Source organism: Nicotiana tomentosiformis, chromosome 3 (assembly GCF_000390325.3).
Source record: "Nicotiana tomentosiformis chromosome 3, ASM39032v3, whole genome shotgun sequence".
Lineage (NCBI taxonomy): Eukaryota > Viridiplantae > Streptophyta > Magnoliopsida > Solanales > Solanaceae > Nicotiana > Nicotiana tomentosiformis.
The window spans coordinates 132,719,402-132,790,558 of NC_090814.1; the positions used below are offsets into that span (position 1 = coordinate 132,719,402).

Consider the following 71,157-nt stretch of genomic DNA (forward strand, 5'->3'; position numbering starts at 1 on the left):
CACGCATTTCAAGCCACCCTTATCTCACTGCATGCATTTCAACACCCTGGCCTTATATCACCGCATGCGTATCAATATCACAATATTTCACAAATCGCACCTCAAGTGCCCAAGTATCACAGCATAATACAACTTGCACCTCAAGTGCTCAAATATTACAACATATCACAAATTGCATATCAAGTGCTCAAATATTACAACATATCACAAATTGCACATCAAGTGCTCAAATATTACAACATATCACAAATTACACATAAGTGCTCAAATATTACAACTTTCCACAGAAATCAACAATACATTATTTTTCCACAATAAGGAGCCCACGGCTCTGCCATAATGCGGACCAAAATCCTAACAAATATCCGGGAGTGAAAAACTCAACAAAATAATATTTCACAATTTAACACTTCGCCTCAATATGATTCCTTTATAACTTAATATCAATTTCAACGACATAAACTGAAAAGTAATTCATCAAGGAACAACTCCTTCTTTAATCTAAATTTTTAGCAAATAGATTAATGCCTCCTTTTTAAAATTATTTAATAAATTATTTGCAGATGAAAAATTCGTAATGAAATAATTTTCATGAAGTGAAAACTCAATAAACACAGAATTCACCTAAAAGACAAGTGGCAATCACACCAAATTATCTTATAAAAATAACCCCAGCAAATAAGGAAAAGAGGCATGACAAATAAGGGATTTAATAAGTTCCAATAATTTTTCAATTTAATACCTAAGGGTATCTACGAATTTTAACCGATATAATTTGTACATATAAACCAAGTACGGACTGGTCACCTCGCGTACATGGTTTTCAATCACACAATTTTCATATAAGGCTCAATGCCTAGGGAAAAATTCCCTCACACAAGGTTAGGCAAGATACTTACCTTTTTGAAGTTAGGCTGATATTCCAAAATAGCCTTTTTGCTTGAATTGACCTCCGGATGGCCCAAATCTATCCAAATTTATTGTATAACTTCATTAAAATTTATCGAAAATAACTCTGGATAATAAAATATCAACTTAAAATTTTATTCTAAAAAGACAGTGCGGGGCCCGCCCGTCGGAACCCGACAAAATATTTACGAAATCCGAACACCCATTTCGATACGAGTTCAACCATACCAAAATTATCAAATTTCGATAACGGATCGCCCTTCAAATCTTAAATTAAAGTCTAGAGGATTTCTACCATTTTCAACCCAATTCACTAATTTAGTGATAAAAATAACAATAGACTCATGTAATTTAACCAAAATCAAGTTAGGAATTCTTACCTCAATATTTTCCTTGAAAAACTCTCGAAAAATCGCCTCACCCGAGCTTTCTTGGTCCAAAAATGGAAGAATGAGACGAATTTGGACTTTATTCTGCTGCCCAGGAGTTTGTTCTTCGCGTTCGCGACACTCCCCTCGCGTTCGCGATGAACAAATCCTTCAAAAGCCATTTTCAAATTATTCTCAGATAGCCTCTAGTATAATAGTCGTAACGTTTTGTACAAAACTCCAAATGATAATTGGTTTGACTTTCTGAAAACTAGACTCCAAGAGCTATAACTTTCATTTATTGCTCATCTCTCAATTCCTTATATATTGTGAGATATAAGCTTCCAAAGTCAGCCCTGTGCAACAGAGATTTCCAAATGCTTCTCGGACAACCTATAGTGTATCCACCATAACCTTTTGTACATAACTCCAAATAACAAATTGTTTACCTTTATGAAAACTAGATACAAAGAGCTACAACTTTTATTTTTGGATCATCTCCAAATTCCTAATAGATTGTGACATATAAGCCTCCAAAGTCAGATGACGAACAATAAAATTTTCTTCGTCGCGAACGCGAGAACCTCTTCGCGAACGCGAAAAACAAAGTCCCAACAGAAAAATCCTTCTTCGCGAACGCTAGAGGCTCCTTGCTAACGTGAAGAACAACACCATAACCAGCAACATCAAAACACCCAAACTTGGTCCGGAACCACCCCGAATCAAACTCGAGGCTCCCGGGACCCCGTCCGAACATACCAATAAGTCTCAAAAGATATTATGGACTTACTCGAGGCCTCAAATCACATGAAATAACATCAAAACGATGAATCGCACCTCAAATCAAAATCTATGAACTTTGAACTTTCAAATTCTATATCTTGTACCGAAACATATCAAATCAATTCGGAATGACTTTAAATTTTGCACACAAGTCATAAATGATATAACGAAGCTATTCAAATTTCCGGAATTGAAATCCTCGTTATCAAAAATTCAACCTTCGGTCGGACTTTCCAAAATCCTCTATTTTCCATTTGTTTTGCCAAAATGCGTCGAATTGTCCTACGGACTTCCAAATCCAAATATGAATATACGCCCAAGTCTGAAATCATCATACGAAGCTATTGCCATTATCAAAATTCCATTCCGGGGTCGTTTGCTCAAAAGTCAACTCTCCGATCAACTCTTTTTATTTAAGCGTCTAATAAGAATTATTCTTTTAATTAAATTCTGAATCTTTCGAAAATTAAACTCGACCACACCCGTGGGTCATAATATATATTGTGAAGATTTTTGAGACCTTAAGTCACTAAGCGGGGTATTAATTCATAAAACGACAAGTCGAGTCGTTACAATGGGAGCCCAAGAATCATGGTAAGCCCATTTTTTGTGTATTTGATGATTTGATTAAGATGCCCTTCTTCTACTTATTCAATTTTCTCGTGTACAAGCCTGGGCAAGGATGCAGTCATGAGGCCCCCGTATGGTGAGGAGGAGACTTCGACCCCGGTTCCGAAGCTGTCGAAGGATAAAAAGAGGAAAATGACCTCAACCTTCGAGGATCCAAAGCCTAAGAAGAATCTGGTCCGTAAGCTGAAGAAAGACATTGTTGCCCTGCTTGCGTATGTGATTCAACGGCTAAGGGATAGAGAAGAAGAAGATGAAGACGATGGCTCGGAACTGGTGGCCCGAGTGAAGATAACCATTGAGGCCCCAAAGGCCGCTGAGTCGATGGTGGTTGACGAGATTCCGCCGCGAGCCGAGGGGGTCTTCGAAAAGCACTCGGGCAAAGTCCCTGAGTCGTCGAAAATCGAAGATGCCTCTCGCCGAGATGAGCAAAAGGCAGGTATGTCTGAAGGGGCCGGCTCCGAGGCCCTTCGCAGCGAGGAGAACGACCCAAGTGGATCACTTGGGGCAATAGATATTGGAGACTCGCCAATTCTCCATGCGTTTTCCGAGGAGGCAATTCGGGAGGCCCAAGTTATGAGGACTCCCGAAATAGACGGGGCCCATGGAGAGGAGGACCCTTTTTGTGGTTACTTTATCGGGGTCGAGAATGCTACCGACCTGAATGAAGCATCGAGTCTCCTCGATGAGGCTCAACAGGCCTTGAATCGGGTGAGTCTCAACTCCCTTTGTCGATATCATACTTAGTTTATTTCTTCTTTCTAATTTCCTTTCTTTTTTCCGTATAGGCTTTGGCACTCCATCAGGAGGCGTTTTCAAATTTTCAATTTAGAGCTGAGCCGATGTGAGGCCGACCTCCGAGGGCTCACGGAGGAGAGAAATGCCCTTAAACTTCTCAATGGGCAAAATGAAGAGGAGATCAAGGACCTCCGAGCCGACTTGACCAAGGCTCCCCAAGATCAGACCGACCTGATCGAGCAGGTAATGAAAATCTTAAAAGCACATGGGCTCGATTCGGGAACGGTGGCTAACATTTCAATCTCACAGCTAGAGCAAAAGGTCAAGAGGATCGAGCAGTTCTGCGAGGAGGTCAACATGATAAAGGCGAAGACCTTGGGGTGGAAAGAAAGTAGAGACCGCTTTGATGCTGAAAAAGAGGCTGCTCGAGCCCAATTGTCACCGGTTGAAAGTCAGCTTCGAGGCATAAAAGAGAAGAGCTCAGCTCAAGCAAAGAAAATAGAGGAGCTCGAGGCTCAGTTGGCTTCCGAACTTGCAAAGGCCAAATCTGAAGCCGAAAAGGCAAAGGCTGAGGCAATGGCGATCGTGTCCGTATACCGGGCCGATGGTGAAGCCGTTCAAGTCCAAGCGATAGAGGCAGCCGAGACCACTCAAACTCGAGCACATTGGATTGCTGAACTCACCAAATGCCAATCTCGGAGAAAAACCCTCGAGGAGATCCATGCCCAAGGTTTCGATCTTACCAACGAGATAATAAAGGCTAAAGAGCATGAAGTTGATGCTAGAGCACTGTCCTCTTCCGATGATGATGATGATGATGGTAGAAAGAGCGGGTCCGAGAATGGGGAGGACCTCGATGGAGAAGAAGCTGCCCGTGAGAAAAATTAGGAATCTTAGGCTTTTTCTTTTTTGATTTTTTGTGCGGGACCCTGATCGATCCTTGTAAATATCTTTGTATATATAAAAGATCTTTTTTTCTCTTTGACTTGTCTTTATTCTATTTCCTGCCTCATGAAAATTCTATTTCATTCATGCCTTCATGTCTTATGGAGATTTTGCTCACAAGTTTGGGACTTTAGGCAACTAGACCGAAGTCGGACCAGTGTAGTCTTTAAAATCGAGTGAGTACCTGCTCGAACTCGAATTATAGTAACCCTTAGGTTTTAGTTGAGTAAGGACAATTTCTCGAATTCAAAAAATAAAATGGCCCTTAGGGTCTTGAATTAGGCCGATATGGACTCAAAAGAATGACTTTTTCCCTTTTTCGACTTGAAAAATTAATCATAAAAATTTATCATGCCTTAGCACGAGATTAATTTGTACCCATTAGGTTTTTCGAGGATTGGTGTTATCGAAATCCTTTTCTTTGTTATTCCTTAGCACAAAATTGTCTGGGAGTTCGAACAATTCGATACCCCTTAGGGTTTTTCGAGGGTCGATATTATCAAGACCCTTAGTAATTCAGGCAAGGGTTGCCTTTTTTAACCGGTTTATGAGAATATTTGAAGGCCTGTTTTATAACGGAATTCGGACGTCTCCGAACCGTGTTAATTTGTCCGTAGCCTTTAGTTTGGGATTTGCCCCTTAGGCTTGTTTCCGTGCTATACTTCGAACTCTTCGGAGTGTCAGTCCCCGAGTGGGGTGGCCGTGGCCTATAAAATTGAGGATTGCCTTTTTAAGGTCTTACGATTTCGAGGTTTAGTAATTCGATCATGTCGATGTTTTGGACGGTAGTCCCCAAATATAGGGTAAATTGTTTGATCTTCAGTTGTGATCGGCCCTTAAGCCAGTTTTCACAATAGATCATAAGTATGAAATTTTAAAGTATAAATTTCTCTAAGGCATAGAACATCTGGTAAAGAAAACATACTTCTTTCAATAGATTATACATGCATACATGTTTTGCCATTAGGGCTTGAGTAATCTACATGGACACGGTTTATTTGACTGTTTGGTCCTTTACCTATCGAGACCCTATCGACACGAAATATTTTCCTTGTAACTATTCGAGGGTAATGCCCCCAGTATTCGAGGTTGATTGTAAATGAGCCTCAGATACTGTTGAATTGCTCTAAGTTAGCACAAATAATGGTTGCCTCGTTAAAAACCTCGCCGGAAAAACCCATTTGGGACAAAAACCGGTCTAAGGAAAAAAGAGTGCAACGCGTGCTTTCAGACTAAGGACTTTGTGTTTGAAGAATCCTTTAGTGTCTTCGATTAAACACCTACAAATGGTTAGTATAAAATATAAATGAAAATGGAGAAGGTCGTACCTTAGCAGTAATATCGTTTGAGGAGTGATATGTTCCAATTATTTGGTAATTGTTCTCCGTTCATTGTGCCAAGTTTATAGGATCCCTTTCCGATGATATCGAGGACCTGATACGGTCCCTCCCAGTTTGGGCCAAGTTTTCCTTCGTTTGGATCTCGAGTATTGAGGGTGACCTTTCTCATAATCAAGTCCCCGATTTTAAAGTGTCGAAGATTGGCTCTTTGATTGTAGTAACTTTCGATCTGATATTTTTGTGCGGCCATTCGAACGAGGGCGGCTTCCTGTTTTTCATCTAGCAATTTGAGGATTGCATTCATAGCCTCGTGATTTGACTGTTCCGTTGCATATCGATACCTCACGCTAGGTTCCCTAAATTCAACCGGGATCAGAGCTTCGACGCCATATACTAAAGAGAACGGTGTTGCCCCCGTACTGGATTTTGACGTTGTTCAATACGCCCAAATGACTTCGGGCAATATTTCTCTCCATTTTTCCTTAGCTTCGTTCAATCTTTTCTTTAGATTTTGAATGATGGTCTTGTTTATCGATTCGGTCTGTCTGTTCCCACTAGGATGATATGGCGTCGACATGATCCTTTTTATTTTGTGATCTTCGAGAAACTTTGTCACTTTGATGCCGACGAATTGCTTTCCATTGTCGCATACGATCTCGGGAGTCATCCCGAATCGTCATATAATGTGGTCCCAGATGAAGTCTATGACTTCTTTCTCTCTAATTTTCTCGAAATCATGTGTTTCAACCCACTTAGAGAAATAGTCAACCATAAATAAAATAAATTTAGCTTTACTTAGGGCCGATGGTAGAGGGCCGACGATATCCATTCCCCATTTCATGAATGGCCATGGGGATAAGACTGAGTGGAGTTGGGTTGGTGAATCATGGGTGCATAGCTTTGACATTTGTTGCACTTTCTAACAAACCCTTTTATATCCTTTTCTATATCGGCCCAACAGTATCCTGCTCTGATGACTTTGTGAACCAATGATTCGGCACCGGAATGATTTTCGCAGGTGCCCTTGTGAATTTCTCGTAGGATGTAGTCGGTATCTCCTGGTCCCGAACATATTGCCAATGGTCCATCAAACATCCTTCTATATAGTGTTCCATCTTCGGCCAATGCGAATCGTGCGGCCTTCGTACGTAGAGTCCTCGATTCCTTAGGATCTGATTGAAGCTTCCCGTTCTTTAGGTATTCGATATATTTGTTCCTCCAATCCCAGATCATACTTGTGGAGTTGATTTCGATGTGGCTTTATTCGATTACTGACCTTGAAAGTTGTATGACAGTCCCCGAGCTAATCTCGTTGTCTTCGACTGATGACCCAAAATTTGCAAGGGCATCGGCCTCGCTGTTTTGTTCTCGAGGCACATGCTATAGGGTTCATTCTTTAAACCGATGTAGAGTCACCTATAGTTTGTCCAAGTACCTCTGCATTCAATCTTCTCGAACCTCGAAGGTTATGTTGACTTGGTTTACCACAAGCAGAGAGTCACATTTGGCCTCGATGACCTCTGCTCCCAAACCTTTAGCTAGCTCGAGACCTGTAATCATGGCCTCATACTCGGCCTCATTGTTAGTTAACTTGGAAGTTTTGATAGCTTGTCTAATTGTATTACCCGTGGGCAGCTTCAAAATGATGCCTAGCCCGAACCCCTTCACGTTTGAAGCGTCGTCTGTGAAGAGGGTCCACGCCCCCGATGATGTACCCAACTTTAATAATAGTTCCTTTTCGACCTCGAGTACGAGGACTAGCGTAAAGTCGGCCACGAAGTCCGCTAAGATTTGAGACTTGATGGTCATTCTGGATCGATGCTTGATATCGTACCCATTGATCTCGACGGCCCATTTGGCCAATCGTCCCAAAAGTTTCGGCTTATGCAAAATATTGCGAAGGGAATAAGTAGTCACCACACAGATCGAGTGACACTGAAAATAAGGTTTTAATTTCCTAGAGGTGCTTTTTAGAGCAAGCGCTAATTTTTCTAAGTGAGGGTACCGGGTCTCGGCTTCACCTAAAGTTCAACTAACATAGTAAACAGGAAATTGTGTGCCTTGCTCTTCTCAAACTAGGACCCCAATTACCGCAATTTCCGACACTGCTAAGTATAAGTAGAGTTGCTCGTCCGCTTTCAGAGTTTGAAGCAGTGGCGGGCTCAAGACGTACCGCTTTAATTCTTCCAATGCTTGTTGGCATTCCGGGGTCCATGCAAAATTGTTCTTCTTTTTGAGCAGTGAGAAGAACCTGTGACTTCTATCTCAAGACCTCGAGATAAATCGGCCTAGGGCGGCTATGCGCCCTATTAATATTTGTACGGCCTTAACATTGTCCACGACTGTGATGTCTTCGATTGCCTTGATCTTATCGGGGTTGATTTTGATCCCCCGATTTGATACCATAAAGCCGAGGAACTTGCCCGAGCCGACCCGAATGCACATCTCTCCGGGTTGAGTTTTATGTAGTATTTCCTTAGTATATCGAAGGTCTCCTGCAAATGTGTCAAATGGTCCTCTGTTCGTAGGGACTTAACTAGCATATCGTCAATATAAACCTCCATTGATTTACCTATTTGTTATTCAATTATTCGATTTACTAAGCGTTGATAAGTGACACCAGCATTTTTTTAGTCACAAACGGCATTACATTATAACAATAGGTGTCGTACTTAGTGATGAACAAAGTCTTTTCCTGGTCCTCCGGGTTCATTTGTATTTGATTGTATACGGAGTAGGCATCGATAAAACTAAGGATATCGTGGCCGGCCGTGGCATCGATCATGCGATCGATATTTGGCAGAGGAAAAGTGTCTTTAGGACATGCTTTGTTTAAATATTTATAGTCTACACACATTCTAAGTTTATTTCCCTCTTTAGGGACTACGACTACGTTTGCTAACCATTCGGGATATTTTACTTCCCGAATGGATCCTATTTTGAGAAGTTTGGCTACCTCGTCCTTGATGAATGCATGTTTTACCTCGGACTGGGGCCATCTCTTTTGTTTTACTGGGCGGAACTTCGGGTCCAAGCTCAGTCGATGTGTAGTGATCTCCGGCGGGATCCCTGTCATATCTAGGTGGGACCAAGCAAAATAATCCATATTATTGATAAGAAATTTAATGAGTTTTTCCCTGAGCTCGGGGGTTAATCCCGTACCCAGGTATACCTTTTGATCGGGTATATGCCCGATCAATATGACTTGCTCCAGCTCTTCAACTATTGATTTGGTGGCGTTGGAATCCTCGGGGATTATGTAAGATCGAGGGGTCCAGTAGTCATCGTCCTCGTCCGTTCCTTGCTTCTCCGACTGAGTCGAGGCTGGTGGCTGTGGTTGCTATTTAGCTTCCTATTTTTCTTTGGACTCCGATCCCTTTGTTGATGAAAGCGCCGATACTGGTATTACTTCGTCGACCGCGAACATCTCTTTGGCAACATGATGTTCCCCATATACCATTTTTACTCCATCCGGTGTTGGGAACTTCAGCATTTGGTGAAGTGTTGAGGGGACCGCCCTCATGTTGTGAATCCAGGGTCTTCTGAGCAGTGCGTTATATCTCATATTGCCCTCGATCACATGGAACTTTGTTTATTGAATAGTTCCGGCTATATTTACTAGTAGAATGATTTCACCTTTAGTTGTTTCACTCGCCGTGTTGAAGCCATTGAGAATCCGAGCTGTGGGTACGATCTGATCTTATAGGCCGAGCTGCTCCACGACCCTCGATTGAATAATATTGGCCGAGCTTCCTGGATCAATTAAAACACGTTTTACTTGGATTTTATTCATAAGGATAGATATTACCAAAGGAACATTGTGGAGTTGTGAGATCCCTTCTGCTTCCTCATCATTGAATGATAAAGTGCCTTCTGGCACATAGTCTCGAGTTTGTTTTTCTCTGGTGATTGATACTTTAGTGCGTTTGAGCATAGGCCCTTGTGGAATATCGACCCCACCAATGATCATGTGAATCGTGTGATGTGGTTCTTCCTGCTTGTTTTTCCTATTTGCATCTTTGTCTCTGAAAGGGTTTTTAGCTCGGTCGCTCAAGAATTCTCGAAGGTGACCCTCGTTGAATTGACGGGCCACCTTCTCCCTTAGTTGTCTACAATCTTCGGTTCTATGACCATATGTGACATGGTATTTGCATATTTGATTGGGGGTGCTTTGGGATGGATCAGTTTGTAGGGGTCTGGCTATCTATATCTTTGATTCTCTTAATGGCTGACACAATACCTGATACGTCGATGCTGAAGTTGTATTCTGATAATCGTGGTGCTTCTGTGGGATCCGCATATTTATCGAAGCCACTTTTAATCATGATCCCTCGAGAGCTTTGTCCTCGATCGTTTCTTCGATCGTTTCGGATGGGATTGCGTCCTGGGCCACTGTTTTTATGATCTGCATTGTATAGTTGATACCGATCTTTGTTCGACTAGGGTTCTCTGTCGATATCCCTTTGAGTTCTGCCGACGGGCCTGTTTGGATAAACGGAACCGGAAAGGGTCCCCAATTGATCATCCTCGACTCTGATCTTTGACTGGTACCGATTATGTACATCGGCCCAGGTGTCCACTGGATATTCAATTAAATTCTGCTTTAGCTGTTGTGATGCCACCGAACTTCATTCATTCAAACCTTGAGTAAAGGCTTAAACAACCCAATCGTCCGTGACCGGTGGTAGTTCCATGTGTTCCATCTGGAACCGAGATACAAATTCCCCCAACATTTTGTTGTCTTCTTGTTTCACCTTGAAGAGGTCTGACTTCCTAGTCGCAACCTTTAATGCTCAGGCATGTGTGCAAGCATGGCGAAGGAATCGATGGAATTAGGCGGCAAATTATGGTACCATAGCATTTCTCCTTTCGACAAGGTTTCTCCAAATTTCTTCAGTAGAACAGATTCAATCCCATCGTCTTCCAAGTCATTCCCTTTTATTGTGCATGTATAAGAAGTGACATGCTCATTAGGGTCGGTGGTTCTATTGTATTTAGGAATTTCTGGCATTCAGAATTTCTTCGGAATGGGTTTCAGAGCAGCACTTGGAGAGAAAGGCTACTATATGAATTTCTTTGAATCCATACCCTTTAGAATCGGCGGTGTCCCTGGTATTCGGTCAACCCGAGAGTTGTATGTCTATACTTTCTTGTCATTTGCCTCGATTTTCTTTTATCCCGATTCAATCCATTTAGTAAGCTTCTCGAGCATTTTTATAATGGCGGGGTCAGTCCCTGATTCGTTGGCATTCGACCTTTCCGGCACAGGCTCGGTCCTATGGATGACTTCTGGTTCGATCCTACTCGGTATTCAGTGCTGATTTTGTAGTTGTGCTATAGCGGCTTGTTGAGCCTGTAACATTTTGAATATCAATTGGAGGCTAACTCTACCATCTTCTCCGCCCTGCGTATCTCGACCACCTGATCAAACTTCCCTGTATACGCTACCTTCGGGATCAATGCCCAAATTTGCATTTAGGGCGACATGTTAACTGACATCGACGGGATTTGCAATTGGTGCTCCCTCGAGGTCAGCCTGAGGTGCCTCGATCCCTGGGGCGGCTATATTGTCATTTTTCCCATGAAATCTGAGGCCGTTGTCACCATGTGTAGGCGCTGCTTATGAGTTTGACATGTTTATCCTGAAAACAAAGATTCTTACGAGAACAATTGTAAAGAAATATGTATTATCGGAATCAGTATTAAGTAATCACTATTATCCTTGGCCCCACGGTGGGCGCCAAACTGTTTACCCTTAAAACTGGATAAGAATTAAACTTATAATGTGGTTCTAAGGACACGTGATTCACTTAATACCAATTGATAAATATGAAGATTAATAACAGAAATGAACTATAAAGTAAAGCAAATCAGTGTTAGAATGGAACTCAGCCCTCAAGCTTGGATACCCTCGAATTGGTTGATGTAAGAACAATTAAAATATAACAAGCTGATGAACAATAGTATATACGAGAAAGAGAATTATATTGCTTTGATATCTGTGAACAATGTGTCTTACAAATGATTAGAACCCCCCTTTAAATAGTAGAGGAATTCTACTTATGGTATAATTCTAATTACAGAAGAAAATCTCGTGATTAGCTAATTAACCGTTTCGGATTTGATCCGTTTCGAGATTTACGCCATGATCCTCGACCAGTCATGGATATCTCGCCTTTCTATTATTGTGCTATCTTCGATCTTGCTTGATATCTGTCTCATTTGGCTTCGATCGCTACTAGCTTCGATCTCGACAGGTAACCCGATTTTGAACTCGGTACCTTATGCTCGTGATTTAGTCTGTTCCGTTATGAGGCCCTCCTTCGATGTACTCTCCTGATCTCAGTCAAATAGTAAAATCGGGTGGGCCCGATTTTAACCGTATACATAGATCATTTAAACTATCCAAGCCATTAAAATTGATTCGAACTTGTAACCAGCTGAAGGATATTTTTGACGTATCGTGTCCTATTTGCAAGCATATACCACATTTGCACGCATAAACGGTATCACCAACATCCATTTGGTTCCGTATACGCGTTCTTTTTTGCACCTGTCGCTGACGCAAAAACTCTTTGTTACACACCATTTTAAATGGTTTCGGCGGCCAATAATGCTCAGCACCCACTGGCTGCAACTGCCCACTATAGGTGTTTAAGTATGCAACAACACTATATTATTTATCAACGTAGTTGGTTGGCCCTAAACCTGTATGTTGAAAGCACTTGATGGCATGTGAGTACGACATGTGGTAGATGGACCATTTCCCACAAGAGCATATCCTTCTAGATTCATTTATGGTGTATACACTATTGCCCCGGTTTTGATGGATAGCGGTGCGAACTTCAAAAATATTTTGGTCGTGATCATACTGTAAAAATGAATGCCAATGTGCTCGCCGCATGTATTTCTCAAACCTTTTCATTGATTGTGGCATAAATTCAACACCCCTTTCCATCAATGACGTTGCAGTTGCAGCCCTTTCAATAAACCTCACCGCCATCTGCTTGAATGACATTCGCACCATGGTAGTGACAGGCAATCCTCATGCAGACTTCAATAACCTATTGAAAGACTCTGACACATTTGTAGTCAGAATTTCCCATGTTCTGCCACCATCCACATGCAAAGTCCACTTTTCAGGCTTATGTCGCATCAACCAACGATAGGCTGCCTCGTCTTCCTACCTGATAGATTCCATGTGCCTCCGGAATTTATGCTCTTGGTGATCTGTTGCAGCCATCCACATTAAATCATGCAAATTCTTGTTGGGCTGTGCCTTCTACTGCAACAGTGATCAACAACTTAATATCATACTTTCCATAGACATGAGTGCCGTCTATGGATATTACCGACCGGCAATGCAGAAAATCATCAATTGTTGGTTTAAATGCCCAGAACATGTATTTGAATATATATATTCTGGTATTCCCAGACTCCACTCAAGTTTCCATTCAACAATGGTCCCGGGGTTAAAGTGTTGCAATGCGGGCATGTACTTGGGTAGAGGTGAAAATGACTTATCCCAGTTACCATAAACAATTTCAAATGCACGTTTGTGCCCGAAAAAATGCCTTTCTTTTGGTAATGGTACAATCATATTCCTGGTGGACGGATGTAATGCACTCTTTGATCTTGTACTTTATGGACACTTTAATGTGTGGAATCAGGACAAGAAAAATCAAGTCAACATCCAAGTTAAAGTGATTCCCACTGAATGTGTCCATTTCACAAGTGTGGGTGCCAATGTATTTACCCACTTTCCACATACATGTTTTCTTCTTGCTCGCACGCAACATCCAATGACAACCCGTAAACCATCTACGACAAACAACCTTGTATACATCCGAAGTTGACTCCCATACCGTCATCTCACGACACTCTTGTACGCTGTACATTTTCGCCGCCCTGCTTAGGCGCGTTTTATCAGGAAAAAACATGCCCTTTGCCAGCACCGTTGGTCTAGACTTATCCCACATTGCTATCCGAATTTCGTCAGTATCCCTTGTGAGGGCATCCACATCTGGCATACTTGAAAAATGATAAAGGTAGGGAATCTCCCTTGAATGAAACGACACCTGGGACTCATACACTCTTAGTCTAACGGGGGGTGGAGCATGCTCCCTCATCAAATCAGGTCCATCATTCTCTTCCTCCTCATCACCACCCTCATCAGGGAAGGGTGTGTCATCTCCGGACTCATCGATATTGTTGTCATAATCACTGTTCTCTTCCTGACTCTGTGCATCTGCTAAATTCCGATTAAATATGTCGTCTTCGGACAATTGAGTCAGGACAGGAGGTTCAACTTGCTTGTTTTCACTGCACAAACAACAAAATAATGAGCTACTCAAATTGTCAAACACTTTACATATAGCTATATCACTTCACTTTCAAGTCGTAATGTATTGACATCCCATGATGGACATTATCCTGTTGGTGATGACTCCCGGATGGACCACCATGATCCAACACACCAGAACTACGCATATTCCAACTGGGCGTGGGTTCATAACTTGTAAAATTCATATATGGTCGGTGCCCCCTGTGGAATATATGAGTGTTAATACAAATTTAATACAACAAAAATAAACATCGTAACACAAAGGAAAATTAAAGTTTACCACTCGTCTTGTGGATTATGTAAAGTAGGAGAGAAATTATTTCCTAGCTCCTCATTCGCCCGTGGAGATAAGTTTAAATCAGGCCAAACTCTTTCAGCCGGAACCTGTTTGGCAAAAACTGCTCCAGAATAACCACCCGATGACTGAGGGTTATCCCTGCTTTGCGCAACCTCATTATTGTGAACGTCTTCAACTTTCACGTGCATTTCTAACATTTTTATCAAAAGAAATTCTCGGTATTCATCCGGAGTCCTCAAAATATCACTCAAAGTTTCATCATCCTCGATGTTAAACTCAACGTAACAAGCAAACCCTTGCGGAGTGACAGAATATGGATATTTTCCGGTTACTTTAAGGTTCACCGAATGTTTGCTCACACTCATTTTATTACACAACAACGATACTAGTCTATCGTACTCCATTGTAAGTGGCAACTTAACATGACACTATGGAGATAAACTGTAGCTCACTGAGTTATTCGCCACCACAACCTCACCTCCCAATATAATGAAACACTTACTTTTCGCTCTTCAGACATTATGACAAAATGCTTGAGAATTTAACAAGAAGAAAAATTTAACAGGAGTTGAGAATATTTCTGAATGGATTTTTGCAAAATCCTTAACGCCTTTAAATAAGGCAATGCCCAATCCGGGGGGTCGAATTTTTTGATGTATATCGCGCTTTTATTTGAATTATTGTTATGTTAGTTAAGCAAATAAGAGATATTGGTGGGCCCACAAAATATGTATAGCGCTGTTTATAAAGGCGTTATACTTGGCAGTCTAATCAACTTCATATATAACGCCCTTTTATAGTTTGGTCACAATATTTTTTTCACTCATTTCGATCATTGGAGCCTAAAAAGATCACATTTAGATTCCGGACTCCTCGTTGATTTGGGGACAGCAAACAAAGACCTAGGGTACGTGTCATAGAGATTTTCAATCCTACTGACATATGGCCCCAGATTCGGCGCCCAGCTCTTCTCGTCGGGTCCTAAAAGCCCCACCTCGAACTATAGTAACGTGCACTAGAAGATACGCCTTAACACCACTACTAATAGCGCGTCATCTCCACTGCTGTTCGGTAGCGTGGATACTCACGAGCATTGAGCCCACAGCTTTTAGGTGTTTTACCGTTTGACCCATTGGAAAACCCTAGCCCCCACACCAATATATTCACCCTGCGGCCAGTTGACCTCAGTATCCCCTAGAATCCCAACAAATCACCATATTGCCATCCCTTTCATTCTCCTATATAAACGTCGCCTTTGTTATTCTTAGGTTTGCCGAATTAGAGAGCAAAACGGCACTAGCAAGGTATTTCTTCTAAATTCAGAAAATTAAAATTCCTTTTTTCTTTTTCCTATTAAAATTCCTTTTTTACTTTGTAAATCTACAACAACAATGGAGGCTTCGTCTTCTAGAAGCAAACCTCATGGTTCAAGTTTTCACCACCACTTTCAACGATCCACTTCACCGTCGGGTCGGTTCTGCTCCTACTCCATGTCGTCTTCGACCTCACCTAGTTTCTCAAGTTTTTCAACCAGAGACTCCGATTACCTGACCCGATCCACTTCCCCGACCCGTGTCAATCTTCGTAGATCCGTTTCCCCATCGCCGAATGTACGGTTTTCTGCCTCTACCAGCCGTTCGATTTCAGTTTATCCTCATCAACAGAAGCAGAATAGCAGGCCTTTGCAGTCAAATCAGAAGAAAACATGCATGTGTTCGCCGACAACGCATCCAGGCTCATTCCGTTGCAGTCTTCACAAGAACATGAACCAGAATCGAGGTCATTCCAATTCGTCGTCGTACCGATCGAGTCATCACCTGAACATGCGGAGATCGGCCATGACGAACTCGCTGGTCCGAATTGGAACTGTGGAAGGTGAACTGGTAAAGAGAGCGCTTGCCGCTTTGATTCGCCCGTCGTCTCATCATCTCAGGCGGAGAGATGATTTTCAGCCGCGGCCTAGCCGGCTCTCCGTCATGTCCAAAGCCGAAGATTTCTGAGGGTGTTGTGAATCGTTTTGATGTACAGTTCCGGCGTTAGCGATTTCCAGTTACGGGTTGGATCAGCTCACTGAGTCAGCACGGGATGACTCGGGGAAGGCCTTGTCACTTTTTTGTATTTTCAGGCAAAAACCCGGGCCCTTTAAACCCATCCCCACTATCCCAACCCCAAAATTTTGTATTCTTTTATTTTTAAACTAGAGAATAGACCAGAAGATAGTGCAGCACGTTATATACAGCTCTCGATATATCACAGTTTAATCTATAACATGCTCTTAAATATCACAGTTTAATCTTAAGAAGTAATAGTTTTATTTTAAACATCAAGTTTCAAAATTAACTGAAGCTACATCAAAATTAATCTGAGTTTCTTTTCGTCGTTTGAGCAAATTATGATTGGTTTGGTTGCATTTGTTTCAGTGGGTGGTACTTTCAGTTAGGAATTTATATCCCGTGAAACTGCTTAGATTTGATGGCATTTGGTTTACCTGTTTGGAGGTGATTTTTATTTTTTATTTTTGTTGGTTGGTTGTTAGTTCATTTTTTGGTGCCTTATTTAATGTGCCAATCAACAACGATTGATGCTAACATACTATATTTCATGGCGTTCTTTTACAGGTTGAAATTTTATTTTGGAATCTGGCCTGCGGATCATGACAGTGACTTCTTGGCGAATTGATCAATGACTCAAATCCAAGTACACATACGGACTATAAAATTGAAAATTTTAACATTTGGACAGTAAAAAGTAAAATCTTTACTTTTACTATCAGTTGAGATAATCAATTGAAATTTTTTAACATTTGGACAGTAATAACTAAAAACATTATTAATTTACTTTTACTGTCAGTTGAGATAATCAATCAGCCAATTCAACCCCCCACAACAAGAAAAAAAGGCCACACGAAGGTAATGAAATACAAAAATTTCCCATTTAAGAATTTCAGCTGTTCTCTGGGTTGCCAAAAAGAGAAAGAGAAAACTAACTCAGTGGAGAAAAGGACGGGTATTTCCTTACTCTGACATACATTATAGCCGGTGTGATGTGGTTAAAAGTAAAATTGCTTTAAATTCAATTTATTCCTAAGCGGGGGACCCCTTTTGGTCAATCTTAATTTATCCCTTACAGGGAGATCCCTCTTGGTCAATTTTTCTTGTGCACCCTTGTTTTTATTTTTTTGGTCTATTTGTTACCAATTAATACAACAATATTCTATATACACCGTTAGGATAAGTTTTATATATAGTTATGTACAAGGTTTTAGCCCAGAATTTCAAAGCTCGTAGACGTTTTGTCGAAAGATGCCCTGAAACATCATGTGGGTGAGTTGGGCTCTTCTCTTATTTTGATTACACCGAGGCTGTGTTGTCAAGTTTAATTAAAGAGATAAATGACTATTACAACTGCCATTCCAAATGCTAGCTTTTAACAAGATATTTTTCATGGCAAGTCAGTGACATTGAGATTATAATAAAATAATTAAAATTGGTTTTTGAGCAAGCACGTGGATGATCAGCCGTGTTTGATGGAGATGGTACAAGAATTGCTTGGCTTAGTTTCATACATTGTTCCTGGTTAGTTGAATATTCGCATCTCATAAGTTAGATATTTTGTGAGGAATTATACTATTCGTTAATTAATCAAATTGTCGTCTGCTAAACGGGACAATTTAGAATTACAAAACTCATTACTAGCATCTTCTGCATGGGTGGCAAAAGGAATTTTCTTGCATAACCCAAACGTGAGACTACAGCTTGTGAGGAGATTAGGGATCAACTCAACAGATCTTTTATTTATTTACATTCATTATCAGAATGAATGATTCTTTCATAGTTCAAAATATTAAATAATTGCTCAACTACTCTACCCAAAAAAAAATAAAAAAAATACATACTCGTATTTCATAGCGGTGGGGCAAAATGGACCCATATTCAGATTTGCATTGGGCTGCCTACATTAATTTGTGGATGAGTGGCAAAAGGGTTTAATTTGGGCTTCAGCCCATATACAACAGTAAGAAGGACAAATAATTGGATCAATAATTAACCAGCGGGACCGTGCTACTATCATTGGGTCAAATAGTTAAATCATTTAGTAATTGAGAAGTGAACAATCTTGTGCGAGTTTTGCATAATAAATTTGTGGTAAATTGACGATTAGCAAAGAATATGGGCATGTATTTGTTTAGATGTATTCCGAAATGGGTTCGAGTAGAGCTGAATGATATGTATATGGGCACGGAACCAACCTGAATTATCTTTGAGTAGAAGCATAGTTGATTGGTTAAGTGAGTAATGATTGGTTAAGTAAAAAAGAAAAGAAAATATTGCATGTGAATTCTTTGATAGCAAGCAGAAAAAGAGTGATTGACCAATTGGTCCATTAAATCCTTGTAATATCAAAGTGACTAAACTGATCCTTTGAGTAACAAGAATAACTAATATAGTATCAACATTAATTGGAGAAAGACTGTTCGCTTTATTATTAAAGCAATAAAGCTTTACTTTGACTATCCTAATCTGATGCATTTGTGGTAGACTGGTAGGTAAAGCGTCTAGTTAGATAATGGTCGTTGCACTTGCAATTTTAACCTTGAGAAAGGAGGTGAGAGTAAGCAAAATTCTGAAAAATATGGGCTGAAACATATTGCCCGCGGAAAAGAGCCAAATATATCCCTACACTCTCAGAAAAAAGTTTATATGTACCCATCGTTATATTTGAGTCTAAATATATCCCCATCATTATACTTTTAATTCAAATATACTTTTTTTTTCCGTTAAGATTGTATAAAGTGGACATTCAATTTTACGTGACACTCACATTTGATGAGGTGGATGTCACATGGCTTGCCACCTCAGCGCCCCTACCACATTTTACCTCTCCTTTCTATTTTTTTCTACCACTAAAATTTTCTTCCCCTCCACTAATATTGCCACCATTACCGCTACGATGAAAAATATTGTATTTCAAATTTTAGTCTTTTATATATGGAATAGGGGTGCTGAGGTGGCATATCATGTGACATCTACCTCATCAAATATTAGTGCCACGTAGGATTGAATGTCCATCTTGGACAAACTAAGATGGACAAACTTAACAGAAGACGGGTATATTTGAACCAATAGTATTACGACAGAGATATTTCATTCCAAAGTATTACAAAAAGTATATTTAAACATTTTCTCATAGTATAAGAGTATATTTGACCCCTTGCCATATTGCCAACGTATGTTGTACACTTGTACTTTAAAAAGGATCACTTTGGTTAGTTTGGTAAGGGCCAGATACAACATCTAAAACTAAATGTATTTGAAGCATTTTATGGGAAAGAAAATCACAACCAGGAAATAAGATTTGGAAGTTGGATACAGTAATAAGTAAAAACAATCTAACCAAACGATAAGGTTGGATTTGCCAAGCTTAGCAATTTGGATAATTTGTACCAAGTTGATCATGGAAGATATTGTAAATGAAGTAGTGAAGCACACAGGAAGTTACAAAAATAACATTGGAGTCTATATCACATCATTGCTTGTTGTTTCTATTTTTTTTTTCTTGAGTCAAGTATTTATCGAAAACAGTTTCTCAATCCTGAAGGTAGGAGTAAGGTCCACACTATTCTTTCCAGATCCACTCGTGGAATTGTCGTTGTTGTTGAGTCTATTAGCCTGTTTAGCCAAGTTTCTCCAGAGGCCAAAAGTGTTTTTTCTTTCTTTCTCAAAAGCACTTTTTTCTCTAACTTGAGGTGTTTGGCCAAGCTTTTGGGGGGAAAAGTATTTTTGGTAAGAAGTAGAAGTAGTTTCTAAGAAGCAGAAAAAAATAGTTTCTTCCCAAAAGTAGAAGCAGAAGCAGTTTTGACTTTTTTTCTTACCAAAAAAACCCTTATCAAAATATAGTATATACCAAAATAGTCGTTAAACCTAATACTTAGGATATTAATGTATAAGTATTTCTTATTATTTTTAGGATAGCTTTCTAATATATAGTGACTTTAGGGGTGAATACTTTTATATTTGTTGAATGAATTTTAATATATTTAACTTATATTAAGACAATTAAGTACTTTAAAATTTTATTTTCATATTTTACTTAAATAAAATGAAAATATTTAATTATTGTCTGTAATAATAATTTTTTAAGATTATTTATTTACTTATAATATTAACTATTAAGTAAATCTATTCATGTCTTTATTCGTAATTTGATACTTAAAATCACTTTCTGAAAAGCTTGGCCAAATACAAATTATTGTTCAAAAGTGCTTTTCAGAGTGATTAGCCAAACACAAACTGTTTCTGTTCAAAAGTACTTTTTTCAAAAGCACTTCTCAAAATAAGCTGATTTCTCCAACTTGGCCAAACAGGCTATATATCACATCACAATTGAACTACGGCAAATGTCCAAATATACCCATGTACTTTCGAAAATGGTCTAAGAATATCCCTCGTTATACTATTGGGTTATCTATACCCCTACAGTCATACTTTGAGTTAAAATATACCCCTCGTTTAAATGGAGGGACACGTGTCATCGTCATGTTGGCCAATTCTAAATATCTCCTAATAAATTAAAAAGACTCATTATTTGGTACCCGAAAAGTAATTTTCTAAAGTAATTATTTTTGTAAAAACTGGAAAAAATAAAATTATTTTTACTAAAAACTAGGGGAAAAAACAAAAATATTTTTTTTTCCAGTTTTTACAATAAATTTTTTTTTACTAAAAACTGAAAAAATAGAAAATATTTTTTTCCAGTTTTTAGAAAAATATTGCTTTTAAAAAAACTGAAAAATAATTTCTAAAGCAATTATTTTTTATAAAAACTAAAAAAAATGAAAAATAATTTTCTAAAGCAATATTTTTTGTTAAAACTAAAAAAACAAATATTTTCTTTTTTTCAGTTTTTATTTAAAAAAAATCAGTTTTTTTCAGTTTTTAATTGCTTTAGAAAATTATTTTTTAGTTTTTATTTCGGTTTTTACAAAACATTGTTTTAGAAAATATTTTCCAGTTTTTTTAAAGCAGCTTTTTTTGTAAAAACTGGAAAAAAAATATTTTTATTTTTTTTCAGTTTTTAGTTAAAAAAAATATCAGTTTTTTTTCAGTTTTTGCAACAAAAAAAAAAAATTGCTTTATAAAATTGCTTTTTGGGTACCAAATAATGAGGTTTTTTAATTAATTAGGAGATATTTAGAATTAGCCAACAAGACGATGACACGTGTCCCTCCGTTTAAATGAGGGGTATATTTGAATCCAAAGTATGACTGCATGGGTATAGATAACCCAATAGTATAACGAGGGGTATTCTTAGACCATTTTCGAAAGTACAGAGGTATATTTGGACCTTTTACCGATTGAGCTAATACATGGATTTGAATTTGAGATTGTGGGATAATAGTGGGTTGCTCTTGCTCTAGTGGTGAGCACCATCCACTTCCAATCAAGAGATTGTGAGTTCGAGTCACCCCAAAAACAAGGTGAAAAGTTCTTGAAAGAAGGAAGTCGAGGGTCTATCGAAAATAGTCTCTCTATCCGAGTAACGTTACAAACTATCCTCCCCGAAGATTATGGAGTGTGTTGGGCCACTTCTTGAATGTTTTCCCATTAAAATATTTTAACGCGCGTCTTCAGAAATTAACCAGAATCAAAGGTGGGGGCGTTTGATTAAAGTCTGTCCCATCAAACTTCAGTAAAAGGTACCACTTCTGGACCACCTCGTTGCCTGTTTATATGACTCGTAGCTCCAATAGTTTTTGATGTCCAATTTGTCTACGTTTCCCATTTCCAATTTCCTTTTTTTTTTTTTAAGTTGACTTGTTTTGACCAAAATTTTATAAAAAAAAGTAATTGCTTCAAAGAGTAGCAAAAGCAGTTTAAGCACAAAAAATAATTTTTCTTAGAAAAGACTTTTTTTTAAAATATTTTTGAGTAAAATAAATAGTTTTTAAAGGTTTGATCAAATATTAATTGTTACTTAAAAGTACTTTACAAATTAATTAATCAAACACAAAAATAAAAAATACTTTTTTGAGAAAAAGAAAAAAAAAAGTACATTCTCAAAAACACTTTTGAGAAGAAAAAAAACTAACTCTGAAAATAAGCTTGGCACTTCTCAAAACCACTTTTGCAGACAGCTATTATTTTCAAGCAAATCATTTCAAGTTGGTCTTACAATAATGACAACATCGCCTCTAACAAGTTGAGATCTTTTGAATCTTTGCTTCCAAATTCTTTAGAATGGCTGTCCTAAAAGAAGGGAGCAGACCACCATGGGTAGGACTTGCTGCTGCTGTTTGGGTACAAGTAGCTGCTGGTAACGCTTATACTTTCCCACTCTATTCCTCTGCTTTGAAATCAGTGTTGGGTTTTAGTCAGCAGCAGTTGACTATTATCGGAGTTGCTAATGATATTGGGGAGAACGTTGGCATTCTTCCAGGGATAGCTTGCAACAAGTTCCCACCTTGGGTTATTTTGCTTGTTGGTGTTTGCCTTTCTTTCTTTGGCTATGGCGTTCTTTGGCTTGCAGTTAGCCAGACTCTGCTCTCTTTACCTTATTGGGTTGTGAGTTCTTGATTTCTCTAGCTTTCTCTCAGATATCTATTTTATAGCAAAGTTGTTTATTTAGCTGTGGAATTGTGAACTACTAGTCTAATGTAGAAATTCTGAGTTATTGTATTTGTGAATGCATTATGAAGTTGAATGCTGACACTGGAGATAGTTTGATCAATTTATGGTGTTCTTCCTTGTATCTAGTTTTAAGTTATGGGATTGGCCGCTAAGAGATTCGATTGCATCATTGGATTAGACACAAATTCACTTCCTCGAACATTGGTTTCTATTGTCAAATCCGTCTTTGGATTATCGTATTGTAGCTTTAAACCCCAAAAGCACGTGGCTTTGGTTGTGACGGGTTGTTACCTGAGTAAATGCTTATGACTTGAATTCTTCCAATGCAGAGATTGAACATGCAGGATATGTGAAAGTTCTGAACTTTCTAAAGACTCATTTCTTGCCGGAGATTACTTTTTTCTTGATATTAGCTGATTGTACCTTTACAGTGTGCATTGCATTTATTCATCATACAAGGTCAGCATGGCCTTAGAAGTTGTTTAAAGAAAAAGTAACACCTATTGAATTGTTAATTTTGTTTTCTGGTTTGTCACTTTATTTGCTCTTACCTCTTTCTGATCAAATGCTGCAATGGATATAACAGTTCTTGTCCTAACCTTCTTGGAAAGCTTCCTACTTGTTCCCCCCTGCCTTCCTTCTGCTCTAGTTATCCAGCTAACTCTATCAGTTGAATCTTTCTGTTTCTGGCACAAGAGTGGAATTATGAAGTGAAACATTGGATATTAGCCACTTCTGACCTTTCTTTGAACATTTATATCACATACTTAGCAATATTTTGTGCAAGAATTAGATGCAACGGTGGATAAAGAATAAAGCATATACAGTAATGTATTTGAAAATATATCTGACTGTATTCTTAAGTGCTAACTCTCCTATGCTTTTTACTGTATCTAAAAGACCCTTGCTATCCCCTTATTTTTCTTTTCTTAGCCATATCAATCTGACTAAGTTGTACTTCTCTTTTCTTCTGTAAGCTGTCATTGTTGCACCTACTTAGAGTACTGCACCCTTTTGTCACCTCACCTATTTAGCCTTTCCTTCAAAACCTTTAAATTTCTCAAGCTATGCTTTCAAGTGTTCAGGCTCTATGTACTACAAGCATCTTATGTTGTTTGTATAATGACGTTGACATCGGTGTGATTTTTTTCTTCAAGCTTTATTCTTTATTCTTTAGTGACTTGCTTACCTTCCATAAATGACTTCAGTCATGTCAAGTGTTGCGAGGTTGAATATCAAGAGTTGCTGATTGATGTATTTCTCTCTGCCTGGTACTTCCAATCTGGAAGTTGAGGAAGAAGTATATGAGTTTGTAATCAGTTTATATATCAATTTAATCCTTGTTTGCTCAATGCATCTATGTGTTATGTGAGAGAGAGAGAGAGAGAGATGCTCTTCGTGTTCGAAAGCAATGTCATAGCATCATTTCTATTAAATTCATTTACTTTTTTCCACCAAAAAAGAAAAAAGGGTTATGACTTCCATTGACACATCTCCGCGATTGAATGGCAGCTTTGGCTTGCACTGGTGATTGCTACAAACAGCAGTGCATGGATGGGCACAGCAGTACTTGTCACCAATATGAGGAACTTCCCTCTCAGTAGAGGCACTGTTGCTGGAATACTGAAAGGTTATGTTGGCTTGAGTGGTGCAGTTTTCACAGAGATCTTCGCAATGGTTCTTAACAATTCAGCTTCGGAGTTACTGCTGTTTCTAGCATTGGGGATTCCCATCATCTGTTTGGCCAAGATGTACTTTATCAGGGCTTGCACACCAGCTTCCGGCGAGGATTCCTCAGAGCATGTCCATTTTCTTTTCACACAAGCAGCAAGTCTCTTGCTTGCCGTTTATCTTCTCACTACAACAATTTTGAAGAACACGCTATCTTTAAGTAGTCCCATCTCCTATATACTTGCTGGAGTAATGGTTATTTTCTTGATGTCTCCTCTAGCAATTCCCTTGAAGATGACACTGTTTCCATCTCGTCATAAGAGATCTGGAAACTTAGATGGTTCCTCAGACAATTTGACTGAAGAAGTCAGTTCCAGCCAAACGACATCCTTATTAACTCCAATTTCATCAGAAGCAGACCTTGGGAGCTTTCATGAAGGTGAAGATGTTTCTGAGGTAGACTTGCTGCTGGCCGAGGGCGAGGGTGCAGTGAAGAAGAAAAGGAAACCTAGAAGAGGGGAAGACTTCAAGTTTCGTGAAGCTGTTGTTAAAGCTGACTTCTGGCTTCTGTGGGTAGTATACTTCCTCGGTGTTGGGTCTGGTGTAACTGTTCTAAATAATTTAGCACAGATTGGAGTTGCACTTGGTGTAAATGACACAACGATATTGCTGAGTTTGTTCAGCTTCAGCAATTTCTTGGGCCGTCTTGGGGCAGGTGTTGTTTCTGAACACTTCGTGAGGTAATAATCTGCTTCCTCCACCTATTTTCTTTATTTCTTAAGAAGGAAGGTGGCTAGTGTGCTGAAGTTCTCTCTCTTGCTGACTTGGCTGGGGGCTAGGGAATAAAGTGCTTTCATTTTTTTGACGTTTCTTAAATGATAGTATTACTATCTTTAAATATATCCATCTTCATGGTTGCTAGCTCCTCATTCTCATGGTTGCTAGCTCCTCATTCTCATGATTGATAATGGATTGCTTTAATTAATCGTTCAGTACTAACTTCAAGAGTGACTTGAACTGATGTTACTGTCTAGTTTGATTGTGACCAACAATTAACACTTGGATCATGTCTATTGCAGGTCAAAAACAATTCCAAGGACATTTTGGATGATGGTAACACAAATCATCATGATTGTAACATTCCTTCTGTATGCTTCAGCTCTGAGTGGTACTCTCTATGCTGCGACTGCATTGCTAGGGATTTGCTTCGGCGTTCAGTTTGGTGTGATGATTCCAACTGCCTCCGAGCTTTTTGGCTTGAAACATTTTGGCATAATATTCAACTTCATGCAGCTCGGCAACCCTATCGGAGCGCTCCTGTTTTCTGGTCTACTGGCTGGTTATGTGTATGACACAGAGGCAGGAAAGCAACAAGGACCGCACTGTCTGGGCGCAAGTTGCTTTAGACTCACGTTCCTGGTTTTAGCAGGAGTTTGTGCCTTTGGCGCATTCTTGAGCATGATCTTGACCATCAGAATTAGACCAGTTTACCAGATGTTGTATGCTGCAGGTTCTTTCCGTGTGGCCCAGGATTCTGATCACTGATTGGTATTATCACTTTTTGCATCTATATATATAAGTTATAACTAGAGTTTTACCTGTTTTAAAGAGACATATAGCATTTTCCTACTGTTAAGGAAACGCTATCCTCAACTGAAAATATAAGTGGAAGTGTTCTCTCAATGAATGTGGCTTCCGTCATGTTCCTCTGGATGAAACCAAAAGTTGATGTCTCGGTAAGATGTACTAGTGTTGATTTCGTAATAATTTTTGGGGACAGCTTGAGGCTTCTATATCAGGAAATAAATAGAGCATTGAACTGCCTGCAAATTGCTATTGTTCATTAAGTAAATCTTATTGGCTGATTCCAAATAGTATTAGCTTTTTATCCTTAGTATGAGCTGCTTAACAGTGCTAACAACTTGTAATCAAATAAGGTGGCGAATCCCCTTCCTCCACCCTGCTTGTTCTTCCACTCTCTTGAACGCTAGGTGAATTTTTTTTCCGTCCACCTAAGCTTTGGTAGGCAGCTGGTCGGACACCACTGTTATCATAAGAGTAATGAGGGAGAGGAGACAGAGCAGCCCAATAGGTAGGGAGGAAGGGGGCATTTGCCATTTTATTGCGAGAGTGAACTTGCTGAAAATTTTGCATTCTTAACTAAATGCTAAAAAGGAAAAACTATGACTCAAGATTTAATTACCATATGACCTTTTCTGAAATCAATTACTATTTGAATAGAATTTGTATGCCACCATAATAGCCATAATGGAGTATGAAGAAAGTTGTGGGGTAAAATTAGTTAAAACACTGCATTCTGCTGCTTACAGGCAATTAGTTCAGAAAAATATAATGCAACAATTCCAGAGAACACTTGAAGGTATCTAAAGGAAGGAAAAACATGCGGATAGTTTAACTAGCAAATCTCTCATCATTTCAATTCAAGTAGATATAAAGAGTTCCAAGAACCTAAGTAGGTTTCAAGTCTTGAAACATTGCATCCCACTTAATCTCTTCACTGGAAATGACATCAATATCTTCATCATAGCGAAAACCCTCAACTGGAGAGCTTGAAGAACTGCTAATCCAAGCATCAGAAGAATCTATCATGAGATTGGGACTCCCATTTGTAAGCATCATTAACCTTCCTTGATTAGGAGTAGCATTAGTACTCTGCATTACTGGTCTTTCTTGTTTAGCTGCAGTTAATCTGTTATTCCTCTTCAGCATAGATGCTTTCCATCTTGAACTGTAATTTCTCAGGGGCAGCAGGGAACTTGAATCTGGTCGATGAGTCCACGTACTCAAGCACTTAGCAAGTTGTTGCTTTGCTTGCTTGATTGCTAAAATAAACCATAAGATATGGATTCTTGAGCTTCTGCTCTTTTCCTTCCTAGCTAGCTTGAGGATTTCTAGCCTATGTTTGGCTATTGAAATGCCCATACTTTGGAGAAATTCGTGGTTGAAATATTCTATATCATCTTGATCAAGTTCATTGTGAGCAAAAACAAGAGCATAGTCATAAACAAGAGAAGGGTCAAGGCTAGTTTTAGAGAGCCATGAAAACCAGTCCATGGTCTTTCAGTATATGTGTATGATTGTTGAAGATGGAGCGTTTTAAAGGAAAACCAAGATGTTGGAGTTTGCCAAATTTTAAGGACTTGACGTTTTCATAAGAGTTGGTTTGATTGGAATTGGATGGTAGATGAAGTTGAGAGTGACAAAAGAAACAAAGGACCCGTGAACTAATTAAGACTGTTCTTTTTAAGAATAGACCACAAGTCCATAAGTTTGATCAGACTTTTCATACCTGCACAAGTGAGGATTTCTCTTGTGGGGTTCATATCTGCCATCAGTCACGGCTTAGAAGATGGTTTCTTATGGACTTCGCAAACTGTCATTTTCCCATTAATAATGAATTAAGAAAGGAAATAGAGATGGGCTGGTGATTGGAAGTCTATTTTTAACCAATGGAGGAAATTACTATTAGTTTAACAACATTTTATGTGATAGGTGTCTTGATCTTTATAGTTCCTAATTGGTTGAAGAAGCTTTCCTATGGACCCCTCGACGCTTATAAATTTTCTCAATATCACTTCGATGTACGATTCATTGGTTTGAAAATAACTCTGTACACTTCAAATTACAGTGTTGAAAAAATTCAATGGGTTATTTGTGGCAGGTACCAATCAGTCGCCATGAGCAACATTTACTTGTGCTTCCATAATTGTTCAATTAAACCTTTCTGGCAAGCTTGTTTGAAGAATTTGGATTTCTGCTATTGTTGTATTCAACATAGGACACAAGATTAGGCTAAAGCTACATTACCGTTGGGACAACCAAGTCATGTGAAAAACACTTTATTTGAGACCAAAAAAGCTAGAGCTTTGAATCGGAAAACAAGTAAAATGTCAAACTATTGTCGTTTATAACTCTCCATTCACATTTCTTTTATTAGCTCTAGTCATCCAGCAACAACATAATCAGATTGTGCCTGTACAACTTCCCTGGATGAAGTGTTGAATCATGCCATGACAACATTTCGCCCTATTCAACAAGTAGCAGCTAAATTTTGTAGTACAACTCAAAAAATTACTACTTGAGTTGAATGCCATCAGCCAGAGAAACTGTGAAAATACTACTACAAATAAGTTCCTTCTCAATAAAGCCCTGCCCATGCAAAACCACTTCACTGCTTCTTGTTAAAGAAAATAAAAAGGTAAAAGAACGGACAATGAAAATGCCTTAGTCCGCAGCTAGGTTGCCTACAACTAATCAGCAGCCATAAACGGGTCTGTACCACCAAGATCCGCCACTAGTGGTTCCAAATCAGCTTGGTCGTCATCTTCTGGGGAAAAGTATGTGGGAAATGGAAGCGTTGAAATATCTGGCTTCTTGTACACAGAATCTTTGATGAACACAAAGTTACCTTCAGCTCCTGGAACCTGAAAAGGGAGTTACAGTATAATGTATGTCTTCAGTATGAGCACAAAGTTACCTTCACTGGCTCTGAGTTATCTACCCGTATAACTGAGCAAGACTGGCATCATACTGAAGAATTTCGCACTCTTTACAAGATCAAAGCAGTTTTATCACAGCTCCATGTAAGAGATCGAAATGACACCTTTCTCCAGACTTAAACTCGTAGCTACCTCCAAGAAGGAATAGTGACCCCCCACCCCCCCAGTTCCCCTATATTTGCAGACTGCTCAGTTTTTCATTGGTGACTGATATTCATTAGAAAGCATACATGGGGATTAATAATGTTGATTGCTGATGTTACACTACCAACTAGCTCTCTCTCTCTCCATCTCTTCTTTTTTTTGATAAGTTACCAACTCTTTTAGTCAAGATGAGTTTGAACACATAGAATTTCATCTGAACGATTGCACAAGAAAGAGAATTATAATCAAATTATGAGTACAGTGTGATAACTCTCATACCTACTTGTTTCAAGTTTAACAAGAAACGAAAAGGTTTCAAAATCTTGCCTGGCCTTTGACCCACATCAAGTTTCTGGCAGGATCAATCTTGTAGACCCAAACATTTTTAACAGTTCGTTGCACTCCACCCATGCGCCCAGGCATCTTTTTCCCTTTAAATACCTTTAAAGGAAAAAATACAAATTAAGCAGAAGCTTGTAACATTAACTAGATTCCACGACAGCACTATCCAAAAGCAACTGTTCGTTTACTTCAAATCAAATGTTTAGCAAAATGAGCTAATTAAGGATATCAAATGCAACTTCAGTAGAGTTATCTGGCCCAGATGAGAGGTTAAAGTTCCCAACTAATTTAGAATATCACAGGTTTTTAAAAATTATTTAGACTACATGAAGGTCAAACTCAACGACATGACGGAGGATTGCATGAGCATACTTCTCGAAGTGACCCATAGTTTATTAGAAATGACGTAGCAGAAAACTCAGAGACAAGAAATAATTGAGTGTGCAAAAGAATGGTTACTCTTTTATAAGCCCAATCCTGCCCCAAATTTTTTTAGGGGGGTGGGGTTTTCAAAATTCTGTACATCGTAATTTGGTAAAAATAAAACTCATGCACTGTAATTTAGTATATAAAATTGAAGAAAAGGTAGTACCTACCTTTCCTGGAGCATCTCTTTGACCTGTCGAACCAATACTTCTGTGGGATAATGAAGCACCATGTGATGCAGGCATACCTTTAAACCCCCATCTTTTCATCCCACCCTACACACATGAAATTCCGCATCTTTAGTACAGTTCATAAACGAGATATACCCTCCAAGAGTGAGACAACACTAACAGTTAATTTGCATAAGAGGTGGAAGACAAAGTAGTAACAAAAAAATCTTTCTACCATTAGCTAATGGTTAGAGAGCTCATATCCAATATACAAGACCGTAGTAAGTGTTACTACTTCTGTTAAAAAAACTGCCATGAACATTAAGAAATGCTCAATAATCAACAAAATTTGAAAAATTCAAGTTGCGCCTTTAAGTTGGTCTATGAAACACTCAATGAAGTTCAACGACTTGGTTTCAAACCGCCACTTTGAGGTCTAACAATATTGTAAGTCTATAACTCACACTAACTGCATAAAAGAAAAAATTATGACTCAAGGTTTAATTACCATGTGGCCTTTTCAGAAATCACTTATTTGAATAGAATTTGTATGCCACCATAATAGCCATAATGGAGTAGGAAGAAAATAGCACCAAGTTTTTGATAGGTTGAAGCTAGACCTAATATTGATCAAAGCCGGTCTATCAGTTAAGGACAGAATGAGTATTTTCATAAGTATTTCACACATGTAATTTTTCCTTGTATTGATCTAAGTTCAAAATAATTTACGAAAGGTAGCTAAGTAAACAAGTCGTCTAAGAACTCTTTGGTCAACCAAAAAATTGCCTTTCCTTTTCAGCATTTCTTTGGGCGAACTTTTCATAAATAATCCCTATCCGAACTTTGTGGAATTCTTGATTGAACTACTTTGCTAGAGAATGATAAGAGAACCTTCCAAGGAGTGCATAGTTGAGAGACAATTCATTCTTGGTTAGGGCAACTTGTATATATTGATACTGAACATGGAAGTAGCACCTCCTTATTGCCTTTTTATTGATGAAGTTCTAGGCACTTAGTAGTGAAAAAAACTTCACTTTTTTTTTTGATAATTATGTCTTACTATCTTGTGGAGTCCTAAAACCATTAGCAGTTCTAGCTACTTCTCTCAATAGATATCTGGACCAAAGCAGATGGCGTGATCGAGAACCAATAACATGAAAAACCGTAACACTCATACCAACACAAAATGGATGAAGGGTCTTCCAACATGCCACGTACGAGAAGCCCTTTAGTCAGTACAGTAGATAGCTAAAAAGCCAAGAAAACTATAGAAGTGTAGAAAACATTTTTGCTTATATAAAACGTTAACTAAATTTTCATTTTTTTCTTTGGTAAGGTAAGTACCCCCACTTCCAACCAAGAGGTTGTGAGTTCGAGTCACCCCAAGAGCAAGGTGGGTAGTTCTTGGAGGGAGGGAGCCGAGGGTCTATCGGAAACAGCCTCTCTACCCCAGGGTAGGGGTAAGGTCTGCGTACACACTACGCTCCCCAGACCCCACTAGTGGGATTATATTGGGTTGTTGTTGTCTTTGGTAAGGTAAGTGCAATTTTCATTTAATATAGCGAAGTGAGAAGTCCATACCAGGTAAAAAGCAAACAATAAGATATATCAAACAATAAACACAATCAAGGTTACCCCACACCTGAAAACCTTTCCCTCTTGTAATTCCAGTAACATCCACATACTGGCCAGGAACGAAATGGCGGACACTGATGCTTGTTCCACCAGGAAGAAGAGCGTCTTCGGTAACTGGAAATTCCTTCAACTTTCTCTTCATGGGCACATCTTGTGCTCTAAAATGACCTACTTCAGGTTTTGTCAAATGCTTCTCCTTTTTGTGAGCACACCCAATCTAACTAACACCATAACAAAGATCAACTAAATAACAATCTATAGCATAAAGAGTAATTCATGCAGTCCTTAAAGTCATTTATTCAACCAAAATATCTTTTATTTACTGATTTTGGTCGATTTTGTAAAGTACTTACTCAACCAATATCAAGTTTAAAAGCCACCAGAATATCAATTTCAGGCATGAAAACACATTCACAAAGTTGTCACAACGATTACAATGACACATTAATTACAACAATACGAAAACTCTTTCAGTGATGAGTTTGATTTATGGGGGCAGATAAATTGGTAACAGTCAGCATATCATACACTAACAAAATATTTCTTATTCTGGTTTTCTTTTTCTTTGTTTGGACAAACATTCAGGCTTTAAGAAGTTAGCATAATTAATTCACCTGTAGGGCGGAGAAGCCTTCTTTCTCCGGTGTTTTGACCTGGGAAACAATATTGTCATCTAACCAAAGGATGGTGATGGGGAGGCGTTCCCCCCATTTGTCCCAGAGTGCTGTCATTCCACATTTTACGGCTATTGCTCCTGTCCGTTTCGAGTTTGGAGTCATGATCCCAGGTTTTCCTTCTATAATCCGATTCCTTATTTCCTCCACTTGGCTACTGAAAGTTCTGAACTGGGTTTCTGAGAAGAGGATACGGACATGAGAAATGAGGCTTCTCGCCATTGAATTGAGGAGCTTTCTTTCTCCTTTTTCTCCCTCTACCTCCTTCTGTCTGTATGGGAAATAGGAATGGAGAAGATACAAAACAATGTTATAGTACTAGCAATTTCACAGCATTTTTCTTTAAGACATGAAGAGACAAAAGTCTAGTAATGCAATTTGAATCCAACAGTTCCACGGCAACATAACCGAAGATGCAGCAGCAACAACAAAAAGAGCTATCAACCTAAGCTTACCTCGGCAAGACTGGTCGGCGACGACAACAGCTGAAGAGAACAGTGAAGAATGAAGTCTAAAGGGCCTTTGGAGTTAGGGCTGCGGGCCAAACGCAGCAATACCCACTTTTAAAGCCTTGTTTAAAATATATCCACAATTTATAATTTATTTAAAAACTAGCCAATGCACCCCATCTTTACGACTAAATATCCTAAATTTAAAAATTCAACACTTATGGTTGGCTTAAATATTTTACTCGTGAACTCATTTCCCTTCAATTGGAGGAAAATACTTTCTCTCTCAAGAGAAGAGAAAATATTTTTCAAAAAACTTTTTCAATCTTTCCCACCTTATTCCTCATCCCCACCAACCCACTCACCTACCCACCCCACCCCACCCTAAATAAAAATAGTATTAATAGTACTTTATTTTCATATTATAAATAGTTTTTTTTCATTTCAACAAATGAGTGTTTTCTTTTCATGATATAAAAAGTATTTTTTTATTTTAACAAGAAAGGTATTTTTTTTTATTTCAACAAAATAAATATTTTCTTTTCATGATGTACAAAAAGTATTTTCTTTCATCTCAACAAAAAAAGTATTTTTCTTTTTATGATGTAGAAAAAAAAAATTATTTCAACAAAATGAGTATTTTCTTTTCATGATGTAGAAAAAGTATTTTCTTTTATTTTAATAAAACGATTACTTTATTTTCATATTGTATAAAGAGTACTTTATTTTCAATCAAAAAAGGACTATTTTCTTTATAGTTATGGAGCATAAATTTTAATGTTATTTTGCGTAAAAAAGTAAAGCAGCACATTAGTTCCTTTGGTGTAACGACCCGACTAGTCATTTTACCCCGTTCTCCCATTTACTACTCAATTTGTGCTTTACAGTTGTTATGTGACTTGCTGGAGTAATTGATTCGGGTCCGGTGAGATTTTGAAATGAATTGAGACACTTAGTCTCCAAAATGAAAACTTAAGTTGAAAAGGTTGATCGGATATTGGCTTATGTGTAAATGACCTCAGAATATAGTTTTGATAATTTCAATAGCTCCGTATGATGATTTGGGACTTAGAAGCATGTCCGGGAAATTATTTGGAAGTCCGTAGTTCAATTAGGCTTGAAGTGGCTAAACTAGAAATTTGAGTTTGGAAGTTTGACCGGGGAGTTGACTTTTTGATATCGGGGTCGGAATTCGATTCTGGAAATTTGAATAGGTCCGTTATGTCATTTATGACTTGTGTGCAAAATTTGAGGTCAATCGGACTTGATTTTATTGGTTTCGGCATCGAACGTATAAGGTAGAATTTTTTAGTTTCATTAGGCTTGAATTGAGGTATGATTTGTGATTTTAGCATTGTTTGATGTGATTTGAGGCTTCGACTAAGTTCATATGATATTTTAGGACTTGTTGGTTTATTTGGTTGAGGTACCGGGGGCCTCAGGTGAGCTTCGGAGGGTTAACGAATCATTTTTTGGGCTTGGAATGCTGCTGGAATTTTTTTGTTGCCTGCACCTGGTTTCCTTCTTCGCGTTCGCGAGAGGGGTCTCACGTTCGCGAAGAGGAACTAGAGGCAGGCTAGGTTGTTCATCGCGTTCGTGACATGTGGCTCGCGTTCGCGTAAGGTAATGAGGTGAGGCTATGTGTTTTGCGAACGGGAAAATGGTTGGTGAGGATTTTTGCCTTCGCGTTCGCGAAGTTTTGCCTGGTAAAGCATCGCGTTCGCGACTTGTGTCTCGCTTTCGCGAAGGGCAATTTTTGGACAGCTCAATTTTGTGCTTCACGGACGCGATGGACCTGTCGCGTTCGCGAAGAAGAAAAGTTTGGACAGAATGTTTAAGTTCTGAAAATGGGACGAACCATTTTTACCGATTTGGAGCTCGGGAGAGGCGATTTTCGGGAGATTTTCAAGAAAAATATCGAGGTAAATGTTCTTAACTCAATTTTAATTAAAGTACCCGAATCTATGGTAGTTTTTAACACTTAATTGGTGGATTAAGTTGAAAAAATTGTGAAAATCCCTAAGTTTAGATTGAAGATTTGAGGGTCGAGTTGATATCGGAATTTAGTAATTTTGATATGGTTGGACTCATGGTTGAATGGCATTCATATTTTATAATTTTGTCGGGTTCCGGGACGTGGCCCCACAGGCGGTTTTTGAGTTAAATTTCGGATTTTATTGAAAAATTAGTATTTTCATATGGAATTAATTTCAATAATTTGTATTGATTGAATCGAATTAGTTATGACTAGATACGAGGCTTTCGGAGGCCAATTCACGAGGCAAAGGCATAGCGAAGTAAAGAATTATACAGTTCGAGGTAAGTGACTTGTCTAACCTTGTGTGGAAAAAATTCCCCTTAGGATTGGTATTGATATGATAATTGTGATGTGTTGAAAGTCGTGTACCCGATGTGACGAGTGTGTACACATGCTAAATGTGGAAAAGTCAGATTTTTTTAATTTGTGTATATATCTGTTACACATTTATTAAATTATTTTATCCGGTTATATTCATCATCATTAATCTATTTTTATATTTTAGATTTGGGTGATATTTTTTCTACTAATTATTTTACTTGTTTAGTTGAAACTTTATTTCTTTTATTCTGTGCCCATCATCTGAAAGTTGAATTTCTTAATTGAATTATTATTAATATGAAATATTTGACATTAAAATTTTGGTATTGAGGAAAGGTGTTAAATTTGTGAAATATTATTTTTGTTGAGTTATTCACTTCCGAATATTTTGTGAGATTTTGTATTCATTGTGATTGAGTCTTGAGCTCCTTATTGTGAAAATAATATTGTTGTTGATTTATTTTGGCAAGTTAAAATATTTGAGCACTTGATGTGCAAATTATGATATATTGTGATATTGATACGCATGCGGTGGTATAAGGTCTGGGTGTTGAAACGCATGCAGTGAGATAAGGGTGGCTTGATACGCGTGACTAGTAAGGGGAACTACTAGAAGTCATGCGGTGTGATAAGGGTGGCTAAAACGCGGGATGCTATTTCGGGAAAAATATTTGTTTTTAAAATTAAATGCGAAGGCTCCCGCGGTGATATAAGAAAATGAGATATTGTGAATTTATTTACGATTTGGGATTACGAGGTGGTACCTCGGGAGTGCCCTCATTAATATTTCTTTATGGCTGTATTTGCGTTTGGTTATTTTGTGTTTTTCTTAAAATTGTAAATTTTCGATTTCCTTCTGTGAGGTATTATTTGCCCTTATTCTGTGTAGTTAAATTGTGACATACTACTTACTTGAATCATCCCCATTGTCATTATTATTATTATATTGTTAAACTTTTTACCCTGTCTTTTATTATTCCAGTAGGGTCTGACCTGACCTCGTCACTACTTTACCGAGGTTAGGCTTGACACTTGCTGGGTACTGTTGTGGTGTACTCATACTACGCTTCTGCACATCTTTTTGTACAGATCCAGGTACTTCCTATCAGACCATGCACGAGTGAACTATCCATACACAGAGACTTCAAGGTATATTTGCCAGCGTCCGCAGACCTCAGAGTCCCCTTCTATCCTTATTATGTTGTTTTCCTTATTCTCTTTAGACTCTGATGTATATAGACACTTAAAACGAATTCTTAGAAATTTGTGTCTTATTTCTACCGGGTTTTGGGAGTTGTGACTATTTGAATCGCGGTTTGATTTTTTTTAAATGTTGAGATTTGGGTTTCAGTTTTGTATTCCGCATAATTGATAGGCTTACCTAGTCTTCGAGACTAGGTGCCATCACGACATCCTACAGAGGGAAATTAGGGTCGTGACATTTGGGTTTGTGTGAATTTTTAGAAAAATAATTAAATTGTTGAAGAAAATAGAGTCTAGAAAACGTTGGGTATTTAAGGAGGGGGAGAGCAATGAAACATGGGGACTTAGGGGAAGGGGGCGAGGAGAGTAGCATAAAAAATATTTTTTACTCTCAAACCAAACACTAAAAAATATTTTCCGGAAATAAGTTTTCCGCTCACCAACCAAACAAGGGAAAATAGGTGATAAAATCACTCATTTTCTATGAAAACATTTTATAGGAAAACATTTTCCATGAAAAATATTTTCCTTCGTACCAAACACACCCTTAGTGTTATGAATTTTTGAGCTGTTAATTTGAAATCCAGGAAATAAGATTCGAACTTCTGGACTCAATTTTCGAACTTTATGATACGATGTTCTGAAATTCAAACATTGAGGTTTAAACTCTAGGACACTGTGTCCTGAAGTTTGAGCAAAATTGACTAATCTTTAAATACATTGTAAAATGTGAAAATATTTTAAAAAATGATTAAAAGTGGCTACCTGGTGTTATTTCCACTTGGGCTGCATGCGACCGCTTCAGGAAGGGCACATGGGTTATTCCTATGAATGTTTGGGCCCAACTAGTAAAATACAACTTTTAATTTTTGGGGGATTTGCATCTATACCCAGTTTTGGGTCATATTTTAACCTATACCCGTTTTGCAAAAAAAATTGCAAGCATACCCACTTTTCGGGTAACTTCAGGCATACGGGCCTGAAGTAGTAAAAATTTATGTCTGAAGTTTGAACTTCAGAATTTTTTGCTTGAAGTGTAGCCTTATCAAAGCAAAACTTCAAATATTTTTGCCTGAAGTTTGGCCTGACTTGCAAAGGCAATCACGCAAACTTCAGTTCATAGTGCAAGGGAAAACTTTAGTTTCCCCTCACTTAATAGTGCAGACTTTAGACAAATTAGTCTGAAGTTCTTCAATTTATAGTGCAAACTTCAGGAACTTCAGTTCATAGTGCAAGGGCAAACTTCAGTTTTCCCTAACTTCATAGAGCAAATTTCAGACAAATTAGTCTGAAGTTTTTTAATTTGTAGTACAAACTTCAAGAACTTTAGTTCATAGTGCAAGGGCAAACTTCAGTTTCCACTCACTTCATAGTGCAAACTTTAGACAAATTAGTTTGAAGTTCTTCAATTTGTAGTGCAAACTTCAGAAACTTCAGTTCATAGTGCAAGGGCAAACTTCAGTTTCCCCTCACTTCATAGTGCAAATTTCAGACAAATTAGTCTGAAATTCTTTAATTTGTAGTGCAAACTTCAGGACAAGTTAACTTTTCAGTATAACTAAGAGCTGGTTTGGCATCATATCGAGCTTTACCTCATGGGGAATTCTTCATGTTCTTCATACTGGATTTGAAACTTTTGTATATTCAGTATGAGATAAACACATAACAAGATGAACTAGAGAGTATCTGTTGCGCTCTCGATGCATTTGGATTTGTATCTTGAGTTTGCAAAATAAAGGATTGTAAAATTTGCAGAAGCTCACGTTTTACCTTCTGTTGATAGGGTTTATGAATTCAAATAGAGAACAATAACAATACTCTGTTTTGTTATTTTATGACAGTATTTGATCAAACGTAGGTTAAGTTATTAATTTGACTTCACACTTTATTAGTAAATATATTAAAGTAGTGGTTGAAAAGTTAATTTGATAGACAAGAAGATGAGGAAGAAAAGAACGCATATGTAGGAGGAAGAAGATGAGGCGTGTGAAGTTGTTAAAATTAGGGTATAGATTAAATAATTTTAAAAATATGGGTATAGGTTAAATGGGGGCGACCAAATAGGACGCCCCGGTGTAATTTTTACTTAATTTTCAAATAACCTTTCTTACCATGAAAGAAAAAATATTTTTAATTTCAACTTCAAATACCTTTTATTTTTTAAAAATTTTCTAACCAAACCACGTACAAATCGCCCCTAAAAGTCTACTTTTTTTCCAAAAAAAATTTCAAATATGTATTTATTTATAGAATTAATCTAGTTTTTAAGAGATTTTGAAAATCGAAACTTCAAATTCCAAATATAAACTTCTTTTTGGGTTAAATCATGATCATTTGAGAGTTTTTAGCTAAAAAAAAAGGATTTTTAACATGTTAAAACTTGCCCCAAAATTCTTATCAAAACATATTTGCAATTTCACATCAAACTTAACCCAAATCAATTTTTTTCAAAAAATATTTGGGAATATATGTCCAAACGTGTCCTTAGTTTTCGATATCCTGAGCTAGCTAACTTTGATAATAGGAAAAAAGTAGAAAAAATGTAATTACAAAATCGAATCAAACGAAAAATTGAAACTGAAAAATCAACTAGTCTGATTTGGTTGGTTTTTCGATTTTAATAATAGAATGCTTAGCACTAGTTCTAACATATTTAAGATCAATAGTATCAAATTTTTTTTTTTTTTATTCAGTCAAATATGTTTATATAAAATAAAAGGAAGAAAAAATTAGTACATATTTAGAGCCCGTTTGGACATAAATTTTTTATTTATTTATTTTCGAAATTTTTTCATTTTTTTTTCTAAATCAGTGTTTGGCCATAAAATTTTTAATTTTTTTCAAAAATTTAAAAAACTTCAAAAAATTATTTTTCAAAATTTTCACTCAAATAACTCACAAAACTTCAAAAACAATCCAAAATCATATTCATATCCAAACGCAACTCTAATTTTCAAATACCATTTTCACTTAAAAAAAATTTGGCTCTTGTTTTGTAATTTTACCCTTCTTTAGTCCAAACGCCCACTTTAGTTCAAAAAGTGAAGTTTAATTAGCCCTTTGTCCGTTCGTTATTGGACAGCCACCGGCATTTACTGTCTATGTAGGGTTTGGATTTAGCTTGCTACTCCAATATTCATTCCAAGAGTCAAAGCTTGACACTCTCCCGCGCCGCCCCCAAATCCCAACATCTCTTTTCAGCCAAGGTTAGTCTTATGAGTCGCATTCTCTTTTTCCCAAATCCAACTTCTTTTATTCTTCTATTTTGCAAGTATTTAGAAGGCCTTGTAATTTTAGATTTTTTGCTGCTTTATCTGTTTTGTACGTTTCACTCTCTCTTAAAACATGTTCTACGCTTCCTTTTACAATTTAAGCTGCTGAAACATTAAGCTTACAGTACTCGAATATAGTCTAATATCTCTTTACAAAAAGCAAATGATGGATGTAGTTTGACAGTTTCAACATTTCAACACTATATTTTATGTGATTGCTAAATCTTGGTAATTTGATTTCGTTTTTATTGTTTGGATTACTCATAAAAACCTAGGCTTTTTTATTGAAATATTGTAATTTTAGTCTGTTTTGTTTGTGTAATGCTTCTCTGTATGCCCACATCTGTCAGATGCACCATTTATATCGCTGTTCATATTAATATCAGGATAACAGATATTCAGGTTCTAATCTATTCTTCTTACGTAGTAGACTGATTTTATTAGTTGTAGATGTTTATTTCAAAATGCTTATATTTTATTCTTACAACAGCTTTTTAAATTATATGAACTACAAATATGGAAAAAAAATTAACTTTTGGTGTAGCACCTTATTGAAACCTTGTTTTCCTGCATTGGCTGTTTCTATTGTTGCAGCTAGCAGGTTTGTGTATTTCTTGTTTGTGTATGAGACCTTATAATTAAATGTTGGAGTAATTCAGTACTTAAAAAAGAAGTATTAAAGTAGTTTGGAGGGCAAACATTGGGATGAAAAATTTGACTTGTCTACCGGAAACAGCCTCTCTGCCTTTTCAGGGGTAAATTGTGGGACCACACTGGGTATGTTGTTGTTGTTATCTCCAAAGTAAAAAAAAGAAGAAGGGGGGGGGGGGTCTATCTTCTTGGGGTGCTGATCAAATAAATACAGTAAGAAAAGAGAAATAGCTGATGATTATCATTTCACTGGTTGATCGTTGAACTTTCATTTATGAAGCAGCTATCTTTGGCTATTGGTTGGGTGTATCCTTAATTTTGAAGCCTGCTATCATGGCCAGTAAAGATTCAAATAGTAAGTATTCATGCTCCGTCATACTCCTTTAGAAAAACTTGCTACTCTATTTGATTTGTCTAATACATCTTTTTTGTCTTTCTTCAGAAGGAAAAAAGAAAGAAGTCAAGAAAGAGACAGGTCTTGGTCAGGGGAAAAAGAAAGAAGTTAAGAAAGAGACAGGTCTTGGTCTCTCTTACAAAAAGGATGAAAATTTTGGAGAGTGGTATTCTGAGGTATGCTTGGAACATTCAATTATATGAGCTATCAAATTTGATAATATATACCTGTTCATTATTGGACGATGTATCTGCGGTAAGTTTCTTTGGTGCAACAAGAAAGATGGAACAATCTGATTGAGCTGTGAGGCCTCCAATTTCCTCTTTTCATTCTTTTCTAATATTTTTGTTTTCCTTATATTTGTCTATTGTTTGTCATTGGGAACTTAACAAGTTCGGATTGATAGGGGCCTCGTTCAATTGGTTGGGGATGGGGGGCTTTGTTTAGCCAAACATCTTTCTTTTTCGTCGTCATTTTCTTCTCTGTTTTTTTCCGTATTTCTTGTCCGATTTCACAGATTCACCAATTTTCTTCTGCTACTGAATGCTTTTCTCAATTCTTTCTTTGTCCAGTGTTTTAATAGGCGGAATTTTGTTTAACCAAACTTCTATGTTTTTCCTTGTCATTTTATTTTCCGTCCTTTTTCCTTATAATTTTGGCCCGGGGGATTTCTCGTTTCTCAATTCTTTCCTAGCCGAGAAATCCCCAGGGGCGCATAGTTCGAAACTCAGTGGATAATGGGCCCGCCCCTCTACCCTACTCCACTTAAATACCAGGCTTTTGTCTATTCGAACCCGTGGCGTGCTCTTACCCACACATCAAACTAGCAAAGCCCATACACGCCTTTTCAACAGCTGCTTTCCGTTTCGCTGATACATTTTGTTTAAATTTCTGCTCTCTCTATAGATGCTTTATGTATTCTATTTTATATGAAAAAGTCCGTTCTCATCATATATGAAAATTTTGACTTTAAACATATGAACATAGGTTGTCGTTAGTGGTGAAATGATCGAGTACTACGACATATCTGGCTGTTATATTCTACGGCCATGGGCAATGTCTATCTGGGAGATATTGCAGGTAAGCTTGACCATGAAATGATTTTCTTTTTCTCGTGCTGCTTATCATTTGAGGACATTTACAATGGATTCTTAGCTCTGTATGTGCAGGCGTTTTTTGATGCTGAAATTAAGAAAATGAAGATACAGAACTCTTACTTTCCTCTGTTTGTGTCCCCTGGTGTTCTACAAAAGGAAAAGGACCACATAGAGGGATTTGCTCCTGAGGTGAGACTTTGGCACTTTTTTAACTTAAGCGTTATAGAGTCAAGTTTATCTGCTTTTAGCCTGTGAAGCATATAAGAAGTTTGTATAATGTCTTCTAAATATATGTTGACTCCACATTTTCCTTACGTTCCTGCTTTTGTACCTTGATTGCTGAAGTTTCCTGAAGGTTTCAAAAGTATCTATAATTGAAAAATTTTCCTCCTGTTACTCATCTCGCCTATTGCTGATCATAGCACTTAATTGTGGCAGGGCTTTGCCTTTCTTTTTTTAAATTTCATCATCATAAAGTTTAGAAAGTCATCATGAAGTTGGGCCACCTAGGATTCTGAGAGGCGATATTTTTTTTTTTAATTATCTTTAGTCTTGGATTTAACTTCAGTAATAACTTCATTGTGATATCAAGTATCGTATCATGGTGTTAAGTTGATATCATCACTTGTGCAATGTGTTGTTCCATTGCATTTTGATAACTGTGCTAAGTTGCTTATCATGGGCTGTGATCATTCTTCAGAGTGCTTCTGTTACAAAATATGGGAGTGGATTGTGTTATAGACTTATTATTAGTTATGCCCATAATGGGTTTATATCATTCTTCAGGTTGCTTGGGTTACGAAATCTGGTGAATCTGATTTGGAAGTACCCATTGCAATTCGACCAACTAGTGAAACAGTGATGTATCCATACTTCTCTAAGTGGATAAGGGGACATCGTGACTTGCCCTTGAGACTCAACCAGTGGTGCAATGTTGTACGATGGGAGTTTAGCAACCCTACCCCCTTCATCAGGTGCCCTTTTGAGTTTATTTTTGTCTTACAGCTTTTACATTTCCTTTGTGGACATGTTAATGTGTTTCAAGTGCAAGCGAATGCTCGCAGCTTATATGACAGAAACTACATGTTAATCCCAAATCGAGTGAGGCCTTCGAGATGGTCTGGTAATGTTTTGCTTATGTTCCTTGTTCAGGAGTCGTGAGTTTCTCTGGCAAGAAGGACACACTGCTTTTGCAACAAACGAGGAAGCAGATACAGAGGTATACGGGTATTCTTGGAGTATGCATATCAGCCACTAAAGCTCTTTTAAAACAATAACTGTACCTCTTATTGAGCTTCATCTAAATACCAGTGTAGTGCCTAGCTTGAGTGCATCTGATGTAGATAGCGATATATTAACTCTTTAAGATAGTTTTACGGTGAATCCACTTCAAGAAAAGATAGTTTTACAGTGAATCTTCCAATTCAGTCTTTGTCTGTGTTATATTTGCTGCATGATGCTAAATAGTCTTTCCAGTGTTGATATTATCCATTTAATATTATTTTTTGCCTATCGTTGTTTGTTTTATGGGGAGAATTATAGTTGATTTTTTTATCCAGACAGAACTAGGCGCTTCTAGTACAAACAACTCAGCATTTAGTCCAAGTTACAAGGACTGACCTCTAACGTGTCTTGACATTAGATGATCTCGGTGCCTGTCTCCAGGAAATGAAGATGATACCTGAGTTACTTGGACTCTCCACTTTCGGTGCCGCACCCGTATTGACACGACATGTGTGTGGGTGTGGGATGCGGGATCCGTACCGGATCTGGTCAACTTATTTTGGGTACTTTGACTAAAATCGATGGAGAAATTCGGGATAGATACAATGATTTCTGAAATCAAAATAAAAGCTAGGGTGAAATTGAAGAAAATGGAATACCTTGTATGTAGAAATATGTCAGTCCTTTTCCTTTTATCTCCTTCTCGGATCTCCTCTTAATCAATATTTTCTCTCTCCTAGAATATAATGTAAGTTATCCAACATAATATCTCAAATTTAGACATATTTTTATTACTTTGTTTTTAGATATTTGAATTATTTTTAGCCGAATCCTCGCACCCGTATCTGTACCTGGATTCATACTCCTGAATCTTAAAATTTGGATTATGAAGGATCTAACCTTTAGATCCGAACCGTATCGGACACCCGCACCCGAGTCTGAGCAACTTAGGATGATACTAATGCCGGAGCAAGGAACTTAAGGAACATGGCATTTTGCTGCTTCTTTTTTTCCGGAGTGAGAGAAGAGAAAGTGAGGTTTGGGAGATCGGAATTCTACAGCTGCTTCGGGTGATTAGTAATGGGGCTATATAGTTTTCTTCTCTTCATTGATTAAATTTATAATTGGGATATTGATGAGCTTTGACATTTATTTACCTCATACTATCAGTTAGGCCTTTGGAAGAACTGGAAGTTAATATGTGAGTCATATGGTTTTCTGCTTTAAATCAAAGATATTTTGAAATAATCCTACAACTATAAGAAAAAATTGACAGTGTGTATGGTTTAGTTTCAAATGGGAGAACATGGATAAATCACATTTTTTGCTCTTTTATTTATTAGGATTAATTGGTGAAAATTATATTAAAGTGAAGAATGGATCAGATTGCAGCTTTCTCAGAAAGTGAGATTATTTGTCTGATTGCATAAGGAAAGGGATATGACCTATTACTTTAGAATATTAGGGGTTAGTATCACAACTTGCAAATAAGCTACCTTCATTTATTATATGCTACCTTGGAACTGGTATCAAATTTTGGGTCGGGTCGGCTATAGTTTTGGAAATTGTCTGTTCCAACATTTGCAGATCTACATTGGTACATTATTGTCCCGTGGATAAAGTATGTTGTGACTTGTATTTCATTGCCTGCCACTTAAACATCAGTTGAGACTACTTTATGTTTCTCTTTGGCTTATCCTTCCCCATTTGCATTCGTTTTCTTCTAATAGTCTTCTTATCTTGTATTGTTGTTGAATAATTATATGAGCAAATTAGTGGACAAGCTTCTGTGAGAATTAGTTGCTTGGAACTGAGGTTCCTTGATTTGGCCCAGAAAAGACTTGCTGCTATCTGCTTCCCACATCTTTGTTCAAGTTCAGACTTTTTTTGCTTGTACAGATATGGTTTTTTTCGGAAATGGTGATCTTGCGTATATATTTGATTCAGGTTCTTGATATCTTGGAATTGTATAGACGTATATATGAAGAATTTTTAGCCGTTCCAGTCAGTAAGGGAAAGAAAAGTGAGCTTGAGAAGTTTGCCGGTGGACTCTACACGACTACAGTTGAGGTATCCAAGAGCACATCTGTGTAGACATTGTTTGGCGGTTCCTAACAGTATTTTCTTTGTAAATTGTTGGTGAAATTCTCCTACCTTCCATTTATTCATATTATTTCCGGATTTATTTGCCAGGCTTTTATCCCTAATACTGGCCGTGGTATCCAAGGTGCAACTTCACACTGTTTAGGCCAGAATTTTGCAAAAATGTTTGAGATAAATTTTGAAAATGAGAAGGGAGAGAAGGCTATGGTCTGGCAGAACTCATGGGCCTATACTACTAGAACAGTGAGAATTCAGAGCCATTTAGCTACTGTCTCGTCGCCTTTTTACCTTGGAGGTCAAGTTAACCCTCTTTATTTTTTTTTTATTTGTGTGCTTTGACAGATCGGTGTTATGATCATGGTTCATGGGGATGACAAAGGCCTGGTCTTACCTCCTAAAGTAGCATCAACTCAAGTAATTGTTATTCCTGTGCCATACAAGGATGCAAATACTCAAGGGATCTTTGATGCCTGTGCTGCTACCGTTGAGAAGTTGAATGAATCAGGTATTCGTGCTGAGGCAGACTTCAGAGATAACTATTCACCTGGCTGGAAATATTCTCATTGGGAAATGAAGGGGGTTCCTCTTAGGATTGAAATAGGACCAAAAGACCTTGCAAATAACCAGGTAAAAATTCAACTTCTTGACTTTCTTGCTAGTAGTCAGTTGTTTATGAAAGTTAAAAAGGAACGAGTACTATTTGTCCTATGGGTCTAAACTGTTTGTGTGGAAGCCAAAATACACTTATATGTTTAACTATGTTGTTTGATTCAAAGTATTGATATAACTCCTAGGTACGAGCTGTTCGACGTGACAACGGAGCCAAAACAGATATTCCCATGGATAATCTTGTCGAACAACTAAAAGATCTGCTCGCCACTATCCAACAAAATCTATTTGATGTTGCGAAACAAAAGAGAGATGCCTGCGTTCAGATTGTAAGAACTTGGGATGAATTTACGGTAGCACTGGGCCAAAAGAAATTGGTCTTGGCTCCTTGGTGTGATGAGGAGGTATGTATCCTTTCTAACCTCTTAGTGGTTGTATATGAGTTGAATCTTTTATTCCATTCGTGGGCTGGAAAACTGAAATCTCGCAGTTTACATCTCTGCATCTGGCGAGTCAGCTGATGTGAAATGCTGCAGATTGTGATTTATCAGGATGTTTATTGGTTGTCATCATGACTCGTCGGTGAATCAATTTCTAGGGAGTCAACTGATCTAGTCTAGGAACGTGATACATGACTATTAGAACTAGCTTTTCCTTGAATGTTTTTCATGTATAATGCACGATATTTTATAAGCTGTCACATATTCTTATCTTTAGGTAAGTGACACACCCTTCAAATTCTTGTTTTAGGTGAAGTGAACACCCATTAAATTCTGATGAACTGGGGTTAATCAATGAAAAAATTAATCACTGTCAAAATTAATGAAATTCCGACCTCTAATGTTTGCTTTGTCCTTTTGACAAATCACACTGTCACTTGCTGACATATGGAAAGATAATGTCCTCTGTTTATTAATTGTTTGTACCTTGAAGTTTGAGAACTCTAATTGGCTACCCCAAAAAATTTGCATCCTCTTTTTTAGTCAGTAGCGTTCTTTATTGTTAGGTATTCTCTCTGCAATAATAATATGAATTTGCACATTCTATAAATAATCCCTGACGCACATTCTTATGTGTGGTTTATGGTGATGCATTCAATTGCCAGTTTTGGTTTGATTTCATGTATTTATTAGTTTCACATAATTGCTTTCTGGTAGGATGTCGAGAAAGATGTCAAGGCACGCACTAAAGGGGAGATGGGTGCAGCAAAGACTCTTTGCTCTCCATTTGACCAGCCTGAGCTGCCTGAAGGTACTATTTAGTTGCAGATTGTTTAAGAGTAATACATCAAAAACAATGAAGAAAAAATTAATCTTACAAATGTAGTGCAGCATTGTCAGTGTTTATTGTTGTTTCTGCTATTGCAAGGGCTTGGTGTTATTGTCATCATCTAGGGGTGGCTAACGGTCGGGTCGGGTATGAGCGGGTAAAAACGGGTGATTTGAATAATGGATAAATTACTGGCCCGGCCCGACCCATATTTAATACGGATAAAAGCCGAGTTACCCGGCAGATAATATGGATATCCATATTATCCATGGCTTCTTGAATATGATGATCACATTTGGGAGAATTCCTAGTCTCCCAAACTTGAGTAACCCTTAAATTGAGGCTTTATTAATATAAAAGTTAAACTCATTAGTTATCCATTTGGTTATCCATTTTCTAAGTGGATAATATGATTCTTATCCATATTCGACCCATTTTTAAAAAGTTTATTTAACCCATTTTTAAATGGATAATATGGATGTATAACTGTTTTCTTTTAAACATTTTGCCATATCATCTTACATGTCATTTTCTTCTGCTGTAGGTACATTGTGCTTCGCATCAGGTAAACCTGCTAAGAAGTGGACATACTGGGGCCGCAGCTATTGATGTTCCATTTTGAAGCTTTTCTACCTTTCTCCCTTTTTTTATTTGAGAGTAAAATTCATATTTGATAATTATACAAGGAAATTACATTCTTAAAGAAGTGATTTTGATTTGAGTTCCAAGATTTGGTGAAGTTACTAAACAGATTTTGAGTTCCTAACTTGTGCGCAATGCTGGATAACTCAGCCATTTTAATATTCTAGTACTCCATTAATTTATTGTTTCTTAACCTATGTGTATGTTTTTCCTGCCGCAGCAACTTTAGTTGATTTCAGAGTATTCGTTTTGATTTGCTCGAAAATTGAAAAGGACTTGCCTGATTTCCAATTTGGCCATTCATAAAAATTTCCAGCATTTGTATACACTTTTGTCATAATTTGTTTTCCCACGGTACAACAATCCGCTATCTAACCCTTCGGGGTTGCCCAGTTGGTTTGGTTTGGTTTGGAGGGCGGTCATTCATTAGGATGACCTAGGATCGATTTCCCCCCCTCAATGCTTTCTGGGTTGAGCTTGTCGCACAGGGCTTGCCTAGTGCGGTTTACATCCCTGTGTGGTTTGCAAGCTATTATACGGGGAGGTTTATCCAGAGTGCTCACCCAAAGGGCAGAGACAGAGATCGCGCCTGTTCGAGATAAAGTGAAGTGCAGAATGCTTGTCAACTAGATATCCTAAGTATATTAAAAGTGTGCAAATGATGGGTTTTAGTAGTTTATGGCAAACAATACTAGTACTTTCCTGGTTTTAAGTTGAAGATCAACTAAACCAGAACGAAGTTATTCAGTTATTACAATTTTACTACAAGGATGGGAGCCCCATTTCTATATCTTCCTCGTGACAATTATAGAATAACACAATTTCACGATTATAGATATTATGAATTTCATTAAATTATCCACAAACAATAAGAGTATAGTGTGTTATAAATTAATGGGTTCTGCATATGGTAATATAACAGTTAATATAACTAGGTATGTCCCATCGTCATAACTATCTTGGCATCAATAAAAAGAGATGGTAATAAACATGTAAAATCATAGAAATAATATCATTGATACACACACACACACTAATCATTCATGGGTGGCTTTCTCCTTCTGCACACCACAAAGATAAAATTACTAAGCAAACTTCCTAACTAAAATCACCCAAACTCCATATTACAGAAATCCCAACAAAGTAAAGGAAATTGGTGGAAGAACCCAAAAAATCCATCTTTCACCATTAAAATTACAATAAAAAAATTGGAGTAATTAAGTTGGTTTCATATTCTGAAACATTGCATCCCACCTGATCTCTTCAACTGCAGAGGATGTCCAATAATCTGCCCCCACCTTTTCATCAGCAGGGAAATCATCATACAACATCGGACTTGAAAAACTGTTCATTCTTAAATCAGACATGAAAATGGGACTCCCATTTGTTAGCAACAACGTTGTTTGTTTAGCTGCAGCCACTCTCTTGTTCCTCTTCAACATAGCATTTTTCCATCTTGAACTGCAATTTCTTTTTGGGACTAAAGCAAGAGCTAATTCCTCTTTATGACCCAAATTCCTTATATACTTGGAAAAACGCCTCTTTGTACGGTTAATCAGTTGGAGAAATCTTGACATAGAATTTGGAATAGCTCCTCTTTCTTTCTTGGCAAGTTTAAGAATTTCTAGCCTGTGTTTGCCTATAGAAATGCCTATGCTTTGTAGAAATTCATGGTTGAAGTAAGTGATGTCTTCGTATTCGAGCTCGTTGTGAGCAAAAGCTAGGCCATATTCATAAACTAGAGAGGGCTCTAGCCCTGTTTTGCATAGCCAAGAATACCAGTCCATGGCCTTTTTTTTGGCTTTGATTTTAGGTGTGTGCTTGAATTGAAAATGAAGGTTACTGCAGTTATTTATAATAAAGTTGGAGAGAGATTGGTCCAACGGTAAATGAAGTGAGCAGAATTATGAAACACCACGGTATCAAATCCTCGTAGAGATTAAAAAAATTATGTAATTTTTTCTATTTGCCTAAATATTGATGGGTTGCTCCAGTGATAAGCAACCTCCACTTCCAACCAAGAGATTGTGAGTTCGAGTCATCCCAAGAGCAATGTGGGGAGTTCTCGGAGGGATGGAGCCGAGGGTCTATCGGAAACAGTCTCTCTATTCCATGGTAGGGGTAAGGTCTGCGTACACACTATCCTTCACAGACCCTACTAGTGGGATTATACTGGGTTGTTGTTGTTGTTATTGTTGCTCCTAAATATTGATGAATAGAATTAGCCAATATACTCCTTCCGTTTTAGGTTATCTGAACCTATTTAAAAAAGAAAAAAAAACTTTTAAACTTGTGGTGTAAAATAAGACACATATATTTTTTGTAGTTATAAATTCTTGCACAAAGGTAAATTTATTTCAAATATGAAAAGAGACCTTTCTTTTTGGCACGAATTAAAAAAAAAAAATTCACATAACTTGAAATTAAGGTTAATTAAAAATAGTCAAGGTGCCTCCATAGTTAAAAAAAAAAAATAAATGAAGTTGGATTTGGAGACATTATTGAAAAGAAAAGTTTAAAGGCTTAAAGAGTGGTGAATTTTGGTTGCTGAGATACTGGATTTCACTTTTTATTCAGTGTGTAGCTTTGCTTTAATAGGTGGTAGTTGAAACTTGAGAGTGACTAAAAGAAAAAGATAAGGGGGTGTGCATTTGTTTTTTGTGGGAACATTCACTCTTCTAGCCCATGTTCCATCCAAGAATTGGCCAAAATGTGAATTAGGACTCTTCCAAAAGAGTGTGAAATAAGAAATCTTGGAATTTTATTGCCCATCAATCACGGCTACGAAAAGTCTTTAGTCTATGGGGCCATTCTCACCCCCGTCCCCCAACTAGGCCTACCCTGGTTAATCACTTCAAGTTTCAACCAAAACTTTTTTTTAATACAGTAATTGCAAAGGAAACCTAAAACGTCCAATTTTACTTGTCCAATATATTAAAAATATATTTTTACTTTTACTTGTCAATTATACTAAATTAAAAGAAAAATAATTTATTTTTCTTATTTTACCCTTATCATTAATCACTCATTCCTTGAATATTATTTCAAGATTTTTGAAAATGCTATCATTATTATGGGTAAAATTATAAAATAGATACTTCATTTATATTTTTTCGTAAAAGAAATGTAAAATTAAAAATGGATAACTAAAAATGAATTGGGGGAAGTTTTATTGTTGCAAGACCTTTTCATTCGCCTCTTAATTAGTCAACTTTAATTACAAACTAAAACAATTAAGTTGACTTGATTTTAATTTGCAAATAAGTGTTTCGCTGGCTCTTATTAGTTTCCAATGTAATACTATTAAACCCACATAATACTCATCGATTAAGTTGAGTTGTCATTATCTATGGTGTAACCAGTTCTATATGTCTTCTTCATTTTCTATGTTTGTTTTTCGTTTGGTTTGCTTTTCAAAATAAAAAACCAAAAAAAACTGTTTGGTGCACAAAGTATTTCTTGTTTATGCAGGGTCCGAAAAAGGGCCGCACCAATTGATGTAGTCAATCTACCTTGATGCAAGTATCAATAGTTAATTCCACGGCTCGAATCTGTGACCTATAGGTCACACAGAAACAACTTTACCTTTCCTCCAAGGTTCCCCTTCTTTAAAATCAGAAACGACGAAAGAATTTTAAAAAAGAATATTGGGATTTAATTACATTTTAAACTAAGTTTCTCCAAAGTGGAATGGGTGATGTTCCTTAAGTTCTTGATATATTGTCACCAAAAGTTATGATGAGATGATAAGTAATTTTTTATCCTTGACCAGAGATCTCGGGTTCAAGTTCTCGGAATAGAGTCGCTTTTCGCAGGAAGTGCTTTGACTCAAAGTGAAATTTTCTAACGCGATTCTGAATTAATCAGATCTCAAAAGCGGATATCAGATGCCACATGGGAAACAAAGAAAAGAGATGCTACTGTTCCTATCATGTGAATTCTTGAAAGATTCCAATAGGAGGATACATAGTTTACCCATCAACCTTGTAACGAAATCTTTGTTATACACTCTTCCTTCACGGAAATTTTTTTACATACTCAGTCTTTTAAAAGTGTGTCTAAAATACACTACTTTTGACCAAATAGCACTTGCGTGTTTACACACAAAAAAAATAAATACGTGAAGCCCGTAAAAAATCCTATTTTTTGTCTCCCTTCCCCACAGGAAGCCCTCCCCCTCCGGTCTTCTTCCCTAGACCACCCCCCATCTTCTTCCCCAAATAGAATTTTTGAAAGAACATAAAATTTTACATCTAAAATTAAGCGATTTTTGTTGGTCTATTGTCTATATATTGTGAAAATCATAAAATTTTTAATAGATTTAAAGGCTTTAACAATAGTATTGAAGGTTTGGTAAAAAAATCTAGAATCTACCATTATTGGGGTATCGAAAAAAGCTTGTAAATTCAATTGGGTTTTGTTGATTATTGGGTTGTTGAACTCAATTTGTTGCTCGATTATTTTCGGCTAGTTATTTAGAAAGTGTGGTTGAATTTTAGTGTTGTTGGAAACTTTCTCACACAAATAATTACGGTGACAACAACAATGATGCTTAAGATAGAAAATGGGAAGATAAAAAAGATGAATTTTAATTGTAATTTTTAATATCTTTTTTTCTTTTTAAGGCCAATAAAATTAGGGTGTGACTTTCATGTTATTTGATAAATTAGTGAAGCACAAAAGTAAACTATGTATTTTGGCATTCCAATAAAAAACTATGCTTTTCAAAATGTAACCATGTCAATAATTTTGCAATGTGTTTGTGTGCATGAATGCCTCTCCGTTCTCACCCTCATTATTTTAGATTTGGAAGTTTGAGAATAAAACTCATGGGCCCGGCAAGAACTGGAATCAACTACTGTTATCCATGTGAAAAGCAATGGTAGGATTGTCCTTCAATTTGGAGTTTTTGTTACAAACAAAAGCTTGTGTCTCCTAATCTATTACATCTTGCCTTAATATGCTCAATGGCCCATTTCGGAAGATAGTCATTCTCGGGAGAGGTATTTAACCGTTACTTATTTTGTCCTAAAATTTTAAACTAAAAATTTTAATTTCAAGACAATTCAGGATACTTTTATTCGAAAAAATTGAACTGAAAAATTGAAATTCAGGACACACTAGTTAATCCTCAATAGCAATCCCTTAGAGTAGCTACATGATGTCATTTCTACGATATTTTCCTGTTTTATCTTTTCATAAAATTTGAGTGGACAGACGGCATATCCCGAATTTGAACCGGAAACATAAAGCAATTTTTGAACACTTTTGTCAATATATGATTTTTTTTATATATTAAGGGGATTCAACAATTCATGCCTATAAAAAAAATTGTTTAAATACTATTTGCATAGTATAATTTTCAAACGAAGGAAATTTAGTTTAGCACCTTTCATTACATGTAGCTCCACAGCTAGATGCATTGTTGATCAGGAAATTAAGAAGGCCAAGAATGTTTTTTCCTCCTTTTCAGTTTAAAAAAAAAATGTAAAACAACCATAATGATTACTTTTTCTGACGTCCATTAAGGTTTATCATAATCAAGAGCGAATGGCCTTACTATTGAAAATAATCAGCCCTCACACCTACTTTAATCAGGTTTAACTGAAAATTAAGTAAAGATCTTAGAGTATGATGACTGGAACCTTGTTTATGCGTGCGCCCTAAATTATCAGAATTGCAGTCCAATTAACAACGTTGTTTACCCGAAAACGGATAGAGTTAAATTTATACGTAGTTCTAAGGATACACGATATAACTTAGTACAAATCGGAAAAATAAGTAAAGATATATCGAATATTAACTGTAAAAAAGAATGAATACAAACCCAAATTGAATAGAGAATGATTGATAAAAGAACAAGATGAATCAATATCAAAGCTCAAAAAGGGATAATACTTGCTAGAGGTTATGTAAATCTCAATAAAATCTAAATGTGAGAATGTATATTGTATCCATGTATGTCAATCAATGGCTATTACAAACGGTAGCCACTCTTAATATAGTGGAGGAATCCTATTTTGAATAGAATTAAAAATACATAATGAGGATCCTATGATAGATTAATTAATTGACTTTTCCTTGATTCAAGCCGTGATTTCAACCGAGATTCTCTCCCCAAATGCGGCTATAACGCCTTTTTTGTTCCTTGGCTCGATTTTGATCTTGGTCGGTCGGTATTGATCGGTTTCTGGGTCTCGATCTCGATCTTGACTCGATCTCGGTATTGATCGGTCTCTAGGTCTCGAGCTTGACCTTGACTCGATCTCGGTACTGATCGGTCTCAGCGTCTCGAGCTCGACCTTCCAATCTTCACATCACAGCTCGATATTAAAATGACGAACCTCGGTCCATCATGCTCCAATCTTGATTAGTCATACGAAGGGCAAACTCGATTTTGATCGTGTACAGATAGTCCCCTCATTTTTCGGAAAGAAGGTGACGAGTAACGATATGATTTTTCAACCTCCGACTAGATGACGTCTGCGACGAGCCCGATTGTGACGTATGTGACAAACGTCCCGTCGGTCCAGTTACCAAGGTATTAAATGCGCATCAGTCGATGGTCGGCCACTGCCAATTTTGAACCGTCACTGTGAAATCTATAAATAATCCCCTTCTTAATTATTTCAAACTTTTACCTTCAAATCTTTTTCATTCCAATCTTCATAGTTCTTCGCCTTCCCCAAAGCTCTATATTTCCAGGTTTTGGAATTTCTTTGCTTGTTCTTCTCAAAACACCAAATACTTCAAACTCCCTTCTTCTTTGTTCACAAAAATTTAGATGGCAAAAATATTTAAAATCGTTCCGCAGAAAGAGATTGCATCCTCATCTCGGTCGGCGGACGAGAAAACAGTGGTGGAGCCACGCCTTGAAGAACTTGTTCCCGGGGGGTGCGTTATTGATTCCAATTTTAAGGTCAAGAAACCCTTATCGGTTGTTGGTCGATACGAGCCAGTATCGAGATATATGTGCTCCATACCAAAAAGTCTTCTTGACCTGGTGAAAAAAGACTGTAATTGGGAAAATAAAGAGGTTGCGATACCAGCACCGGAGGAGGCGATCACTACCCACGTGGAAGGGTACCTGAGTGTTTACACTTATCCTTTCACGCTGGGTCCTCTCGATTCAGTCATCGTCGATTTTTGCAAGAAATACCAGGTGACCCTCGGTCAAATTCACCCTTATTTTTGGAGGATTGTGATACTGCTTTGTTTCTTTGTGAGCAAAATCGATGGGCTTCCCTTCACCCTCGACCGCCTCGTAAGATTATATATCCCTCGTCTTTATCGAGGTGGGCTGCTAAAGCTTCAACGCCAGGCTACCAAGGCGTTCACCTCGAGCATAGATGAAGACAAAGATCGGGGTTGGATGAGCCGGTTCGTTCGAGTGAAGACCTCGGACCTAATCCCGACTGAGAGTATGTCATTTCCCGAGAAATGGAATATGAACCGTAAGTATGATCCCGTTTTTAGTTTTTGTTGTTTTTACTTTTTCATCTTTTCTTATTAATATTTTTCTTGACGCAGCAGTTACTTAGATGCCGGGTGCAGTTCCCCACCTCGAGAACTGGGTCAGGAGCCTGATTTTGACATCAACATACGCCGAGCGCGCGTGGCGTGATTTGTCAAAGGGTCGGTGTGAGGCTCGTACTCATGGTAAGCCTTCTTTTCGGTTTTACCGATTTTGCCTATCGTTCAAGCATTGTTTCTCAAGTATGATTTTATTTACTTTCTCCTTTTGTAGGTCTCGGAAAGGATGCGGTTATGAGACCCTCTCCCGGAGATGAAGAGGCTATACCGCCTATCTCGAAACCGACGTTAGAGGTTAAGAGAAAAAGGGCCTCGAACCCCGAGGGTCAAAAATTCAAGAAGAGAGTGGCCCGTAAACCCAAAGGGAACACAATCCCAATGACTATGGAGTCAGTCTTGAGTCTAAGAGATGAATAAGAAGAAGAAGGTGACTCTGGGCTGGTAGCCCGTGCACGAGCTAGTACCGATATTCAAAATATTTTGGTACCGTTGGATGTTGATACTGCTCCGTCTAGGCTTGATAAGGTTGGGGAGGAGACTTCGACCCAAGTCCTGAGACGAAGGGGACCGAGGATGTTTTACCTCGGGGCAAAAAGACCGTCAAAGAGGCGGTGGATGCCGGTACAGGAACCGAGTTTGAGGCTCCCTAAGACGGAGGTTGCGCCCCGAAAAACCTACTTGGGGAAATAGAGATTGGGGATTCCCCCTCGTTTCCTTCATTTTCGGAGTCGATGATACTTAACGCTCAGGACGTGGAGGCTTATCACGGGGAAGAAGCCCATGAAGAGGAAGACCCTTTCCGTGGTTATTTTGTCTGGGTAGAAGATGTCACCGGTCTTGGTGACTCGGAGGCTCCGAAGAAGAGCTCGAGCGAGGTGGGAGTGTCATGACTTTTCAACGAAGCTCAACAGGCCCTGAATCGGGTGAGTTCATATTTTCTCTTTGTCAATTTTCATACTTGTATTTTTCTTTCCTTGTATAACTCTTTTTTTCTATTCTTGTAGCCTTCTGAGCTTCATCACGAGGTGTTCCTCCGATCCCGAGGGGATTTTATCCGGTACGAAGCCAAAATTCGAAGGCTTACTGAGGAGAGAGATGCCTTCAAGCTTCTCAGTGAGCAGAGATAAGGAGAAGCAAAATGATTTTGGGATGAGCTATACGCAACTCGGAAAGAACAAGCCGATCTGACCGAGCAGGTAAAAAGAATCTTTGAAGTTAATGTCATTGACTCGGGCATGATGGCTAATAGTTCAGTCCCACAGGTCCAGCAATAGTTCGATGTTATCAGGCAACTTCGTGTTGAAATGGACGCAGTGAAAGCGGAGGCCGAGGAGTGGAAAAAGAACATGGATCGCCTTGCCTCAGAAAAAAAAGGCTGCCCGAGCTCAGCTGGCCTCGGCTGAGACCCAACTCCGAGGCTTAAAAGATAAGGCCTTGGTGCAATCCAAGGAAATCGAGGAGTTCGAGTCTCGGTTGGGCTCAACAACATTTGATCGAGAGAGACTGGCTACAGAACTTGCAGCGGCCAAATCGGAGGTTGAAACAGCCATGGCAAATCCTAATGCAATGGTGGCCGTCTACCGGTCTGATGCTGAAGCTACTCAGGTTCGAGCAAAGGAGGTTGCCGAAGCGGCTCAGGATCGAGCAAACTAGGTTGTCGAGGATGCTAAATGCCAATCTCGAAGGGAGACTCTCGAGGAGATCCATGCTCGTGGCTTCGATCTTATAGCTGAGATCGAGAATGCTAAGGAGCTCGAGGCCGAAGCCAGAGTGTTGGCCTTTCCTGATGATGATGATGATACCAGGAGTATGAGCGGATCTGAAAGCGAATGGGGCATCAGGGGCAAAGATGCTCCTCCCGGAGAGGTATAAGTCCTTTAGGATTAGTATGTTTTGTGTTTATTTTATGACCGTTTCGATCTTTTGTAGAGAAACTTGATTGGGCCATGCTGTCCTTTGTAAATGATTTTTGACATATATAAAAAACTTTCTTCCTTTCTGCCTTATAGAATTGTAAAGTTGTATTCTAAGATCGGGGTTCAGATAATTTGATCAAAACCGAACTAGTGTAGCCCTCAGGCCTTTTGATCGAGTGAGTATTTGCTCGAACTCAAAGTAAAGTAACCCTTAGGTTTTTAGTTGAGCGAGGACGGTCTCTCGAACTCAAAGTAGAAAACAACCCTTAGGCTTTGTGGTCAAGTGAGTTATTGCTCGAACTCGAAGTAAAGTAACCCTTATATTTTTAGTTGAGCGAGAACGGTCTCTAGAACTCAAAGCAGAAAACAACACTTAGGCTTTATGGTCGATTGAGTGATAGCTCGAACTCGAAGTAAAGTAACCCTTAGATTTTTGTAAAAAAAGATTGTATATGGCCTTGTCCCCTTTTCGCCTTGAAAGAGTTTCTTATCACTCATATTTGCGAAACTTGTAATGCCTTAGCATGAAATAGGGAATTGTTTGAGAGTTCGAACAATTTTGTACTCATTAGAGTTTTCGAGGCTTTGATATTATTGAAGCCTTTTATGATTTTGCCGGGGGGTAGCCTTTCTAACCCTGTTTTGTTATGGAATTCTGACGTCTCCGATTCGTGTTAATTCGGCCGTAGCTTTAATCCTGAATTTGCGTCTTGGGCTTATTTTCCCATTTTACTTCGAGCTTGCCCGAATTATCAGTCCCCAATTGGGGTGGTTGTGGCCGTGGCCTAATAAAAATCCCTCTTTAGTTCGGGATTTTCCTCTTGGGCTTATGATCTTCAGAGTTTATATAATTTGATTTTTAGGACGGCAGTCCCTGATTTGTGGGGATAATCATTCGGACTCGGTCGGTAAAGAAGAAATTTCTCTTTATAAGTCATTACACATGCGTACATGTTTTGTGCCAGGGCTCGAGCAAACTACGCGGTCATGGTTTGTTTGACCATTTGTCCCTTAAAAAATTTTCATATCGAAACCATGTTGCCATGAAGTAACTTCCTTGTATCGAACTTGATATATTTGAGGGCAATGCCCCCCAATATTCGAGGTTGATTGTAAAGAGGCCTCAGATACTGTTGAATTGTTCTAATTTAGCATAATCAATGGTTGCCTCATTAAAAACCTCGCCGGAAAACCCATTTGGGACAAAACCGGTCTAAGGTAAAAAAAAAGTGCAACATGTGCTTTCAAACCTAATGGCTTCGAGTTGAAGAATCTATCCCTGTTTCTGATCGAACACCTGCAAAGCTTAGTCTCAAAATACAAATGAACATGGGAGGGTCGTACCCTAGTAGTAGTATCATTTTAGGTGCAATACGTTCCAATTGCTCGGTAGTTGTTTGCCGTTTATCATATCGAGCTTGTAGGATCCTTTTCCGATAATTCCAAGAACCTAATACGGTCCTTCCCAGTTCGGACCCAGTTTCCCTTCATTCAGATTTCGGGTATTGAGGGTGACTTTTATTTAGCACCTAGTCCCCTATTTTAAATGTCAAAGGTTGGTTCTTCGATTGTAGTACCTCTCGATTCGCTATTTTTGGGTGGCCAATCGGACGAGAGCAACTTCTCGTCTTTCATCCAACAATTCTAGGCTCGTATTCATGGTCTCGTTATTCGACTCCTCTGTTGCATATCGAAACTTGATGCTAGGTTCTCCGACCTCGACCGGGATCAAAGCTTTAATGTCATAAACCAACGAGAATGGTGTTGCTCAGGTACTGGATTTCGATGTTGTACGATATGCCCATATGACCTCGGATAGTATTTCTCTCCATTTTCCTTTGGCGTCGGTCAATCTCTTCTTAAGATTTTGGATGATGGTTTTGTTGGTCGATTCAGCTTGTCCGTTCTCGCTGGGATAGTAAGGTGTTGATATGATCCTTTTGATCTTGTGATCCTTGAGAAATTTAGTTACTTTGCTGCCGATGAATTATTTTTCACTATCACACATAATCTCGGATGGCATCCCGAATCGACATATGATGTGGTCCCAAATGAAGTCTATCACTTCTTTTTCTTTGACTTTCTCGAAAGCCTGTGCTTCAACCCATTTAGAGAAATAATCAGTCATAAACAAAATCAACTAAGCCTTACCTAGGGCCGATGAGAGGGGCCCAACGATGTCCATTCCCCATTTCATGAAAGGCCATGGATATAAGAGCGAGTGAAGTAGCTCCCCGGGTTGATGAATCATAGGCGCATGTCTTTGGCATTTGTCATATTTTCGAACGAACTCATCTTTGCCCATATCGGTCCAATAATACCCTGCTTTGATTACTTTATGGACCAACGAATCGACACCGAAATGGTTTCCACAAGTGCCCTCGTGAATTTTTCGTAGGATGTAATCGGTATCTCTTTGTCCCAAACATATTGCCAATGGTCCATCAAACGTCCTTCTAAACAGCGTTCCGTCTTCGGACAAAGTGAACAGTGCTGCCTTTGTGTGCAGAGCTCTCGATTCCTTTGGATCTGATGGAAGCTTCCCGTTCTTGAAGTACTCTATATATTTGTTTCTCCAATCCTGGGTTAAACTTGTGGAGTTTATCTCGGCGTGACCTTTTTCGATTACCGATCTCGTGAGTTGTACGGCAGTCCCCGAGTTGAGTTCGTCATCTTCGACCGATGAACCTAAGTTTGCAAGAGCGCCGACCTCGTTGTTCTGTTCTCGGGGTACATGGTGCAAGGTCCATTCCTTAAATCGATGTAGAGTCACCTGTAGTTTATCCAAGTACCTCTGCATTCGATCTTCTCGGACTTCGAAAGTCCCGTTAACTTGGTTTACCACGAGGAGGGAATCGCACTTAGCCTCTACGACTTTCGCTCCCAAGCTTCTAGCTAGTTCGAGACCTGCAATCATGACCTCATACTCAGACTCATTGTTAGTCAATTTTGTAGTTCTGATAGACTATCTAACTACATTACCTATGGGTGATTTTAGTACGATGCCTAGTCCGGAGCCCTTCGCGTTCGAGGCACAGTTCGTAAAGAGGGTCCAGACTCCCGAAGAGGTACCCGATTTTATAAGTAGTTTTTTTAATCTCGGGTATGAAGGCTGGCGTAAAGTCAGCCACGAAGTCCGCCAAGATTTGAGATTTGATAGCGGTTCGGGGTCGATACTCAATATCGTACCCGCTGATTTCTATGGCCCATTTGGCTAATCGACCCGAAAGCTCGGGTTTGTGCAAAATATTTCGAAGAGAATAAGTTGTTACAACATATACCGGATGACACTAGAAATATGCTTTTAGTTTCCTAGAGGCACTTATTAAAGCAAGCACTAATTTTTGTAAGTATGAATATCTAGTTTTGGCCTCGCCTAAGGTTCGACTGACATAATAAATAGGGAATTGCGTACCTTGTTCTTCTCGAACCAGGACTCCACTTACCGCTATCTCCAAGACAGCTAAGTACAGGTAAAGTTGTTCGTCCACTTTCGGTGTATGAAGCAGCGTCGGGCTTGATAAATACCGCTTTAGTTCTTCCAAAGCTTGCTGGCATTCCGGAGTCCATGTAAAGTTGCTCTTCTTCTTAAGTATTGAGAAAAATCGGTGGCTCCTATCTGAGGATCTCGAAATGAATCGTCCTAGGGCGACTATCTGTCCCGTCACCCTCTGCACGACCTTTATATTATCCACTACCGTGATATCTTTGATATTTTTGATTTTATCGGGGTTGATCTCGATTCCCCGATTGGATACCATGAAACCAAGAAACTTGCCCGAGTCAACCCCGAGTGCACATTTTTCGAGGTTGAGCTTCATATTGTACTCCCTCAGTATATCGAAAGTTTCCTGCAAATGCTTTAAATGGTCCTCTGCTCGTAGGGATTTAACTAACATATCATCAATATAAACTTCCATTGATTTTCCTATTGCTTTTTCGAACATTCGGTTTACAAGGCGTTGATAAGCTGCACCAGTATTTTTTAGACCGAATGGCATTATGTTATAACAATAGGTACCATACTTAGTGATAAACGAGGTCTTTTCCTGGTCCTCCAGGTTCATATGTATCTGGTTGTACCCGGAGTAGGCATCGAAAAAACTGAGAGTCTCGTGGCCGGCCGTGGCATCGATCATACGATCGATATTAGGCAAAGGAAAAGAATACTTAGGGCATGCTTTATTCAGGTCTTTATAATCTATACATATTCTAAGTTTGTTTCCCTCTTTAAGGACCACCACCATGTTTGCTAGCCGTTCGGGGTATTTTACTTCTCGAATGGATCCTATCTTAAGAAGTTTGGTTACCTCGTCCTTGATGAAGGCATGTTTGACCTCGGACTGAGGCCTTCTTTTTTGCTTTACCAGATGGAATTTTGGATCCAAGCTTAGTCTATGAGTGGCTATTTTTGGTGGGATCCATGTCATGTCAAGGTGGGACTAAGCGAAACAGTTCATGTTAGTTATAAGAAATTGAATAAGCTTTTTCTTGAGCTCGGGATTTAACCTCGTGCCCAGGTATACCTTTTGTTCGGGCAGATTTTCGATTAGCGTGATTTGCTCCAATTCTTCGACCGTTGATTTGGTAGCGTCGAAATCATCGGGGACCATAAAGGATCGAAGGATCCCATAATCATCATCTTTGTCAGTCTTCTAATTTTCTAGTTGGGTCGAGGCTGCCGTTTGACATTGCTATTTGGTGTCCCATTTCTCATTCAAATATGATCCCTTTGTCAATGATAATGATGATATCGGAATCACTTCGTCGACGGCAAACATTTTCTTTGCAGCCGGTTGCTCCCCGCAGAACGTTTTGATTCCCTCTGGTGTTGGGAATTTTAAAACCTGGTGAAGGGTCGAGAGTACTGCTCTCATGTTATGGATCCACGGCCTCCCGAATAGGGCGTTATATCTCATATCACCCTCGATTACGTGGAACTTCGTTTCTTGGATGGTCCCGATCACGTTTACTGGCAAATTTATCTCGCACTTAGTAGTTTCGCACGCTATATTGAATCTGTTTAGTACCACGGTTGCGAGCACGAACTGGTCCTGTAGACCTAGTTGCTCTACGACCCTTGATCAAATGATGTTGGCCGAACTACCTGAATCAATTAACACACGCTTAACTTGAGTTTTATTCATAAGTACAGATATGACCAGTGCATCGTTATGGGGCTGCATGATTCCTTCCGCGTCTTCGTCATTAAAGGACAAGATTCCTTTAGGTATGTAATCCTGAGTCCGAGATCGCTTCTCTCTTATAATTGACATCTTAGTGCGTTTATGCACCGGCCCCTGGGGGACATCGATCCCTCCGATGATCATGTGGATGATGTGTTGTGGCTCTTCTTATTCGTTTTGTCTATTGAAATCTCTGTTTTTGAAATGATTTTTGGCCCGATCACTTAAAAACTCTTGAAGGTGTCCTTCATTGAATAACTGGGCTACATCATCTCTCAACTGCCTGCAATCTTCCGTTTTGTGGACATGGGTGCCTTGATACTTGCATATTTGATTGGCATTTCTCTGGGATGAATCAGACTACAGAGGTCGAGGCCATTTAGTATCTTTGATGCGTCCGATAGCCGACACGATGGCAGATACATCAATGTTGAAGCTATATTCTGATAACTGTGGTGCTTCCTTAGGTCCGGTATGCTTGTCGAACCTATTCTTGTTCATCACCCCCCGATACCCTTGGCCTCGATCACTTCTCCTTTCGCCTCGTACGGAGTTGCGTTTAGGTTTGCTACCCCTACGATCTTCGTTATACGGCCGATATCGGTCCTTGTTCGACCTTGGTTCTCGGTCGATGTCCCTTTTTAATAATGGACCCAGAACCCAACTGGTCATTTTCGACTCTAATCTTCGATTGATATCGATTGTGTACATCGGACCAAGTAATAGCCGGGTACTCGATCAAGTTCTGCTTCAACTGTTGTAAAGCCATCGAGCTTCGTTCGTTCAGTCCTTGGGTGAAAGCTTGAACGGCCCAATCATCTGTGACTGGTGGTAGATCTATTCATTCCATTTGGAAATGAGATACGAACTCTCTTAGCATCTCGTTATCTTTTTGTCTTACCTTGAAAAGGTCCGACTTCCTGGTCTCGACCTTTTTGGCTCCGATATGTGCTTTTACGAAAGAAGCTGCAAGCATAGCAAAAGAATCGATAGAGTTAACCCTGTCAAAGGGGGCAATGATAAACGGTAAATTATGATACCATATCATTGCCCCCTTTGACAGGGTTTTCCCGATATTTTTCAATAATACGGATTCGATCTCGTCGTCTTCTAGATCGTTCCCTTTAATGGCACATGTGTAAGAAGTGACATGTTCGTTGGGGTCAGTCATTCCATTATATTTATGAATTTCGGGCATGCGGAACTTCTTAGGGATCAATTTGGGAGTTGTGCTCGGGGGGAGAGGCTTTTGTACAAATTGTTTGGAATCCAAGCCTTTCAATATCGATGGTGCCCCCGGGATCTGATCAACCCTGGAGTTATAAGTTTTTATTTTTTTGTTGTTTGCTTCAATCCTCTTTTCTCATGACTCAATTCGTTTTGTCAGTTCCTCGAGTATCCTAATAATTTCGGGATTAGTCCCCGATTCTTTTTCATTTGATCTTACTACAGCTGGCCCCATTTTGTGGGTGACTTCTCGGGGTGGACCGGGCTCGGCCCTGCTCGGTGCCTGGGTTTGGCTCTGCAACTGAGCTATTGCTACTTGTTGAGCTTGCAACATTTCAAAAATCATACGCAGGTTGATCCCGTCTTCTCCAATATATTGGGTATTTCGAACTACAGGCCGAGTTCCACCATGAATGTTATTTTCGGGGTCGGAACGTTGGTTCGCCTTAATGGCCACATATGAATTAACGTCAATTGGATCTACGACTCGAGTTCCAACGGGGTCGACGAGTGGGCTTTCATCCCCGGCCGTCAGGTTGTTGTTCTCATCTTGAAGGCCAACTTCGTTGTCGATAGGTAGGACACTTAATTGAGAGTTTGTCGTTTTAAACCCGGAATCAAAGACACTTCCAAGAGCAAGCGTAAAATAGTGTGTTTTACAGAGATTCGTACCAAATAATCACTATTATCCTTAGCCCCACGGTGGGCCCCAAACTGTTTACCCGAAAAACGGATAGAGTTGAATTTATACGTAGTACTAAGGATACACGATATAACTTGGTACAAATCGGAAAAATAAGTAAAGATATATCGAATATTAACTGTAAAAAGGAATGAATACAAACCCAAATTAAATAGAGAATGATTAATAAGAGAACATGATGAATATGATTGATAAGAGAACATGATGAATCAATATCAAAGCCCAAAAATGGATAATACCTGCTAGAGGTTATGTAAATCTCAATAAAATCTGAATGTGAGAATGTATATTGTATCCATGTATATCAATCAATGCCTTTTACAAACGATAGTCACTCTTAATATAGTGGAGAAATCCTACTTTGGATATAATTAAAAATATATAGTGGGGATCCTATGATAGATTAATTAATTGGCTTTTCCTTGATTCAAGCCGTGATTTTAGCCGAGATTCTCTCCCCAAATGCGGCTATAACAGCTTTTTTGTTCCTTGGCTCGGTCTCGATCTTGGCCGGTCTCGGTATTGATCGGTCTCTGGATCTCGAGCTCGACCTTGACTCGATCTCGGTATTGATCGGTCTCTGGGTCTCGAGCTCGACTTTGAATCGATCTCGGTACTGATCAGTCTCAACGTCTCGAGCTCGACCTTCCAATCTTCACATCACAGCTCGATATTATAATGACGAACCTCGGTCCATCATGCTCCAATCTTGATTAGTCATACGAAGGGTAAACTCGGTTTTGACCGTATATAAACGTATAAACCCAGAAGAAGACGTATATCCATTTCATTTATCTAGAGTATTATTTCAGAGTAGGAAATGGAGAAGCATTCGGTAGGGAGCTTTACTTCTTTAGTGAGCTTGTCTGTTGTGAATTCGGATTAATTCAGCCAGTAAAATTCGGATACTGAACGATTAAACCAGAACACATTATATGCGCTAGCTCTGGATCGGTCATGGTATGTCAAACATGACGGGAGCTTCCAAATTTCTGGTGAAAACTATATTTCACTAGCTTAAAAAATCTTACCAATTACCAGTAGTAATCAACGCAAATGTCCAAATATTTGCATACTCAACAGTCAACATCCAATCTAACCTAATCTGGTAAACAACAGTAAGCCAATTAATATTAGTACCCAAACCCATCACTTAAAAATATCTATAATGAGCTAAGATTTTAATGTCATGAATTTACAGCATTTTAGTAGGATACAAAAACATGGATCATGTTGGAGGACACCTAACATTGTTTATGTTTCTTTTTCCAGAAACAAGTTATGGGGCAAATTTGGCTACCGAATAGGTGTGTTACCATATATTACCATTCATTCAGGAAGCTACCTGAGATCTGTTTTCAAGCTTAAGCTAGCCACTCCAGAGGTGACCTTAGTCACAGATTGTAGCATTAATTAATTAGTAGAAACAAGTTCAACACACTTTGTAGTTCTCTACAGCAGAAGAACTAATACCCTTTGTACAAGCATTTTTTCAGAAGGCTTTTGACCAACAGAAGAATAGTTAAGCTCTCTAAAAGATAATAACCATAAGTTGCGAATGAAGAACAAGACTTAAATGTGCAGGAAGTTTAGGAACAATACTGATGTATAATAGCATTCACACATGATGTTTACTGTACATGGTCTAATGACCCCTACATGGCACGGGAAAGAATCTATGGAAAAGTTTGAAGGATACTTTAAAGAAGTTGTTTCTGTGTAACCTTTAGGCTATAGGTCACGGGTTCGAGCCGTGGAAGCAGCCATGAATGCTTGCATTAGGTTACGCTGTCTACATCACACCCCTTTGGGTGCGCCCTTCTCTAGACCTTGCGTGAACGCGAGATGCCTTGTGCACCGGACTGCCCATTCAGGAAAGTACCCATTTTTAACACAGCCCAATCTATCCTTTCATAGTAAGGAGTCAAGAGACATTTTTTTAATTGTTAAAAGTAAGGAGTCAGAGATTGCAGCATTCTAATTCTCTAAAAACAAGTTTAGTGGAAGATTGACCATCAACAACTTATACATTCCCATGAATCCTGTGTTTATATATCGAGATCATCGATTAAAACTTTCACAAATGGCATGCAGTGAACAAGTAGAAAAGCAACTTAGATTTGAAAGGAAAAACGGCAACATTAGTCATGGGACAACTGTTTCAACTTCTCAGAGTTTCCATATCTCCAGTTTATACCAGATAATTACATGAGATCTGAAAGCAACATGATTAAGAAGATATAGCTAAGGCTTACCATTCAAGCAAGTACCCACTTTACAAACATAAGGCAATCTACTTTTACAATTCATAGTCATAGACGCAGCATTCTAAATCCTAAAAGCGCGTTTAGTAGAATTTATACAACAAAAGAAGTAATCTGTTTTTTCCGAGCAAACTTGAGAATAATTTTGACCAGCAAATAATAATCGTGGAAAACATATTAGCACAAATTGCATAAAATGAAGCGCATAAGTAGCGACCTGCACGAATGGCGTAAAAGTTTCAGATAGTTCAGGTAGTTATAAGAACGACATTTAAGATCAGTTTATTGTACATGGTATAGTAAGCCCTGTATGGCAGGGAGAGAAATCTATGAATATGTAGCGAGCCACTTTAACAATTACAAACAAATAAAAAGAATTTAGTCTTTACCAGCTGTCATAATCCTTGTAACTCTCAATAACTAACACTTCTCCTTGAATCCGTGATCACTAATTCACTATTATATGCAATCTTCAACAGCTATGGCAATCTCTTGCTTTTTTGATAATGTAGGCAATCTCTTGCTATTCTACATGGACTGGTAAAGCTCAAATGATTTTTTAAATGGAAGTATATCTCAGGACTTTCCTTCTACAAAATGACAGTTTTGACTTATCCTCACTTGGATCGATAATGCAAGAGGTCTTTCCACTGTATGAAAAAGAAGAAACCTCAATCACCCTCGCTACTGATACTATAAATATTGCCACACACTCCAACAATGCTAACTATAATGGCCAATATCAACATGAACCAAGACACAATCTTTTCCCTCACACTCAAACCGCTCCCTTCTTTGCTCAGCCTTAGAGCAATGAGAGATGGAAACGTAAAGCCTAAAGAGACTGCAGTTGTGGCCCCTGTAAATTTGAAAGCTGTCCAGATGTTAGGAATCATAGTCGATCCAAAATATAAGAGTGCCAAGAGAACAGCAGTCAAAGCCAGACACCTCTTCCTACTTTCTGTGAGTGGTGCTAATCCTCCAAACAACAAAGCATCCACTGTCTGCCTCAGGGAGAAATGAATAACAGGGAAAACGAGAATCAGATGGAAAACATAGCCAACACGCACAATGTAGTTCAATGCTGTGCTGAAACGAATTCCAAGGTCCTTGTCGAAATTGGTGAGTATATCAGATTCAGTATCTTTTCCAAAAAGTAAATAGCCAGCAATTGCCGTAGAAGCATATACCAACACGCAAATAACAGCAGTAATTCGGCTCACACGGTTCATCTTCTGAGGTGAGCGGCCTTCAAGCTCATTATAAATGGGCTGAACATTGAAGTGACAAACATATGCATTTGACATTATAGGGATCACCACAAGCAGGTCTAGGATTGCCTTCTTAGACCCGAAATCAGGGGTCATCCTTGGAGCTTCAATTTTCCCCTCGACAAGCTTAATAAATGCTATAGTGAAAGCAACCACAACAAAGACAACTGCTAGAGCTACAGAAGCAGCTGAAGACGTACTCAATGAATCGATCTTGTCCATCGCGCAAAGGGGTGCAAGAAAAACCACCAATATGATCAAAATCACTAACTTCCTATGATCCCACACTCCATGACCTAACCATTGATCAAAAACCCCAATATGCCGAATTGAACCGGACAGAACATCGCCAATTATAATCAAGTAAACAACCAAAACACCAGCATTATTCACAATGATGCAAATCTCAGACAAGATCTTAGCTGTTTTACCCAATGCAGCCTGAACAACCTCCCCATAAGAAGAAGCCTTACATTGAACCGAAAACCGGACAAGCAATTCAACACTAATCTCAGACAAAATACCCATCAAGAATATCAAAACTATCCCAAGAACTAAACCCAAAACTTTCATAGTAGCAGGCAAAGCCATAATCCCAGCACCAATAATAGTAGTTGTGAGATTAAATACTGCCCCATATATACCAGACCCAGATTTATTTTCACCAAAAATAAGTGGTAAATTATCAAAATCAATGTCATCAGCTTCAAGATCATCCGGGGAGTTTGGTTTTAAATGTCCATTTTCGGTAAAGTTGTCATCTTTCACTTGTAATTCAACAAAAGAATCCTTGGTAATAGCCGAATAGTTACTATCCATTACTATAATATGCTATTTACTATCAAAAATTAAATGCATCTACACGACACTTATATATGTATATGTAGGTAGCAAAGGCAAGAAGAACTTACGTTAGAATCAGTGAAAATGAGAAAGTGGGTTTTGGATTTAATAACTAATAGATTCAAATTGTGTTCGCAATGAGATCTGAGGAAGACGAAAACCCTAGATCGCCCAAGTCAAAGTTAAAGAGGTTTAGTTTGTAACTCGAAAATGGTCAATGGAAAAGTTCAGATTTAAGAATTTCAGATGGAAGGAAGAAAGAAGAATTTTCCTATTTATTTATTTTTTGGGGTAAAAGTTTCCTATTGGTTGCTTCAATATGAAATTCTGCAGTATATCGTATTATTTGAAACTAGGAGAAGAGATCATGTATTGTGGCGAGCAGGAAGTCTCTCTGTAGCCTCACTATTCTTGGAGAAAATAGTTAGCCACATCGGATGTTTACGGTAAAATATGTACTGTTATAAGAAAAATCAAATTATGGTGGATATTTACTCTTTTTTCATGATCTTCTCAGATGCTTAATGACATATTCAATGACATATTTTTATATTTAATGACATATTTCTTCACTTTTCATGCATATATAAAGACCTGGTAATAGATAGGAAAATACACACAATTGAAGAAGAAATAAGAATCTCTCGTCTCTTTCTCTTTATATCTCTTAGCTTATTTTTTCTTGTTCTATATTGTTACTTTGAGCTATATTTTATAACACGTTATCAGTACGAAGTCTCTAACCTCAAGGTTGAATTCCACTTCTGGTAAGGTATATCTCGATGATCTATTATCAAAATTATCCAGATTTTATTCAGAAAGGTATGTAGTGTTACAGACACGTCTTTCTGCTCCAGCAATAAGTCCGAGCTTTAAACCGGATAAGTTTGTACCACTATTTAGAATAAGCAATAGTCTGGTTATTAGAAAAATAGTATTTATGTGGCTGCTAAGGATATCACCTTGTTAAATTTTCATGAACTAAATAATAGGTGACATGCGGTATACTAAATAATCTGCAAAATTAAAATTATACTTTATTATGTATGCTTATGATTTTACCTTATAATACGATTTTAGTATGCCTAGTATAATGATTATACATTATTTTACTGTCAAATATAATATAATAATAATAATAATAATAATAATAATAATATTTGTAACTATTTTATTTTGATAAGATAAAATATTAGTACAAGAAGTATGTACTACACCAAATTTTTCATTGATGATAGTTCTTATCAAATTAACATGTTGAATCATTTCTATATGGAAAACATATAGTAGTAGATAATAGACTGAGATTTGTCCACTATTTTTTTGATTTCCTGATTGACTTAAAGGTTCTGCTACTTCTTTTTATTTTTCTAGAGAGCATAACACTTAGTTTCCACAAAAGTGCATGGTAACTAGTAGTACTATTATTCTATTTGATACATAATTTTTTCTTACTGTTCTGGTCATATCACTTTCATCTTGAAGTAAGCTTATTGCAGCAAAGACCACCTGTGAATTTTCAATATTATTTTGTATTTTTATATATTTGTTTGACACTAATTACTTAGCTGATTTGAGTAAACGAAAGTCTATTGTTGAGAATTATATCCAAATGAGATTATGAAGAGTTTAACTCAAGAGGTAAGCATTTCCTTCGTATTTGAAATTGTTTTTGTCATTTACTATTAATGATATCAACTTCAATGAGTTCAAGTCGCAATGCACCATGAGGGTAAGACATCAGGATCCAGTCCTGATGCTCCATGATGATAAGAGTTGGGTTTGAGACCCAATTCATTATGGCCTAACATGCCTTTATATTGGTAAGACATTGGGTTTAAGTCTCACTATATCATATTGATGATATAATGATAACTAAAAAAAATAATATATTTTTCATGAAAAGACATGAATATTGTCTCACTTGATTTACTCCATTCTTGAAGTGAATGTGGTAGCGGCGCATAATAAGTCTAAATGAATACAAGTGGTTGAACAATGAATGTGGGCATTTCAAAATTAAAATAATAATAATCATCACTATGATTATAAAAGGAGAACAATAAGGGTTCTCAAACTAGTCCTTCAAAATGTGAAGGCAATATTTACCATCAAATTAGTATGAAAAATAATAAAGCACGCCGTTGATTATGATCCATTTCTTGAAGAGAATGTGACTTGTGATAAGCATTGAGAATGCAGACCCATTCCTAAAGGTGAATGTGGCAATATGTGATAAAAGTAATGAATAAAGACATGCAATGCATGGTTAGATGAATACCACATAACTTACCTCTAAGGGAGGTTTGAGTGAAATAAAGAGAATAAATATTATTGTGTGGTTACATGAATATGTCATTGGTCGCGTACATGTGATACGC

At 38.1% G+C, this 71,157-nt stretch overlaps 6 protein-coding genes and 1 long non-coding RNA gene across 9 annotated transcripts; 3 read left to right on the forward strand and 4 right to left on the reverse strand.

Moving 5' to 3' along the window:
- Window positions 1-15,443: 15,443 nt before the first annotated feature.
- On the forward strand, window positions 15,444-17,334 carry LOC104104846 (uncharacterized). Its single transcript, XR_011415006.1, has 2 exons — window positions 15,444-16,850; window positions 16,971-17,334. It is a non-coding gene; the product is annotated as an uncharacterized lncRNA (long non-coding RNA).
- A 5,121-nt stretch (window positions 17,335-22,455) lies between these two features.
- On the forward strand, window positions 22,456-26,480 carry LOC104104847 (protein NUCLEAR FUSION DEFECTIVE 4-like). Its single transcript, XM_009613032.4, has 3 exons — window positions 22,456-22,913; window positions 24,492-25,390; window positions 25,730-26,480. The coding sequence occupies exons 1-3, from the start codon at window positions 22,590-22,592 to the stop codon at window positions 26,193-26,195; spliced, it is 1,689 nt and encodes a 562-aa protein (XP_009611327.1). The 5' UTR covers window positions 22,456-22,589; the 3' UTR covers window positions 26,196-26,480.
- A 444-nt stretch (window positions 26,481-26,924) lies between these two features.
- LOC104104848 (uncharacterized) lies at window positions 26,925-27,852 on the reverse strand. Its single transcript, XM_009613033.4, has one exon. It carries the CDS (start codon window positions 27,723-27,725, stop codon window positions 27,120-27,122), a length of 606 nt encoding a protein of 201 aa, XP_009611328.1. The 5' UTR covers window positions 27,726-27,852; the 3' UTR covers window positions 26,925-27,119.
- Window positions 27,853-28,559: 707 nt separating this feature from the next.
- On the reverse strand, window positions 28,560-33,133 carry LOC104104849 (large ribosomal subunit protein uL3m-like). Its single transcript, XM_009613034.4, has 6 exons — window positions 33,017-33,133; window positions 32,502-32,832; window positions 31,895-32,104; window positions 30,253-30,357; window positions 29,642-29,755; window positions 28,560-29,095 (listed from the first exon to the last, which is right to left on the reverse strand). Exons 2-6 carry the CDS (start codon window positions 32,781-32,783, stop codon window positions 28,922-28,924), a joined length of 885 nt encoding a protein of 294 aa, XP_009611329.1. The 5' UTR covers window positions 32,784-32,832; window positions 33,017-33,133; the 3' UTR covers window positions 28,560-28,921.
- A 6,491-nt stretch (window positions 33,134-39,624) lies between these two features.
- On the forward strand, window positions 39,625-48,026 carry LOC104104851 (proline--tRNA ligase, cytoplasmic-like). 3 transcript variants are annotated; one of them, XM_009613037.4, is made up of 13 exons: window positions 39,625-39,778; window positions 40,776-40,850; window positions 40,938-41,065; window positions 41,877-41,969; window positions 42,059-42,175; window positions 42,773-42,960; window positions 43,139-43,205; window positions 45,158-45,280; window positions 45,404-45,556; window positions 45,656-45,940; window positions 46,108-46,326; window positions 47,080-47,173; window positions 47,736-48,026. In XM_009613037.4, exons 2-13 carry the CDS (start codon window positions 40,829-40,831, stop codon window positions 47,798-47,800), a joined length of 1,554 nt encoding a protein of 517 aa, XP_009611332.1. In that variant the 5' UTR covers window positions 39,625-39,778; window positions 40,776-40,828; the 3' UTR covers window positions 47,801-48,026. The 3 variants fall into 3 exon arrangements, with proteins under 3 accessions (XP_009611332.1, XP_009611330.1, XP_070053746.1); XM_009613035.4 differs by having other exon boundaries at window positions 39,645-39,778; window positions 40,779-40,850; XM_070197645.1 differs by having other exon boundaries at window positions 39,684-39,777; window positions 40,798-40,850.
- A 792-nt stretch (window positions 48,027-48,818) lies between these two features.
- Window positions 48,819-49,688, reverse strand: LOC104104852 (uncharacterized). The gene has a single exon (XM_009613039.4). It carries the CDS (start codon window positions 49,618-49,620, stop codon window positions 49,051-49,053), a length of 570 nt encoding a protein of 189 aa, XP_009611334.1. The 5' UTR covers window positions 49,621-49,688; the 3' UTR covers window positions 48,819-49,050.
- Window positions 49,689-66,888: 17,200 nt separating this feature from the next.
- LOC104104853 (amino acid transporter AVT6E-like) lies at window positions 66,889-69,095 on the reverse strand. The gene has a single exon (XM_009613040.4). It carries the CDS (start codon window positions 68,750-68,752, stop codon window positions 67,334-67,336), a length of 1,419 nt encoding a protein of 472 aa, XP_009611335.1. The 5' UTR covers window positions 68,753-69,095; the 3' UTR covers window positions 66,889-67,333.
- Window positions 69,096-71,157: the final 2,062 nt, after the last annotated feature.

Bases quoted from the DNA above. Each gene is read 5' to 3' on its own strand.
- LOC104104847 (XM_009613032.4), top strand. From the start codon at position 22,590: ATGGCTGTCCTAAAAGAAGGGAGCAGACCACCATGGGTAGGACTTGCT. The intron at 22,914-24,491 runs GTGAGTTCTTGA...ATTGAATGGCAG, and splicing joins TCTCTTTACCTTATTGGGTT to CTTTGGCTTGCACTGGTGAT. The intron at 25,391-25,729 runs GTAATAATCTGC...TGTCTATTGCAG, and splicing joins GTTTCTGAACACTTCGTGAG to GTCAAAAACAATTCCAAGGA.
- LOC104104848 (XM_009613033.4), bottom strand. From the start codon at position 27,725: ATGGACTGGTTTTCATGGCTCTCTAAAACTAGCCTTGACCCTTCTCTT.
- LOC104104849 (XM_009613034.4), bottom strand. From the start codon at position 32,783: ATGGCGAGAAGCCTCATTTCTCATGTCCGTATCCTCTTCTCAGAAACC. The intron at 30,358-31,894 runs GTGTGGGGTAAC...TCATGTGTGTAG, and splicing joins CAAGAGGGAAAGGTTTTCAG to GGTGGGATGAAAAGATGGGG. The intron at 29,096-29,641 runs GCAAGATTTTGA...CTCCCTTTTCAG, and splicing joins TGATGTGGGTCAAAGGCCAG to GTTCCAGGAGCTGAAGGTAA.
- LOC104104851 (XM_009613037.4), top strand. From the start codon at position 40,829: ATGGCCAGTAAAGATTCAAATA. The intron at 41,066-41,876 runs GTATGCTTGGAA...ATATGAACATAG, and splicing joins TTGGAGAGTGGTATTCTGAG to GTTGTCGTTAGTGGTGAAAT. The intron at 43,206-45,157 runs GTATACGGGTAT...TATTTGATTCAG, and splicing joins ACGAGGAAGCAGATACAGAG to GTTCTTGATATCTTGGAATT.
- LOC104104852 (XM_009613039.4), bottom strand. From the start codon at position 49,620: ATGGACTGGTATTCTTGGCTATGCAAAACAGGGCTAGAGCCCTCTCTA.
- LOC104104853 (XM_009613040.4), bottom strand. From the start codon at position 68,752: ATGGATAGTAACTATTCGGCTATTACCAAGGATTCTTTTGTTGAATTA.